The sequence below is a fragment of the Punica granatum genome, chromosome 5 (genome assembly GCF_007655135.1).
Source record: "Punica granatum isolate Tunisia-2019 chromosome 5, ASM765513v2, whole genome shotgun sequence".
Lineage (NCBI taxonomy): Eukaryota > Viridiplantae > Streptophyta > Magnoliopsida > Myrtales > Lythraceae > Punica > Punica granatum.
In genome coordinates, this window is record NC_045131.1 from 27,861,032 (window position 1) to 27,933,120 (window position 72,089).

At 36.5% G+C, this 72,089-nt stretch overlaps 5 protein-coding genes, 1 long non-coding RNA gene and 1 pseudogene across 9 annotated transcripts in view; 3 read left to right on the forward strand and 4 right to left on the reverse strand.

The window, feature by feature from the left end:
- Positions 1-5,250: 5,250 nt before the first annotated feature.
- Positions 5,251-10,632, forward strand: LOC116208195 (protein TRANSPORT INHIBITOR RESPONSE 1-like). 3 transcript variants are annotated; one of them, XM_031541501.1, is made up of 5 exons: positions 5,251-5,545; positions 5,776-6,294; positions 7,559-8,051; positions 8,715-9,484; positions 9,843-10,632. In XM_031541501.1, exons 1-4 carry the CDS (start codon positions 5,541-5,543, stop codon positions 9,468-9,470), a joined length of 1,773 nt encoding a protein of 590 aa, XP_031397361.1. In that variant the 5' UTR covers positions 5,251-5,540; the 3' UTR covers positions 9,471-9,484; positions 9,843-10,632. The 3 variants fall into 3 exon arrangements, with proteins under 3 accessions (XP_031397361.1, XP_031397364.1, XP_031397363.1); XM_031541504.1 differs by having other exon boundaries at positions 5,251-5,419; XM_031541503.1 differs by having other exon boundaries at positions 5,252-5,419; positions 5,769-6,294.
- Positions 10,633-24,873: 14,241 nt separating this feature from the next.
- Positions 24,874-27,185, forward strand: LOC116208482 (protein CELLULOSE SYNTHASE INTERACTIVE 1). The gene has a single exon (XM_031541958.1). It carries the CDS (start codon positions 25,211-25,213, stop codon positions 26,927-26,929), a length of 1,719 nt encoding a protein of 572 aa, XP_031397818.1. The 5' UTR covers positions 24,874-25,210; the 3' UTR covers positions 26,930-27,185.
- Positions 27,186-44,036: 16,851 nt separating this feature from the next.
- Positions 44,037-48,154, forward strand: LOC116208444 (sugar carrier protein C). The gene is made up of 4 exons (XM_031541896.1): positions 44,037-44,280; positions 44,382-44,704; positions 46,551-47,180; positions 47,482-48,154. Exons 1-4 carry the CDS (start codon positions 44,148-44,150, stop codon positions 47,959-47,961), a joined length of 1,566 nt encoding a protein of 521 aa, XP_031397756.1. The 5' UTR covers positions 44,037-44,147; the 3' UTR covers positions 47,962-48,154.
- Positions 48,155-50,129: 1,975 nt separating this feature from the next.
- Positions 50,130-51,708, reverse strand: LOC116209125 (annotated as a pseudogene).
- A 2,064-nt stretch (positions 51,709-53,772) lies between these two features.
- LOC116209512 lies at positions 53,773-55,503 on the reverse strand. The gene is made up of 4 exons (XR_004157267.1): positions 55,343-55,503; positions 55,030-55,155; positions 54,862-54,905; positions 53,773-53,979 (listed from the first exon to the last, which is right to left on the reverse strand). It is a non-coding gene; the product is annotated as an uncharacterized LOC116209512 (long non-coding RNA).
- Positions 55,504-58,325: 2,822 nt separating this feature from the next.
- On the reverse strand, positions 58,326-59,880 carry LOC116209306 (exopolygalacturonase-like). Its single transcript, XM_031542907.1, has 4 exons — positions 59,758-59,880; positions 59,347-59,652; positions 58,739-59,254; positions 58,326-58,565 (listed from the first exon to the last, which is right to left on the reverse strand). Exons 1-4 carry the CDS (start codon positions 59,878-59,880, stop codon positions 58,326-58,328), a joined length of 1,185 nt encoding a protein of 394 aa, XP_031398767.1.
- Positions 59,881-62,838: 2,958 nt separating this feature from the next.
- The window catches only part of LOC116206674 (exopolygalacturonase-like), an 11,421-nt gene continuing 2,170 nt past the window's right edge, over positions 62,839-72,089 (reverse strand). The window contains exons 1-4 of one of the 2 annotated variants that reach the window (XM_031539469.1): positions 64,265-65,085; positions 63,837-64,142; positions 63,239-63,754; positions 62,839-63,131 (exon numbers count right to left, since the gene is read on the reverse strand). In XM_031539469.1, the coding sequence (XP_031395329.1) occupies positions 62,892-63,131; positions 63,239-63,754; positions 63,837-64,142; positions 64,265-64,402 (1,200 nt within the window). In that variant the 5' untranslated portion in view covers positions 64,403-65,085 and the 3' untranslated portion in view covers positions 62,839-62,891. Of the gene's footprint in view, positions 63,132-63,238; positions 63,755-63,836; positions 64,143-64,264; positions 65,086-72,089 lie in introns of those variants that run through there. The other variant, XR_004156757.1, reaches the window with a different exon arrangement.

The window sequence follows — 72,089 nt, forward strand, 5'->3', positions numbered from 1 at the left end:
ACTGATAAGAAGAAGAGGTCCATATGCAATTTCCTAGTGAATAGCCCTAAGGGAACAATTTTTTTGACTTCTATTGACACATAAGACATTTTCAAGACTGCAGTGAAAGTATTTGAGATGATAAATGAAATAGTTGAGCAAGTTGGGAAAGAGAACGTTGTTCAAATTGTCACGGATAATGCTGCCAATTACAAGGCGACAGGTGAGATGTTAATGAAGAAACGGAAAAAGTTATTTTGGACTCCTTATGCAGCTCATTGCATAGATCTTATGCTAGAGGATTTGGAGAAGAAGATTAAGGTACATGAGCTGACGATAATGAAGAGTAGAAAGATAACGACCTTCATTTACTCGAGAACACTCCTGATCACGATACTGAAGCATTTCACTAAGGGCAAAGATTTGATTAGACCGACCGTGACTCGCTTTGCCACTACTTATCTAACTTTGGGATGCCTCTTCGACAATAAAAATGCTCTATGGACTATGTTTGCATCCAGGCAATGGAAAGAGAGTCGATTTGCGAAGTTAGAAGGTGGAAAGTATGCGGAGTGTATTGTTATGGATAATAGATTTTGGAATAATGTTAATACATGTTTGAAGGCTGCATATCCTCTAATTAGGGTGCTCTGCATGGTGGATTTGGATGAAAAGCCCGCAATGAGTTTTATTTATAATGAGATGGAGAAAGCAAAGCAGAAAATCAAAGCAAACTTCAAGGATGATCGAAAGAGGTAAAATTATTTATAAGCTGCTATATGCTTAGTCTTTAATTACTTATGCATCATTATCATTTATATTAGAAATTTGATTATTTGAAAGTATCTAATAAATGCTTGTTTCGTACTTTTAGCTATGATCTCATTTGGAAGGTTATTGATGAGAGATGAGAGGTTCAACTTCATAGGCCTTTGCATGCTGCTGCTTATTACCTGAATTCTCAATTGCATTTCTCTTCTGAATTTAGAGCTGATAGGGAAGTCATGCGTGGATTATATAAGGTTATGGATATGATGCTAGACGATGAAGAGGGGGATAAGGTTGATCTGCAGCTAGAGGAATTCAAACATGAAAGATGGCTCTTTGGATTTTCATCTGCAAAGTCTATGAGGTTCAAAAAGACACCGACAGATTGGTGGGAGTCATATGGTGCCGATACCCCTGAGTTGCAAAGATTTAGTATAAGGATTTTGAGTTTGACTTGTAACTCTTCGAGATGTGAGCGTAATTGAAGTGCTTTTGAAATGGTATTCTGTGGATTTCTTTTTTTTTACCATGTGTGACCTTATCAGAATTCATTTTAATATATCTACTAATTGTTTTTGGTTTTTCCTAAGTACACACAAAGAGAAGAAATCGGTTGCATCAAAAGAAGATGAATGATTTAGTATTTGTGATGTACAATTTGAAATTAAAAGATAAGAAGATCAGGAAGCAAGTTGATCTTCAAGTGGAGGACATTTCTTCCGATGATGAATGGATTGCCGAAGGGGAGACAGAGAATACTGTAACCTCAAGGCATAATTTTAACTTGCGTGCTCTTGGTTGTGGGGATGATGGTGATGAAGAAAGTAGAGGGAGTCAAATTAGCGATGAAGATGCAGAGAATATGCGTACCCAATAGCATGCCACGGTTGATGACTTGGAGCTTCCTGAAGAAGATGAATTTGATACTTTGTATGGATTGTCGAAGGGGAGACAGAGAATACTGCAAACCTCAAGGCATAATTTTAACTTGCGTGCTCTTGGTTGTGGGGATGATGGTGATGAAGAAAGTGGAGGGAGTCAAATTGGCAATGAAGATGTAGAGAATATGCGTACCCAACAGTATGCCACGGTTGATGACTTGGAGCTTCCTGAAGAAGATGATTTTGATACTTTGTATGATGATAATGTTGGTAACGATGAAGATTTGGATGAGATTTGACATTCTATGTTATGACTTATGTTGTTAATTGTTTATTTTGAGAGTTTGAGTTATGATTTGGACTTTGAATTTCGATAATTTATAACAATGTTTTGTGCTTTTATGACTTATTGTTGGTTTGATGGTTTTTGGTCCTTTTTTGAATATAAGGAATTAATGATTGATTTTTTTTCTGCTCAAGAAAATATAATACATATATATATGCTATTTTTTTAATTACAAATAGAATTTTATGATTCACGATTCTACGACTCTTGACCGATTCTAGGTAGAATCGCGATTCTGAAAACCTTGGTTGTAGTAGTTGTAACTTGCATTGTCTCTGATGTCAAAGGGGTAACATGAGGTAGCCTGATTGGAGGTGCCCTGACTGGGGGTGCCTTAACTGGTGGTGGCTTAAAAAAAGTGGACTGGAAGCAGCTACCACTCCAAGGAAGTTGGAGGCTGGGAAAAAACTGCTCTATTGAGCTACCTGAAGAATAAAACAATATTTTTAGCACATATAAAACAATACACTGCCATGATAAAATTAGAATGAACAAACCAAGATCCCGACCCTACAAACAATGGCTAAGAGAACATGAACAGGGAACTTGTTCTTTTCAGGATCGGGGAAAAATGTCGTCTTTATACTGGAAAAGCCATTTTTCTTGAGAAAAACATCATCAAGACCCAAATCAAAGATCATGCATGGTCATCATCAACAAAGAAGCACACATCATCGCAAATGTACCACAAAAATCAAATTTTCATCAATCCTATAATCTCACAAAGGGAGGCTGACATACTTCAGAATGTAGACAAACTCGCTATCCGGATAGTCGTCCTCCATGATCGACCTCAATCGTGTCGCTTTTCGTGGGAATGGAGGATCATCATTGCGATCAACACCAGCAAGAGCAACGAGAGCTTTACAAAGGGGTTGAACAGAGGAGAGAAGATGGAGAGTTGAGACGGAAAAGCTGAAATGAGAGGGAAATGACAAGAAGATATAGTATAAAAGTAAGAGAGAGAAAAGAAAATAGATATCCTAGAAATTTTTAAAAAAGGGGGAACAGTCATTTTGATTTGTTACATCACTTAAGTCCTTAACGATGTAAGACGAAAAATCGCAGGGACCCAAACGATGTTAGTTGGGACTAAGATGATGTTACAAAGTACCATATATTAATGTAACAAAATACCATATTGATGTAACTCGATAACTCAGGGATCTAACTGATGAACACATGGACCTAACTGATGAACACAAGGATCTAATTGATGTAACTAGGGACCTACTTAATATAAAATCGATAACTTAAGGATTCAAGTGATAGAAAAAATAATTCAGAGACTCACGTGATGTAAACACGATAACTCAAGGACCAAATTGTTAGTTTACTCATAAATAAATAAATAAATTAGTTAAAATTTTAGGATGAATGAAATTAGGAAAGTTTGAGGACTAAAACTACTTTTTTCCTTTAAAAGAAAATATTTGAAATTGTTCTTTACCTTTTAACTTTCTTCTAATTCAATGACTTTTTATTTTTTTTATTTTTTTTTGCCATAGCCATTTTCAGAAGAAGAAATGTTACACCAATATTGCTTTTGTCCTCGTTTTATAATAGTACAGAAAATAATAATTGACTAGAAATTAAAAATAACAAGCGAATAAATCAATCATAAGTTACGCTATAATATGATATTGTTGAGCCAATTGGTAAATGATGCGGCACTCAATATAAGTCCAAAATCGAATCACCATAAAATCATGTATCATGTATGAGAATCCATATCTTGTCACGTGAATGGTTTGTATGATCGAACTTACCTATTTTATGTGCCAAAGTCATGAAAATTAGTCAAATAAAATTCAAAATCCACTGCCATATAAATATCGATAATTGTATAAAAAATCTCAATGGTTTGACCTCAATTGAAAATTTATTCTGTCACTTTAATTTGTTGTAGAAAAAGGCTAATGGTTTTATATTTTTGCTCATCTGATTGTGTCAGCCTTCTATCAAATTCTTTCCTTTATTTTGATATTTCAGCAATAAAGGACACTGTAAATTTGAAAAAAAAACGAAATATGAGTACTTATAAGATATTCGGATTGTACATGGTAAAATGTGAAAAAGAGATGGATAAAATGACAAATGACTAGCCACTTGGATCTATAGAAGAGAATTTTGAAGGCAGTAGACATCGATAATGACCTTCACAAAGATTGAGGTTGCAAGGGGGTGCTGACCTCCGCAATTCAAATACCGAATTTGACAGACCGGAATTGAAGGAAAACTAACGATATATGAGGTTAATTACTAAAAAAAAGAAGATATTTTCACTTTTTTTTTCTTATTCTAGCACGACATTTTCAAAATAATTTAAAATACACGACTTTTCGTTTTAGTCTTGAATCTAGCATAATGTTAAATTTTTGTCAATTTTAACAGTAGTGTCACGCGTCACAACGTTATTGGATAAGTGGATCTCATATATTTTTATTTAATAATAAATTTCAAAAAAAGGGGAAGGGGGCCGATTGAGGCCCAAGAGAATGAGAGGGTCATCGGTGGTGGCCTCGATTATGGCCACCACCGCCACAATCGGGGCATGCGGTGACTCTCGTCATCGTCGCAGACCTTGATTTGGTTGGGGGGTGGCCGCAATCCAGGCCGTCACTGTAAGAATTGAAGGAGACTCGAATTGCGGCCACCCCCCAATCGGGATTGGCAATGATGACGGGGATCACTGCCGACCCTAATTGTGGCGGTGGTGACCGCAATAAAAGCCACCACTGTTGACCCTCTCCCTCTCTTGAGCCTCAGTCGACCCCCTCCCACTTTCTTTATTTATTTAATATTTAGAATGTTTTAGTAAGTAAAAATACGTGAGACTCACTCATTTAATAATGTTATAACACGTGACACTATCGTTAAAATTGATAAAAAAATTAGCATCGTGTTAGATTTGAGAATAAAATGAAATGTCGTGTTTTTTGGGCTATTTCCGAAAAATCATGTTATGATATAAAAAAAAGTGTAAATGTCGTATTTTTTTTTGCAATTAACCTCGATAGGTGTTCCATTTAAGAAAAATTCAAATCCTAAGATTTTTTTTACAGCAATTACTATATATGAATAATTTTTATTTGCAGAAAATATTGGGACTTCTTTTACAATTATTATCTCATAAAAATAAATGAAAGTAATACAACACACTCACACTCACACTCACCTTCCCATTTTCTTTTTTATAGTTTCTTGGGAAATAATAATAATATTTCAATAGCTTTTGCTATATTACGCAATGGCTTCGGCTGCTTACACCTTTGGCTCTTCAAGGACTCCAAAGCTTATCCCCTCTACTCGGGAAGGGAGAGAGAGAGAGAGAGAGAGAGAGAGAGAGAGAGAGAGAGAGCTGTTCCTTGGCTTGTCTTCCGAGAATCTTTCATGGAAACTCTCGTCCTCTGAAACTCATCCACAGAGACCCAAGCAGCCCCAAGTACGCCCTGCTCTGCTTCATCTTCTCTCTGCATTGAGCTTCACATCACTCAGATTCTTTCCCCGTTAATGGCGTGCATTTCCCAATCTCTCTCCTTCAAACCATTTTCTGCTTTGGTCCAATGAGGTCTTTCTTTGACCATGATTAATCATATTACTAGCATTTCATTTCCTCTGTTGGGTGCTTCGATTCAGTCCTTGTTCTTCGTTTTTCAGCTGAAAAAACCGATTTTTCGATGCTTTGAGGTTTGAGCTGATGGGTCCGAAGCATAATGTGTTCTTTGTTGCTGCAATTGATTGCTTCTGCTCTGTTTTCGGTTTATTGATTGCTGCTTTTGTCAATTTCTGAGTCTGAAGAGCGCTCCCTGAGCTAATGGATCCGAAGAGAGCCAGGGAATCGCCGGAATCGGCCGTGCTGAGTCGCCCGTCGGCATTCCCGGATGAGGTCCTGGAGCGAATCCTTTCGTTGCTGGACACCCACAAGGACCGGAGCTCGGCCTCTCTAGTCTCCAAGGCCTGGTACCACGCCGAGAGGTGGTCCCGGGCCCGGGTCTTCATCGGGAACTGCTACTCGGTCTCCGCGGAGATCCTGGTCCGTCGGTTCCCGAACATCCGGAGCGTGACCCTTAAAGGGAAGCCCAGGTTCTCGGACTTCAACCTCGTCCCGCAGAACTGGGGCGCCGATATCCACTCGTGGCTTCTCGTCTTCGCCGAGCATTACCCTTCCCTCGAGGAGCTCAGGCTCAAGAGGATGACTGTGACTGACCAGAGCCTGGAGTTCTTGGCCCTGAAATTCCCTAACTTTAAGTCCCTTTCCCTGCTGAGCTGCGACGGGTTTAGCACCGACGGCCTCTCTGCCATCGCTACTCATTGCAGGTAAAGGAAAATAACTGCAGATCCTGTTGATTTTCTTGAAAGTTCCATGTTAGTCTATGCTTGCTTTGCTTTGCTTGAAGATCTGGGAAATGCATAATTCAACTTGTGGGCAAAAGGGGTTTTCATAGTTTGATTGATGAAGTAAAAAGTCCATGGTGAATCACAGAAAATCGTCATAGGATTGATGGCAGCTGGGGGATTAAATCTCGAGGGGATTCTGTTTTTAGCGTTCAAAAAAGTAAACTGAGAGGGGGAAAAAAAAAAACCTCAAAGTGGGGTTCTGTTCTGCGTTTCTTTTTTCTCCATTTCTTTCTTTTTGCTCTGCTTTCTTCTGTTCCTTTTCTTGATGTGACGTCTGACCTGTTAATCGAGCATTTAATGGGTGGACATATTAATTGAGGTCATCCCACGCATATGGAATTATCCTGATTTTTCTTTCGTTCGTTCCTTTTTTTTTTTTTGGTGGGGTTTATGGGGCAAGCATAGCATAGCACAGCACAGCACAAGACAGCATATGCTTGTTCCCACACCAGAAATGACTGAAATTGGATGAAGTACACTAATTATAAGATATGCATTAAGATTCTCTATCGTGCCATGTTATTGGATTCTGTGGCTTAAGTCAATGAACCAAAGATGTAGCAGTTTATTTTGACTCTTGATGTCTAATCTGACTCGGATTTATCTTCTGACTTGAGCAATGGGCTGGAAATTCAAGCTATTTATTATGTTTTCTTCCTATTTCAGTAGGGACCATCACTTCCTCACTCTCCAATGAATTTTAGCAAGATAAGAAAGATTTTTATGGCGAAATAAATTCATGTTCGTCTGGTCTTCATAATCATTAGCAGTGATTCGATAGGTGGGAATGCTTTTAATGAGAATCAGTGAGAATAGTTTTTGTGAACTATTGGCTTGTGTGATGTTTGGTGATCTTGGGCTCACAAATGCGTAAACGACAGAACTATGCATGTGTATATCCTCATATGATTGGTTTAATTTCACAGAGTTCCCGAGATTGTAATTAATCTAATCTGCATAATATTATGCCAAGGAAAAGAGTACATTTATTAAGTTGTGAACATGAAAAGATATATTAGTTAGAGTAAATAAATCATGCTGTGTTTTATAGTGGGTAGTCAGGTATTTAATTAAGTGATGCCAGACTTCTGAAGTGCCACTGGAACGTGAAAGTCGGATTCTTATGATGGTTTCAATGCTTACTTATACTGCTTCTCAAATTTTCCTCTTTCTTTCGGGTCAGGAACTTGACAGAACTCGATATTCAAGAGAATGGCATAGACGACATTAGCGGCAACTGGTTGAATTGCTTCCCTGATAACTTCACCTCCCTAGAAGTCCTGAACTTTGCGAGCCTCAACAGCGAGGTCAACTTTGACTCTCTCGAGAGGCTCGTGACTCGTTGCAACTTGCTGAGGATCCTAAAGGTCAATAAGACCATCACATTGGATCAGCTGCAGAGGCTCCTTGTTCGTGCTCCTTGGTTGACAGAGCTTGGTACTGGTTCGTTCATTCAGGAGCTTACACCTCGGCAATATGCAGATCTAGAGACATCATTCAAAGGGTGCAGGAATTTACAGACCCTGTCAGGTTTATCAGAGGCTACGGCATTATATCTACCTGCTCTTTATCCTGCCTGTGCGAATCTGACTTTCTTGAATCTGAGTTATGCTGCTCTACAAAGTGAGGAACTTGCTAGGCTTCTCGCTTACTGTGCACATCTTCGGCGTCTTTGGGTATAAATTCTCATTGAAACCCCTCTTATTTTTTCTGTTTTTCAAGAAAGAAAAATGTACCTTTTACAAATCTTTACATAAAACTATTAAACACAAGTAAACTGCTTCAGTTTATTCAAAGTTGTGATTGCGTTTACTCTAACTTAAGATTGCTTATCAATGTAGATGCACATTGAGTGTTCGTTCTTTTAGTGATAAAGCATGCAGCCACAGTTAATTCTACTTTTTGATCCTTGAATTAGATTTGATCTCCTTTAGCTCCTAATTTCTATGTAAAGCTTCTGTCTCTATTTGCCTCTTACCGGCTTTCATGTTTGACCTGATTTTGAGCAAACTCTAAAACGCAAGTTTTTCAAATCTCTCCCCACCCCCAACAAACCCCACCCCGTCCTTTCTAGGATTAGGACATTGGGGGGAAAGAAGATGTCGCATTTTATGAGAGGCAATGTACTTGTAAAGTCTGTCGTGATTATCTGGGAGATTCTTGTAATATCCATCACGAGAGGAAAATGACTTTTAGGTGAAAATCTTTGGTAAAGTTTCGATGATGCCATAAATGACCCAGTATTGTTTCCTGGAGCTGCTCTAATTCATGTACTTGTCAAAGTGATCTGAACGAAATTACTGCCTAGATTGTAACAACTCCATTAATTGTAAACGCAGGTCCTTGATACAGTGGAAGACAAAGGTCTTGAGGCAGTCGGTCAAAACTGCCCTCTACTGGAGGAGCTCAGGGTGTTCCCTTCTGACCCTTTTGACGAGGAAATCGTCCATGGGGTGACTGAATTGGGGTTTCTAGCTGTCTCTTATGGATGCAGGAAGCTCCGCTATGTCCTCTACTTCTGCCGGCAGATGACAAATGCTGCAGTAGCGACAATTGTTCGGAACTGCCCCGACTTCACTCACTTCCGCCTCTGCATTATGAACCCGGGCCAGCCTGACTACCTAACTCGTGAACCCATGGATGAGGCCTTTGGGGCGGTAGTCAAGAATTGCCCTAAGCTTCAGAGGCTTGCTGTCTCTGGCCTACTGACGGACCTAACCTTTGAGTATATTGGTACGTTTGCGAAGAACTTGGAGACTCTTTCGGTGGCTTTTGCAGGCAGTAGTGATTTGGGGATGCAGTGCGTGTTAGAGGGTTGTCCCAAGCTTAGGAAGCTTGAGATAAGGGATTGTCCATTCGGGAATAAGGCGCTTCTTTCGGGTTTGGAGAAGTACGAGTCGATGAGGTCCCTTTGGATGTCTGCCTGCAAGATCACAATGAATGGGTGTAGATTACTAGCGAGAAAAATGCCAAGGTTGAACGTGGAGGTAATGAAGGATGAGGAGAGCAATGATGGGCAGTCTTATAAAGTATATGTTTATCGGTCTGTTGCTGGGCCAAGGAGGGATGCACCACCATTTGTTTTGACTCTTTGAATTGATAACCGACGGTAACTGCTCAATTTCTTTCTCGTTAAATAGCAATATATAACCATAGCAGTTGGCAGTAATCATTCAGAATGTGTATGGTTTTCAGAGATGTCACATTGCTTTCAGGTTTGCACTTTGAATAGATATCGAAGCCAGACATCTATGAGTAGAATAGAATCTGAGATCGATTTTACTGGTTGGATGAAGAGCAAACCTTAGCATATAGTATATCCATTGTGATGTTGCTACATATAGCTGACAAGTTTAGGTTTGGACGGATTGAAAGTGATCATCTTTTTCATCTTCACATCCATGTCAATATGCATTCTCTCTGTCCAAATATTTCTGTATGTTGTGAACGCTTGCTGAACTTTGCAGATTCATTCTTCCATGTACGGTGGGCTTCTGTTACATTCATTTGCCCCAATTCGACCAGCGTGGAGATGGAAAGAGTTGGAAGGTCCCAAACTTGGACTTGAGTGTTGAACTGCTTCCATCCTTTGTTACCTTGAGAGTGAGAAACCATCGAGAAAAATGCTACAAATGCCAAAGCTGTATCCTTCCGAGCATCATCCTGCTGGGGCATTGATCGTTAAAAGCCTTAAAGAGCAGGACCTGAAAGAACCAAATGCCTGAAGAAGCTCAGTCGAGATTGTTTTTGACAGGAAAAAGGATTTTTCCGTCTCATGGAACTGAACAACTCTCATCAAACCAGTATCTTGTGATGGACCAGGCCGAATTACCAAATATCCGCCCGAGACATTTGAAAAAGGAAGAATCATCAATTGTCAGCAGCAATACCTATCACCTGAATTATCCTGCCCGACTTTCGAATAGTTACTGAGCTCTTTCAACTATCGGGCAGGAAGGGTCGAACATGACTCAGTGGGACCTGGACTGCACATGCCAAGTGTAACAAACCAACAATGTGCAGAAAGGGATTTTTCTTGATGCAAAAATTTCAGTTTCTTTCGAACTCACTTGGGTTTCGCGTGATCTAATGACTTCATTCCAAACTTATCTGGGAAAAATGTAATTTCTTACTTTTCTCCTTTACATTAACCAAAGTCATGTGGCATGTCCGTTTGTTACAGGACATGACCAATTTCAAGAAATGTAAATTTTTGGGGTTCTTAACTTATCCCTATCAATTTTTTGATTTATTACTCATCTTTATCACTTCTCTGACAAGTGGGCAGTGAATGATATCTATGTGGTAAAACATTGGATTCTCAAGATCCATTGAAGAGCTGCTTCCTTCACCAAACTTTCATGGGGATTACCATTTTTTCACTGGGAAAGGGTGGGTGGGGTTGGCTTGGCTTGGCTCTGAAAATGTTGCCAAATTCATTTTCAGGGTTCCTTTTGACCCTTAATTAATTGTGTTCCCTTGTGCAGCTATAGGCCGACTTCTGTCCCATGCTTAGGTTGTTGACAACTTGTACCGTGACCACTATATTCTCGTACATATAGAACTCGGTTCATGAAGTCCACTATGGTGTCCTGGAGCTCGAAAAGTAGATGTTGAGGCAATTTTACACATGCGACCGGCTGGGTGGCCTCATAGTTTTGAGATCGTTTAGAAAGCCAATGGCGGAAGTCGTGGCAGTGGCGATTCCGAAGATGCGCCGGATGAAGTGTGTTTTTTTTTTTTTGGGGGGGGGGGGGGATGTAGTGTTTTGGTGTTTCATATTTTGCTCCTATTCCGTTAAAACAGAATTGGAAAACTAAGGTGGAAGACTAGAGGGGTAATTCTGGGTGGGTCATAGAGTAATTGGGGGACAGCCTGAATTACCATTCCGGCCCCATAAAGAAACCAATCTCGAGAATCAGAGTATACTAGGAATGGGAATTCCCATTCCCACAAGCAAACAGGCTTTTAAGAATATATGTCAGAAAAGCAAAAAAGAATAAAACCTTCTCTTTTTTTTTTTTATCATCCATCCAATTTTCCCATATTTTCAAGGATTGTTTTATTGCTCTGCTTCTCCAGATTTTGTTTTTATACTATTTTTCGGTTATAATCAAGGCTTATCTATGTAGTATAAGAAAATAGAAATTACAATACTGTATGAGTACAAATAGCCCAACTATAAGAATCGTATATGGAACCTTTTTTTTTTTGATAGTAAAGGAGACTTATGGTTTAAGAAATAATAGGAAATAAAGTGAATGAAGGAGCATATAAATCTCACTATGGATGATTGAACTCATGATCTCTTAATATTAAGTCGGCATATTATACCATCAAAAATCCCTCCGTCGAATCTGGAATCACTTGGTAACAAGACCACAACACTTGTTTTACATTACACATTTTTTCCCCCCGTTTTCCGACTATTATTGGTCCCATTGAAGTAAATGGAGGTTTTGGTGGGACTCGTGTACAATTACTCCACTCCTTTTTGTGGGCTGAAGTCAGAACTCAGAAGCTTTGGCATCATGCTTTCGTGTCAAGTGGGAAGGTTTAGCTTTGAAGTTTTCATTCTTCCTAATAGAAAAATGTTTTTCATCTTATCATTTCATTGGCAATGCTCTTTTAGCATCAAGGATTACAGGGACTATGGAGATTCTGATTATGCTTCTTGTGTATTGTCATTTCTCATCGCAATTCGCTAAATTAGGAAGCGTATATGATGATAAATTTTCACATTGTTCCTCAGACTATCTATAAATAACTCGTGAAATTTCTTATGACATTCCAACACATTTATGTTGTTTATAGAAAGGCTTTAATGTTGGTTGAACTAAATTAACTTACAAAAAAAAAATATTTCTCCCAAAAAATAAATTATAAGAAAACACAACTAATTCAGTGGGCACAATCATTTTTGCATTATCAAAAAGTTATTTTTCGGAATACATCTGTATTTCTTTTGAAATTACTTAGGACATAAATCTTCTTCTCCATATATTCTACATATGATGCAGCCTGTAACACTCATATTGGCGCTCATAGCTAGGGGGTGGCAGACATCATATTTGAAGTGATTAGGAAGTATTATATTTGATAACAAACCATTATGGTGTCCTAAATTTGATTTCATATTCGAACTGTATCATTTAGGAATATCTGGTAAGTTATCTATTTCCTTATTTTTGTCACCACCACCCTAGAATTTCCAAACAGTTAAGATGGAGATTGTAATTTATCGAGTCAATCTTAGTCATTTTCTTCTATTCCCATGAGTTTGGATTATGGACCACCATGTATAGTTTTGTCTCTCCTAATTTTCACATTGTATAAAATTAGTCCGGTTGCCCGCACGTTGTGTAGGTATTTATTGCGTATAAAAGAGATGGTTGGTCCGATGATATTCAGGGGGACAGATTTCAATAAAATAATTAAATAATTATTAGAATAATAATATGGCTTTAAGAATAATATATAGATTTGTTATGGTATTAGAGCAAGTCCATTAGGACCAGCCCGCTGTGATCATCAACTGGCCCAATAAGAATAATCTACTCCCATGATTTAACCTCATAATAAATATATTCCTATAAGCGTAAATCCAAAAATTATGTGAAAAGTTAAAAATTTAACTCATAAATGTATCAGTTTAATCCAAGTAGTCCTAAACGTTCAGTTCCTTAAATATATTCAATTCGAAATTGTAATTGAATGTTAACGACATTAAATCAGTTCACGTGACGCCTCTTGGTTGGTCGATTAAATTTTTATTTTTTTTAATTTTTAAAAAATATGAAAAAAGAAAAAAAATATATAAAATATAAAAAGTGGGGGGAGGGGAGTCACGCCAGTGGAGGCTCTCCCGGCCATTTTTTTTTCTGTTCCTTTTTTTCATACATTTTAAAATTCAAATAAATAAAAATTTTAATTGACCAATTAGGAGGCTACAGATAAATTGATTTAACGGCGTTAATTTCAAACTAAAAATATCTAACATATAAAACATTTAAGACTACTTGAACTAAACTGATACATCTATGACTTAATTTTAACTTTTCGTATAGTTTTAGAACTTCCGTCTTGATTTTACCTCTAGTAAATCTATATATGTGGTGGCCTACAGGCCCAACTCACGGGGTAGATAATATAATAATGGGTATATAGATTGACTCAAGAAATACGAACGTGCATTCGAGTTATTTAATATTTTCTAATCACATTAATTTATGACTAGGGGCAAGTGTCCGCGTGTTGTCCGCGAGGTCAAAGTTTATTCGACTAATAATTGTATGATAATAATTTATATAACAGTCAGTATAACACTTAATCTAAACATATAATAATAGTTTTCATTGTTTCTTTTTTTTTAATAACGATGGATTTCGAGCTTCACCTATAATCTCAACAGTCTACGTGAACACCCTACAAACTCACGGAACATATCAGTCCGGCAATACAGGCCGTGCAGGTGGCCCGATAGGAAGTATCCTCCTACATGATTAATGAGTATCTTCCATGCTGACCTTATTGGCTTATTAGTTTCACTGTTAAACGAAAATCTTGAACTTCTTATATGGTATATTGATTAATATATGTTATACGATGTAGAAGCTAATATCTCTTTATACTTTGTCTAAGTTTTATTTTTAATAGTTGTAAAGTGTTGTTCTATCTTATTAGGTCATTTTCTCAAGCAATATTTGTTAGGCTCTTGAAATATATGAAAAGAATTTATCTTATATTTTTAATATGAACAAAAACCATTATGATATATCAAGACTTATTATATAACCCTGCACATCGAAAAGTGTATGGTACTTAAAATTCCTTTCTAACATCTATTACTATATATAAAATTTACCAAAAATACTCCATTATATTTCAAAAACTTATTAACTCTCAAGAAACTACATATAAAATAAATTTAATTAATTACTTTCCATATAAATAAGAAAGTCCCTCTTTCGTAATATCCACATTAGCTTAGCACACATATTTCGGTAAGAAAAAAAAATACTTGAAATTACCCCTATTGAGCCATTTTTCTTTCTATAAGCATCACTTAAATTTACTTATTCTAATGATGTAGTATATATGATTACAGTTTTATTTATGATGTTAAATTGATCTTTTTTTTGTTACAAATTACTATTATGATATATTCATCTTTAACAATTTTTTATATTACCACGCATGACACACATGTATTCTCCTCTATACCCATGAAAAGGAGAGAAAATACTTCAAGAATCAATTAATAATATGGGAAAAATAGCAAAACTAATTACTAAAAAGATGTCTAGATGCACCATAAATTATGCAAGATTAATACTCCTTATTGGGCACCTTGTACTTATATGGGGTTGATTTCTAATATGTCATGTGAACTTGTAGGGTGTTCATGAGAGTCATAAGGAATAGTCTTCCGAAACATAGACACTCTTCATTATCAAAGAAAATGAAGCATGTAGTTGAATTATAATTGTTCCATGATCTTGTATTGTGTTCATGAGGGTCGTGGAAAATAGTCGGTTAAAATTTAGATAACTTCCGTTATTAAAGAAAAAAATATAAATAGTTGATTGACGTTTGAACAACCTTCGTTATTAAAAAAATAAAAAGAAGTGCGTGGCCGGATTATTATTGTCCCGCGAAGTTGCAATGTGCTCACGAGAGTCGTAAGAAATAGTCAGTAGAAAATTAGATATTTTTCATTATTAAAAAGATAAAAACACACAAAATATAAAATGAAAAGTTCTATAAAATATAATTAGATATTATAATTTAATAAAAAAGAAAGTGGCGAAATCCCACCCACTTGCCACCTCTTAATGTTGGGCCTCAAATCATTTCTACAAGTGAACAGAGCCCCCGCACTTCGTTGCGAGATCCTTCCTTTATTTTTATTATCTCTATAATATAAAATTTTAAATAAATAAATTAAAAATTAATGACAAATAAATTTCTATAATATTGTGGAGGATTTCGTACATTTTTTCTTTCTCATAGACTATGAAAGATATATATGCTAAACTATTAAACTAAATGTCTAATAGCCATTATTTAGCATGAATGATATATAACTTTTTACATATGAAAAAGCAATATTTATCTTTTGACCATGAAGGACATAATGGACACTCACACACATCGTGCTCTACCACTTGATGTATATATTCTATTTTTAATTTCTTAAATTAAATATTTAATCTACACTAATATATAAAATCAAAAGTTTCATTTGGTCTCACTTTCACTTTTCCAAAATGCCATTTTTACAAAAACTTCAATAAATATGGACCATTAGATTGAAGTTATTTTGATAATTAAATAGTAAATAACCACCGAGGCTATAACCCCACTATCACATTTGAAAAAAAAAACCTACCTTTAACTATTATTAATTTTTTCGTGTTTATTAAATTATATATTTATATATATATTATTATTATTATTCACTAATAGTAATTTTGTTATCCTAATAATATAATTTGAAAAGTATGTGCAATATCATGCATAGCGTGGGTCCAAACTCTAGATGTAAATAATCATCGTAATGTGAAAAAAAAACTAAAATAAACATGTTTATATATTTTGTTTGCTCAAAATATTTTGAAGGGATGTAAGGAAAAAAAAAGGTGAAAAAATGCAAGTAAGAAAAAGGGCCATACTCGCCCTGTACATCATACGGACGAGTTTTAAATTTTTACTATAATTTATATGTATATATATGTGTGTGTATATATATATATATATATATATATTAGCATTGCTCTTTTTTAGATGACATTTAAAATCTGTGAAATTCTCATCTTGGAGATCTTGATACTTATAGTGTGATTCTAATCCGATGATGACTATGCAAATATCCAATCTCCCGCACTATATAGCCATCAAGCCAAGCGGGCACAAATCCTGCATCCCGCAGGCAAACGATTAAGAAGCCATTTTATACTCTGCAGGGAAAATAATCACAACCCGTTTTACGTCTTGCCGGCAAAGCAATAACAAGCCATTTTATTTGCCGGCTGGAAAGTAGCAACAAATGCCAATTCACGTCTTGCCGAGATGCTGGTAACATCTGGCTTTATATCTCGTCGGAAAAGCGACAATAAAAGCTAATTTGTAACCCTCAAGGATAATGCACTAACAACCCATTTTATATCTCACTGGAAAAGCGGCTTTTCAATGATTTCAAGACCTTAGTCCCTTAGATTAAAATTGCTCCGATACCATACTAATCTTATATAGTGTGGAAGGGAGGACAGATAAAGTTATATGTGATGGCCCATGGTCCGAACTAGCCGAACTCATGGAGTAAAAGATAATGACTATATAGTAGATAGATTTAAGGAATTACAATGATTATCTTAAATATTTATAGGCTAAGTGGTGAGAGGAAAATAAGAAAACAGAAAATCTACCAAATATTCCTAATTGATATTTCGAATATAAAATCAAATCTAAATACTAACATGGATTGGTTCAAGCGGTTTGGCGCTTGTTCTTCATAAGTAATGTCTCAGGTTTGAGTATTGTGAATGAAGAATAAACATGCTGGGAGAGTTTTACCCTCTAGTGCACCGTCCTGACTCAAACTGAAAAAAAAAATCAAAACTAAATTTCTATGTTCTTGACTATCATAAGTTTTTGATATGAAATATAATATTTCCTAATCACATGAAGTATGATCTTCAAACATAGCTCTATCAATGGCCATGCAGAATGGATGGGAGAAGATCTGGTTGCAAAGTGATTACCTTCTGGTAGTTAATAGGATTTCGAACTCTAGTCCCATCCCTTGGGATGTTAGCAAAGTTTTATATGATATTTCCTCTCTTCTTAAATGTTTCATGGAATGGCGTTGCACCTGGGTCCCTCGGTCAGAAAATCAATTGGCACATGACCTCTGCCATCTGGGCTTCATGACCAATCTTGATGTTCCTTATATATTTGATGGATACCCTTGTAACGGTGCTCCTTAATTTAATGAATAAAATCTCGTATTATTCAGCAAAAGAAAATTGATCTTCAATATATCTGGGGATGCAACTTGTTATGATCATTGAATTGATCAAATTCATATCTTAAAGTATCACGGTATTAGTGAAAATTCGTAGTTTTCCTTCGCGAAAGGTTCAGCTGAAATAGTTAGAAATCTGCTTAAAAATGTTATCTCCCGAAGGAAATACATGCATAGGAAAAAGCCTATAGCAAATATTTCCATAGGATTTATTGGTGGAACGACTCAAAGTTAACTCGCCTGTCTGTAAATTCCGTGCATTAAGTATAGAGTTTTTGTAGTGTGGACCTTTGCGCCTGAAAATATAAGTGCAGCAGGACTACGAAGTAAAGGGACGCCGGAATTTTACTAATGAGAATTCAACATCCTAACGTTGAAAGTTTAAAAAGAAAAAAAAAAAGACAAGAAAAACTGAAACCAGAAGAACCTAGAATGCCTCCTCTATTGGTGAAATGTCGATGTCTTTTCCAGTCTTATTTTTCTGGTCAACTGGAAGACGCAAAGAAGATTTGGGATGATCATGATGATGTGATGATGATGATGATGATGTGGTTCACTGGCCGTAGTGGTTCTTCTCCAAACCCTAGGACAGACTCATCAGTGGACTGTGAAATCTAATTAAGGTAGGTTTTGGTAACTGTCCCATTCAAAACTCAGGATCAACGGTGAAAGATTATTAGTTGATTTTACCTCGTCACATAGTACGAGGAAGAATCAATTAAATTACAATAAATTAAATAATAAGTGCTAATCACTCGATTAATTGTGGTAAATCTTCTTAATTGAAGCAATCTTATTGGTTCTTTCTCATCACATTATTATAAGATAGGATCATCCAAAATTTTCTCATCAACAGTAGTTAATAATGCCCATGTAGTGTGTAGCCAAGTACTGCTGTTTTCATAATATATTCATGTGTTACATGTTCTTTTCAAGTGAGAGACTACTTGACCTAATATCACTATTGTACTTTTTTTTTTTAAATTGTGATTTACCATACATAGAGATGGACTGAGGAACTGAGGAGTGCGGTAGTTGACTCCCTAAAATCTTGACGCTCAATGAAAATTGACGTATTATTTTCTCAATGAAATTACTTATATTTGCTTCCCATGACATGGAAACTTTACAATACTCCTGTGCGTCCTTCTAAGGACCCCACCCTCCCTTAAGCCAAATCTTGCATCCGACCTTGCATTACATCCGATTTGTGAACACGAATATCACTTTTAAATTGGTGCTTTTCAATTTCAAAGCATCCCATGAAGTGCTCATACATGCACCAAGTTAATTTCATTAATCGAACAATCAATCAAAAAAATTTAGTAACATTGTTTCAACGCGAATACTATCTAAAGATTTAACAATCACTAAATTCATTTTCGAATGGAAAAAAAGAAAGTTTTGGTCCTTAACCTTTAATGCTTTTGTTACTTTAGCCATATTTTTTTTTGTCATTCTTATCCTCAACCTTCTCCAGTTTTTTCACGTTGGCTCTCCCGTCATATTTTCCGTTAACGAAACTGATATGGAATTTATTTTTATTTTTAATACTTTATGTAAATAAAAATTATCTTTTTAAAAAAGGGGTGGGTGCAACTGCCGACTGCTTCAACAACTGAAGAGAGAAGGAGGGACTATGGGGGTTGTTTGGCCACCCCGACCTCACCTCTGAGGTCTCCAGCGTCCTCTAGGAAGGCCGGCGATCGCAAAGGTGGGGTCGCAGCCACCGATCGACGCTCCTAGCCCCCGAATAGACTGAGATTTGCACTTTGAAATCTCGGTCGTTTCAAGGGCCGGGGGCGTCAATCGGCGACCACAATCCCACCTCCATAGTTGTTGGCGCCTTTTGGGGATGATGGCGACCTCAGAGGTGGGTTCAAGGATGCCGGTCGTCACCCCCAATACCACCCACCCTCACCAACGGCGGCACAACCCCAAATCCTTTTTTTTTTTGCTTTATGATATTTTAATCTTCGAATAATTAATTTTTATTTTTTAAAAATTATAAAATCATTTTAGTTGTGAAACTTGACTTTCTCTCATTGGCTTTCACATCCACATCAACATTGGGTAACAGAAAAAATGACGGGAGGACCAACGTGATAAAAACAGAAAAGGTTGAGGACAAGAATGACAAAAAAAAAGTTTAGAACTAAAGTGTAAAAATGCTAAAAATTGAGGACCAAAAGTATCTTTTTCCCTTCTAGAATTGGTCCAAGTAGTCCACCATTTTGGGGCCTCCAATTGCAAATTAATTATCAATATTGTACTAGTATGTACCAATATCTTGTACTTCTATAACGAGATTGATCAAATTGTTCCAATTCACCATCCTTCACTAAACCGGTCTAATCAGATCATTTATACTTGCTTATTATATACGAAGGAAAATATACTTACCAGGATTTCTCCAGAAGATTTGAATTTCAGAGCATGTAAGAAGAGGAGCAAACTCTCCTACATTGGTTAATAATTTAGCTGAGAATTTTAAATTATCCTATCTCACAATAATATAATGAAGAGAAACCAATAAAATTATATAACAATTAAGAATAATAATTATTAATACTCAAGTGATTAACACTCATTTTTCCTGTTTATTACAATTTGATTTTCTGGCGAAATAGGAGTATTAAAGAATTTCTCATAATTTGCAGATTTTGTATTGAACGGAATTATCAATATTATCACATATACAGGGGCTGCCCTTAACTATCCGTTTGATAAGACACGTACATTGCCCTTGGCTTGCCTTAGATTTCAACACACACCACATATTGATTGGTCGGAACTGTTAGATTTTCTTTTTTCGGGGGTCGATGATTGGTTGGCATGATTAGCACTTTATATTTAGTTAGTGGGTCATCTATATATATGTTACTATAATCATAACAATTAGTCCCTGTCATCAAGCAATGTACTTTTTTATTTTTATTATTTGCTTTTGCTTTCTGTCTGTGCATATAATTAAGGAAAAAAAAATATTTGTGCCATGCAAGGTGTATAGATAGAGAGGGAGAGATGGATGGAGGAAGTAAAGATAATGGGTTGTGTACTTTTCTCTTCAAAGCTAAGGCATTTTCCAGCTGTGTGTTTTCTCCTCATCAGACTCTCCCTTCTTTCCTACTCAAGGTTGCTCCTTTACCATTTTCCTTTTGTCGTAATGCATACATACAGATGTATATATAAATCTATATTTATATATTGTGGAATTCCTTAAATTTCTACCTACCACTTAGCACTAAACTAGACGACACGCCCCAAGTAGAACCCTTTTTGGAACTCTTATTGCACAATAATTTGCAAATTTAGGGCAAATATATCGCGTTCGATTCACGACAGCTGACAGGCATTGTTTCCCATCTATTTCCCAGTGAATCTCTACCCTTATTTCTTACGAAAATCAATTGGTTTTGGTGATGAGCTAGCAACCGGAATGCACATATGATATGGTCTTGGAGAAATTCCAAATCAAGTAATTGCATTATCCAATATGGCGGTTCTAGTTAATGGAGCTCGTCTCGTGACTACCGAATGGACCGATACATGCCTATTCGCATGCAAGTCTTACACCTGCCAATAATTTGAGATTAATAAAATATTTAATAATGTGCAAGTAGTGTAGAATCAATATAGTGATTTTAATTAATGTATAATTGTATAAATGTAGGGGATAATGTATGAGTGAAGGCTATGTGCATCCGATTAAACCACGAGAAGGCAGAATGGAAAAGGACATGAAGGGCACACACAAAACCAAACAATATTATCTGATGGAGTCCCTCCACCAGCAAAAATCCAAATTGCGCTTTTGACAGACAGAGAAAACCACAAGCTTTTATATAAGACAAAGTACAAGAATTATCGCCGACTTTCTCAATTAGAGGCTTGCTTTAGAATTATGATTATATTTTTAAAGAACAAAAAAAAATCAGAGAATATCGTGTTAATGATTAGACAATGAGATTAACTTTGGTGAGGCTCAAGCCCCATGTGAAAAGATTTTAAGAAAGCTACAGAAAAATGATGAGCCGTCCGTGACTAGGAGGATGGGGATTAATTTAGTGGGATCTATAATTACATAATTTAGTCATTTGAAAGGCAGTGTTAAAACAAAATTACGCACCTAATCATTTCTTGACTCATTGTATAATAAGGACTCATTCTCCACCTTGTACAGCTCCAATTAATGGAAGAAACGTGGTTTACATACATATATTCATCCATCATGTCACGTATATATCATGCTTCACTCACGGGGTAGTCTACTATACTTTGGGTAAAAATTATATGTATCATAAATTCAAATAAATTACTTATAATTTTCAAAATATATTACTTGGTATTAAGTAAATTACTTGAGTTATCAGTAAATTACTTTAGAGTTTTATTCATAAAGTTTTTGCATGTATTGTACATGCATTTCAAATAAATATATTGTAAAATTTTTATCTACTCGATCGTCCCAGTTAAAATGTTGGGTTGACAGTTAAATTCATTGTAATTTTGGTGACATGACGTAGATAATAGATGCTGTGTAGGTATTTGAGAAACTGGATCACATTATATTGTATGGATAAGTTACAAAAAAGTATAATTTTATTCATGCTACGGATTTAAGTTTTACCATTGAAATGCACCATGAAGTAGCCACATCTGAGATTCTTTTGTCTTGCCTTTTTCCATGAATACGATGAGGACTGAGCCGTGGGCCGTGACCCTTTAATTACTTCGTTAATCGCTTCCATGAAAAGCTTAATCATCCTCCAATTAACCGTGAGAGCTTTGGAGATGGGAGATGCCCATTTGTTTTGCTCTTTTAATTTTTCGGCTAGGCCTTTGACTATTACTCCTACTTCACAAGAAAGATTGAAAAAGAGAGAAATCTTTTCTTTTACATACTTTTTTCCTTATGAAATTAATTTCACCATTATTTCACTATACAAAAGGTGAGTACTCCAATCATCTTGGATTGGTTCGGATGATTTAGTGTTTGTTTCCGATCTTTAAAAAAAAAACTTCAGATTTGATTTTATAAATGAAAAAAAATTCGGGATTGAAAGAATTTTATCTTTTTAGTGAAATGATCCGATTCAAACTAAATAGTCGGGACGCATTAACCTATAGAACACTACGGCGCACACCAAAAAAGAAAAAGGGAGTAATTCAAAAGCTAGCACTAGGAATCTATACATTGAGGAGGTTCACATGTTGGGAATGGGGGATGTTTATTCTCATCTCTCTTATTGGCGTAAGGACATTAAAAGATCCACAACTTCTCACCAAATTATCAATGTTGTGTCCTTATTCAGGGGTGGCCATAAGTATAACACCCTTTAATTTGTTTCTCTCTAGGGCACTAATGACAATATTTGTCCCTTTCTTCTTGCATTAGGACTCTTAAATAATGGTCTAGGCTAGAAAACGATGTATTGATACATCAAGGTGATGTTAATTAATATTCTAGCTGGCCTGCCAATCCCAACTCATATAGGTACCCAAGAATTCGTGTTCATTCAAGCGTTAAAACCTATGCGTTTGATGTATTTTGTCAACAGCTAGCTATATGTAAGTCGATCTTATGTGAAAATTTTTTATTTGAATACGAAATATATGTCAATTCTCTGTTTATGATATATATATATATATAATTATATATATGTATAATTGGACAAAAAAAATTATATCGGACGTTAGTTATAATATTGATTGTTTCATCCAATTTTCTTTTCACCTCAGTGTTAACAAATTGAACTGTTTCGTCTCTCATTAAAAAAAGAAAAAAGAAAGACTATTCTTTCAAAATGATCCCTAAAGTTTGAGCCGACCACCAGTTGGTTCTCAAAGAATATTTGCCACTAATATGGTCCATTTGAACTTCAATTTTGTCTATTAAAAATGATCAGTCATTAAATATGGAGTAATAGAAATTTGGCGGACCCAAATTTCATTGGGTCATTTTGACAATTTAAGAAGAAAATATTGGGTGAATTACAATTGTAGTGATATGAGAGCAAAAGCCACTTTTTCCTCTAGGCATGGTTTTTCTTTTAAATTTTTTAGGGCGTTAATCTCAAAAGGGAAATGCCGTCTTCCAATAAATTGACGCACCTCAATTAAAAAAAGAAAATCTTTGTGTTACAAAGTGAAAGCATCTAGAATCAATTCTTTTTAATCTTTCCTCTTTCTTTTGGGGTATTTTACAGTTTCTATTAGCTTTATATGAAATCGAATAAATTAAAAAGCTTGTGTCATATATCACACAAAAATGACAAATTAAAGCCACTTTAATTTAATTAATTAATTCCCCCTTTTTTACATCCCCTTTTTTTCTCCCTTTCTTCAATTGACATAGTCAACCTCTAAGCCATATGCTATGCTTTCGACCCTAAAGAATAAGGACTGCGAATCACATTAATATATTAGTCACATATATAGTCAGAATTTCAGCTTAATTAATTTATCAACACATAAAAAGATTTAAAGATAATTTAATCGAAAAAGGGAGAAAAGGGCAGCCCCTGATTGCAACATCCTATGTATGTAATTACCAAGTCAACGGATTGACAAACAGTGGGAAAATAAGTTGTCAAAAGTTACACACCATGTGGTACTACAGAGATACATATAACTACCAACTCCTAATGTAAACCACTAAAAGGGATTGCTGTTAATCAAACTCTTTGCTTAATGCATTTGGGAATATTAATACTAAGATGAACATGTCATGGTAAAGTATCGCGGAATTAAGGTGGTCCTGTTGATTAAAATTCACTTCAATATGTTATTCATCATGACATATTAAAAAGTAGTTCAATGTTTAGCCCGAGATGGTGCAAAAATGAGAATTGGATTTGTTACTAAAATGTCGGTATTAAATTATTAATTGGAGCAAATTCAACAATGGAACATCTTGGGTTAGAAGAGAATTATCAAATGAAAATACTTAGCAACATTTTTGCAGAAATAAACACTCTTAGCAAATAAGTAAAAGTTGATCTTAAGCAAAATGAAAAAAAGTTAAACATGTAAATTGTGAACAAAAATGTTAAATCATTGCCTAATTTCCACTTAATGCTCGCATTTAATAAATAGACCTTGAATGTCGATGAAATTGTCCTCCAAACATGGCATGTAACATTAGCTAGCTTTGACCATGCAAAGTAAAATTAACAAGTTACTAATAATGAAAAATACATTTTTTCTCTACCTTTAATATCAATCGATATACTAAGAAAGTTTTATTTTTATTTCCATAATATTTGACATGACATGATTGCGACTAATAAATTTATCAAAAACACCTTGTGGTCATAGTCAAACCGATGCCCGTATAGTATTTGATAAATTAGGAAAACTAATCATTTTTAATAAATTAGGAAAAAGAAGTGAAAAAAAAAATAAATTTTGCAGGCTAGCACCTGCACCTCCATATCTTCAACTGAGTATTAATATCTCTCTCATGTAAAGGTTAGAGAGAGAAAGAAAGAGGCATTTTTGTTCATTCATCATCTGCTCTATCTTCATCTTCTTCCCCTGCCATTGCCACTGAAGCAAAACCTTTTAACCTCAACCACCTCCCTCCTTTATAATCTGCTCCCAACTCCCACCATAACCCCCTCAATAGTCTCACCTCCATTATTACCCAAATGCCCCCACTTGCCCCCCTAACAATCACAGTCGTCTCCCCCAGATGCCCTTTCTTGAAATCCCCTCAAGGAGCAGAACAGTGAACAGACCCACCAATCCTCGAGCTTCCTTCGAGAAAATGGCGTAATCTTGCTGCCCTTTTCTCGCCCATCAACGATGAGACGGGAGATCATCTTCCTTCAAGATTCAAGAAAACCCATTGAGCCTAAACCCACCCTGACGCAGTCCATTGAGAGCCTGTCCTCCCTCATCTCCCTCACCCACTCAATCAGGGTCTTTGCTGTGAAATGGCAGCTCATACGGAACAAGCTGGAGGAGCTCAAGTCGGGCCTCGTCTCCGCCGAGGACTTGGACGAGAACCCGGCCGTCTCGGGGCTAATCAGGGCGGTCATGGCCACCGTCGCCGAAAGCTTCGATCTTGCGAGGAGCTGCGTGGATCTTTCCTACAGCGGGAAGCTGCTGATGCAGAGCGACCTCGACATTGTTCTGGGCAAGTTCGACCTCCACTTGAAGAGCCTGAACGAAATCTACTGCTCAGGTATGTTGACTCCAGGCCACGCCCTTATCGTGTCGAAACCCGGGATTGGGGCTTGCAAGGATGACCTGAGGTTCTATGTTAAGGATTTGCTCACTAGGATGAAGATTGGTGACATTGATATGAAGAGACAGGCTTTAGTCAGTTTGCTTGCGGTAGTTAGGGAGGAAGATAAGTATGTCAAGATAGTTGTCGAAATTGGGGAGGTTCTGGGTGTGTTAGTCGGCTTTCTTGACACTCCTGAACCCGGGATTCAGGAGCTGTCCGCGAAGGTGATCTCGGTGGTGGCGGGTTTCGATTTGTGCAAGGGGACCTTGGTCTGTTCCGGGGTTATCGCTCCATTGGTTCGGGTTCTTGAGTGCGGGTCCGCGGCTGGGAAGGAATGGGCTGCGAGGTGTTTGAACAAATTGACCCAGAATGCAGACAACGCATGGTCGGTTTCAGCCCATGGAGGCGTAACGGCTCTGTTGATGATATGTTCAGGCGAGTGTTCCACTGCCGAAATGATCGGGCCTTCTTGCGGAGTCCTCAGGAATCTCGTTGGGGTGGAGGAGATAAAGCGGTTCATGGTTGAGGAAGGAGTGGTCTCGATATTTGTCAAGCTCGTGAGATCGAAGGACGATATGGTTCAGATGAATGCGATGGAGTTCCTCCAAGCGATAGCTTCAGGGGATGAGATCACTCGGCAAATGGTCATTAAAGAAGGAGGAATTTGCGCCCTCCTGAAGATATTGGATCCTCTCTCGGCTCAGTCCAACAAGTCCCGAGAGGTTGCCCTTCGAGCGATTGAGAATCTGTTCTTCTCTTCAGCAAGTTGCATTAACATGCTGGTAAATTTCGGGTTTCTGGAGCTTCTAGTACATTATCTTCGGAAAGGCGAGGCTTCGGTCCAAGAAATAGCCCTGAAAGTTGCCTCGAGGCTCTGTTCCACTTCAGCGGAAGCCAAGAAACTGTTGGGAGTCGCAGGATTCATGGCGGAGTTTGTGAAGTTCCTTGATGCGAAGTCGTTCGAGGTCCGTGAAATGGCAGCAGAGGCCCTGTCGAGCATGGTCATGGTCCCGAAGAACCGGAAGCGGTTCGTGCAGGAGGACCAGAACATCGGGTTCCTCCTTCGGTTGCTTGACCCTGAGGACGGGAACCCAGCATACAAGAAGTTCTTGCTGTCCACCCTAACGGCGATCACCAGCTGCAACAGCGGGAGGAGGAAGATCGTGAATTCTGGGTATCTCAAGAACATCGAGAAGCTTGCGGACGCAGAGGTTTCTGACGCGAAGAAGCTTGTCAGGAAGCTCTCAACAAACAGATTCAAGAGCATGCTGAGCGGGATGTGGCATTCTTGATCCTTGTCTTTTTCCTGCCTGTTCACTGTATATGTTTACACGAGTGAATTACTTAGTTTTCTTAGAAAATGTTTTTTGCTCTCTCTCATTTCGTTTTCTCTCTGCGCTTTTTTCTGTGGAAAAACAGCTTTAGAACAGCTTTTTTTTTCCCCCCTTTTTTCTTCTCTCTTTCTTTTGTTCATAAGATTGTATGACTACAGCAAATTAGCAGTTGCAGAAGTAATAAGAAAAAAAATCTGCTGGTGCATTTGGTATATTTGCTTTGAAGACATGCCATCCTAGGAGACTCTTGAGAATTGGTACAGTTACAGATATATGAACAAATGGAAAATTCCAAGGATGTGCTTCGGCGATAAATTAAACTTTCATGTGGATGGACTCCCCTGCAATGCAGGGATTAAAGTGTCAACACCCAAATGAGTTTAATATTAGCTAATAGGCTGAAGATATTTCGTGATCTCACAAAACTAACGAAGAATAAGAGGAGACAAATATACGTTACGGAGTACAATTATCATCACATGCATTGCCGAAGTTTAGAACTCATAAGAAAGATTTCGTGATTGGTACCAACCGATGCCGGAGCGAGGATTGCCATCGCGCCTTGATAAAATTGGTGTTTTATATTTGGGATTCATGTCGCATGTCAATGGGGATGGGGAAGTCTTTGCTTGTTTGGGTGTATTTGGAAGGGAGCACATGGGTGTGGGGACTGGAGAGGGCCATGTGAAGAGTAGCCATCGAAGGCTTTTGTCCAATCTAACATTTGGGAGTTGAGGGAGGAAGAAGACAGTGACGGATGAAAATTCCCTTGCTGTATTCTGCTTGTCATTTTCTTGGCCCTGTCCCTCCCCTATCCAAAGCTCTCTGGCCGTGGTTTACTTTGTCTCCCTTATCCTAAAAAACCCGGTTAATGCAGTACCAACGTAGCGGCAAAACGTCGATCAGGATGCCTTGTCGTGTTAAAAAACGTATCTTAGCTCCTCACTAGCATCCATTCCAGCCACATTCAACCTTAATCTAGCCATCCAAATATCCAAATCTTCAGACAGTGATGCTGCTGTCACGATTCATTTAGATGCATTCAGTCGGGGCAATGGTTACATGCATAAGGGTGCACATGCCCTTATGGGACTTGAATCACCGACTGTTGCGTATAGGCCCAGGGTAAGTGTCCACGTCGGGATCTTCTCATCATTTACTAGGAATTTTCCTGAATCACAGCTGGCACAACTAACATGATTAATTGCTATGAAGATTTTTGCGAGTTGTTCCTTCGGCATCTCGTCAAATTTTTCCTGCAAACTGCAAAAGATTTATTAGTAAGATGAATGAGTGAGCAAGCATTACTGCATTTGCTGTTATTCTTGATTCTGAGAAGAAACTAGATTTAGGGGCTGTCCATTATGAGGAAGGCTGGCCCACTAAGAGAACCCGATAAAGTCGGTCCAACTAATTGCGTGCGATCATTAGCACCAATCTCGTAATCAATTTTTTATGGGCCACCTTAGCAAAAATAATCCGTGGGCCCACACTCCCATTCCAACTCTGATGAACGGTGAGTTCTTATTTGATTATAATGTAATCTGTAAAAGCTGTCTAATTGACTGCCGATTTGGGACCTTTTGGGCCTATCCTCCAAAAAAGCAAGTTGGGCTACTAAATTGGTTCCTTGATGTAAAGCAAATTGGGCCCTTTTTGAGTACTTGAGCAACTATACATTTGAAATTCACGATGGTCTCTTAACAAATTTATAAGAATTTCACTTATGTGATCGAAATCCGTTTAAGTAGCTACCTTATCGGAAATAGAATGTAATCTTCATTTTTAGGATGCACATCGGTTATGTAAAGTGGAAATTCTGGATATGTGAATCCAAAAACACCTCTAATTAACACTTTAAAGAGAGATGATACAAGTTCGAGTCTTGTGAATGGAGAAAATTTACGCTGGAAGAGATTTACTCCCTAGTGTGACAACCCCGCTCGACTGGATTAGTCGAGACTTAATTGAAATTTTAGATACTAGGGTTCAAACCGAAAAAAAAAAAAGAGATGAGAAAATGTTGCCATGACTATTGCGAGTTTAATTGTTGGCTATAACTACTAAGGGAGATTGGTCAGTCAATTCGAGCCTGCTTGAACCTTATATATTCTATTTCATCGAGCGTCGAGCTTGACGATATACTCACACCGATCGTGCACAAATCTTCATCTATGTTGATGAATTCCACATGCCCTAATATTGGCTCCTCACCATTCATTGCAATGCAATGGTCGAGTCTATTTGACAAAGGCTAAGATGAATACGTAATCGGGCCATTAGAAATGTGTCTATATATATTCACGCTTGTCTCCATCGCCTTTCTGTTCGTCTTAAGACATTGCTCCACTACCTTTAGAGGACAAAAATTGTTCCCTATCAATCCATGTCTCCTGGTGAGTCTCAATCATCGCGGACATGAAAGCAGACATTTAGGACGAAGAAGACTTCTAAGTTACGGTCTTCCCCTTCCAATCTCCTTGAAAGGAGAAAAAAGGCATCCATTATGCGCTATGTAAATTTGGAAAATGACTAAGATATACACAGTCCGTGCGTTGCTTCAACCATGGATTCGGTACATCGATGTTTCGTACAGACTTAGGGGCCGTTTGGATTCAAAGTTAAAGTAACTTTGATTTTCATTTTGATTTTAATTGTGGAAAATGATAAATGAGATGTGATTATAAATTTGACTTGAGAAACGTGTATTTTTATTGTGTAGTGTGTTGAATTAAAGTTAAAGTTAAAATTAAAATTTTTTAATCTAAATGGGGTTTAAAGTTTCTCGTAAGACTCAAAGTCTTTGGCCTATTATAGTATAGATCAATAAGTTTCTCGTCAATAATACAAATTGTTGAGCGATAAAGGCACCAACGGAAAAGCAGGAGCAGGAAAATTTGATCCACGATATTAAAGCTGATAAGATAAGCTAATTTACTGAGCACAGAGGGGTCACTGCTGGAAATTGCAAATCAGTAATTACTCCTATCTTCTGTAATGTCAGAGGCAGACGAAATGAAGCATCATGTGCATGTATATGCGTGTTTGGCCATTTAAGAAACTTTCGGTCCATTTAAGAAACTATTCCGACATTCTGCAAGCTGTCATATCAATTCTTCGTGATCGAGACACACATAAGATCGATTTAATATACACAAATGCGAGCGACGATTTTGTTTTTTCTTTTTAATGTTTAAGAGATGCCGATAATTTTCCCTGTGAGACATCTCCTCTTTATGGCCTTCTTTTCTATCCCTCTTCTTTCATGGGCCAAGTGGTTCAAGTGGTCATATCCTCATTCTTCTACACATTCGTTATGTTAATTTATTCATCGAAAGAATTATTCGGTCATGCCAGTTTCACGGCATAATCATGTAAATCACGAAAGTTCAGATGTCCTAGCAAGTTGATTTAGCAAATTCTCTACAATCAGGTCTCTCGATAAGAAGAAACTTGGTCTTGAAGTCGAGACCTAACAGCATGAATTGTTTTCTTCTCTGGGTAGCGCCCGAGGTTCCTGGGCTTAAGCCCAACCAGATCCTTCCTCATACGGGTTCAAGTAGGAATCTAGTGCATTGGAATCACTTGATATGGCCTCCCAACAAGATTTATTGGACGAACTTCCCTTGTCATTTAAGCCAACCTCCTTTTTACCGATCTACATATATCGTTACAACATAACGGTGATAGGGCGACACTGGCCATCGGGAAAAAGTTCTGGCGGCACTTTGCATGCGGCAGTTCTTTTCATCGACAAAAGTGATCTTTATAGAGACAGTTTTCTATATGTAGTAGTGAATTATTTATAATTTCTACTTTGTTTCTTACTTTAAAAGTTTGTTTTTCTCAAATGGAATTACAAATTTGATTTGCCAATTGACATGAAGATAAGGATTCTATTCTCAAATCAAATCTGTCGATACCATGGGGAAATAATATGCTATTATATATAAAGGGCAGTCGAATTTTCATTATAGGTTATTTCATATATATATGCATGTCATATATCAAATATTAAATTGTTGGGCGGATAATCTATTCTAGAATATTTCTTTGATGGTAAGATTGAATAGAGAAGAAACGGAAACAAGAGGACACGATTTGGAGTTCTACTTGTCTTAATTGCTTCGATCCTATGTAAACACAATCAATGATGGATAATGACTCGACGGTACGGACAAGAAAAACCGAATGAACGGGGATATTGTATGATTCATATTCGGTCGTCTTCAACCCCTAAAACAAAGAGGGCCAGTCCAATTTTGCAGTAGTATTCATAGAACAAAATTCTCTTATAATTTGTATATTCTTTAACCCATTGTAGTATACGAAGTCTTGTTACGAAGGGAAAAGGTCACCAAGAAAATTGTGTGACGCGGGAAACCATTGATTGACATCTCCAATTTGGTTACCATTATAGGGTGTAACCTTCTGGCGAAATACGATAAGATAATATAATAATTCAAATCCGATCTGAGATTCAGACTCGAAACCAACGGGAGATATTGAGTATGTTCAGCTTCAAATAAACCAGATGTGATCGATGACTCATTATTCAGAAATTTTACTTGTTAAATGTTCGGATGGAATCTTGAACTGATGCACATCTTGAAGTACCTTCTTATGTGTCTGAATAATTTCCTTTAAGATTGATGTTTGAGGTCAACTTATTAACTGAAATTAATTATTATATTATGGAATAATGATAACATAAGAGGCATTGTAAAGATCCCAAAATTCGATAGAAAGCTAAGCTAGCTGGCCCCAGCTCTATACGTTAAAAACAGAAGAAAGAAACATAGTTTTTATATGAATTTTTTTTTTTGGCCTGTTAAATGCTAACTGTTCAATCTTTTTTGTCGCGGGAAGGCAAGATTTAACGAGGGGAGAAAGGTTTAATGAAAGAAACCCCAATAACAACACGAAATGACGGCATCATTTTTTCTTGCCTAGCCTTTCTCCATAATATCAGATAATGTCCGGAGGCAAGAGCATGAATATGAATTAAATATGTCACCAGCATTTCCCCACCCTCCCACCCCCCCCCCCCCCCCCCCCCCCCCCCCCCCCCCCCCCCAAAAAAAAAGGAAAACCCTGTACATTACATATTACTTTGATGAGAATTAAACTCAATTTTTTTATGATATCTGAATAGTTATGACTTTATGTTTTATCTCTTACATTGTCACAACTTGCTATTGTGCATAATATTATAGTCCGTATTAACGAATATGAACTTCCTAGTCTCGATCTGTGGACGCAATCGATGACCGTTATGATACGAAGAGAGCTGAATTTGCTGATGAAATCATGAGGCGATTGGAACATAGAAAAACTTGCACATTATAGAAATCATCAGAGTATATAATTTAAATTTTATTTTAAAAAAAGGTCCAAGCCATTTTTAATTTAGAGGATAATGTTGCCAAATATGCCAATGAGACTGGCGTAGGTGGAAATGAGGGTGTCGGTCAACTTACCCCCCATTTTAAAACTTTGACTTATTGTTCAGATATATATTATGGGAGCGACCATTGACTATTTAATGCACGGCCAGTAGCTATCGGATGACGCGCTTACGTTGTACAGTCCCGTAATCCACAAACATTGTATGGCAAGCAATAAATTGTTCGCATGGTTTACCCAAAAAAAAGAAAAATTTTGTTACTCCTTTTATATATTATATCGACTATGTATATGTTGAGGAAAGGGACATAACACAATGGTACAAATTGCCTATTCGGAATTAAAAGGATTCAAGTTCAATCATCGCTAGTAAAACTTTCGTGATCCTTCATTTCGCTTTCACTATTTTTATACCTAATTAACGAGTCTTTCATATAACTGAAGAAAAAACTACGCATATATTTGTGCAACTTCTCTTAATAAGCATATTCCTGCATTACATAGTATGTACATAAGAAGATCGATAAAGTGTTGAAATTATTAGATCTATTTAGAAAAAAATATATTTTTTTAAAAAAATTGAAATCTATATTAAAATTTCATTAAGATTAAAATAATAATAAAATTGACAGAATTTGTAGGGATAAGAATTATAAAAATGGAACTGAAGCGTTTTGCCATTGAGATTTTTCTATCTTATATTCTATGGTTAAATCTATGTACAATAAATAAAAGAATTTTTATAAATATGAAAGGCAAATTTCGCAAAAAAAACTTTGACTTTATTCTCTCAATCTTTTCAACACTTTTCACTAAGGGTCAAGAGAGGGCTTTGGGTTTGGGATCGAGTAAAGGAGAGGATGATAAGAGGGGCTTTTTTTTTTTCCCTAATTCAGGGTGTCTAGATTTTATTCGACTAATCCCCGTGGTTCTGTGAACTTCCGACAGTGCACAGAAAGAGTAATTATGTCAAACGCGTTCCGGTGACCCCAAGAGAATTCGAATTCAAGATCGGGTATAAATTTAGACACACCTTAATCACTACATCAAATCCTCTAGAGTTGAATGATAAGTGGGGCTGAAACCTTGTTTAAACGTCCAACGGATAAAAGGGGAAAGATGAGATATGCCAATATAAAAAGGGGAAAAAAAGGGGACAAGATTGGATGGGGTTGCCATGTGGCAATGTTGACATGGTGACACCAATGTACTAAATATTTTCTCGAGAAAATAAGAGGGAAGACTATATTGATATTTAGTACTTTGGAACGTTAATCGTGGGACGATGGAAAATCTAGTTGATGTAAAATAATAAGTCAATGATGAAATTGAATCGTAGAAGGACTAAATTGACATCTAAAAAGAAGAAATTGATACATTAAAGGACGAACATGATAAAAAAGGATTCAATTGAGTAAAATCCTTTCCATCGGAGATCCAATTGATATAAAAAAATCATTGTGGGACCAAATTAATGTGAAGTCGATCTCTTAGGGACGACAATAGTTAATTTACTCATCTCCTTTCTTTCTCCTTGCTGTTCCCTCTTCTCCTTGCCGATCCCTCCCCAGCTTCAATTGATTACAATTCTTTTATTTTGTTATTTATCATTTCATAATATCTAATTAAAGTATCACTTCTAATTCTTAAAATCAACTATATATACGTTTATAAAATTTAATACATAATATATACTATTTGCTTAGACGTATTAATATAATAATGTAGAAATTGTATTTTAATTAAAATATCGCTTTTGACTTTGACAAAATAAACTTTACATATGTTTTAAAAACTGTAATTCATTATAATATTTGGAGAGATGTAGATATCGAAATTTATAAATGTTGCATGTAGCATTGCGATCTAGTTTAATTAATACTACGATCGATATATTTAGTTAAATTCCCCGAGCCTGCATCTAGTAACTATATATGGGCAAATTCACCACAAAGTTAATGCGAATTCTTTTCTATGGTCGAATTTTAATTGGGCGTCCTTTTGATAGATAAGAGTTTTCATGGTTGATGAATAAACGCATGATATATATATATATATATATATAATGTAATAACTTAATGAGGCATTAATCGCTCATATCATATGGGCCCCCAAAGTGCATAATGCGTCAGTGGGTTGGGAAATGGGATGATTATGTCTCCATATAACGTCGGAAAGGGAAGGTCATACGCACGTGTGAAAGGTGTCATCGCATGTAGGACCCACATGACGTTATGAATAGAAGGTGAGGCTGGGAAACGACGTCGGACTCCGAACGGAGTACGGCCGCATGAGGCGTGTCCACTTGCCCCAGTGGGGCCACGCTCTCAAGCCTTTGACTTTCTTGGTCAAGCCTTCGTATTTGAACGTATCGATGAAAGTACGATTGCCCCGCCCAACGGTAAACTTTTGACAGTTAAAGGAACTAAAGTCAGTTCGTAATTTACTGAAAGTGCCTTCCTGATCAGATCAAGTAGAAATTGGAGGATGTTAGTAATTTCATAAAAAATAAAATTATATTCGATGAATGTATCTAATTAGTTAGAAAATTATTCTAGTAACCCGAATACAGTACTTGGTTGTTTCCAATCTGGGAGATTAACTGGATCCTCCCGGCTAGATATGCAAGGAAATCAAATGATTTGCTTTATCGAGCTGGAGTTCTCAAGCATGCTATACATTGGTGGAAAAGGAAATGTTCATATTATAGTCCCTATGGATGACGTAATAGTCATAAATTTTTCTAACTGGACCCAGTTGAATCATCATTGGTTCATTATCGACGAAAAGCGCATATGTTGATATAAACGCATTGATTAGCGTGGGGGCAGACACGGTTGCGAAGCTTAGACCTCAAGAAAAAGGTAATGGACCACAAAATAATTTCCGTTCACAATATTAAAAGCGATTTCATCATCAAAGTGCTTAGAAAAAAGAATAAGCTCTAAAATAACATGGGAGAACAGCTCACGGCATTTTAGAATTTGATTCATACTAGAAATGGACTGAGGAGAACTGGTATAGGAAGTTGCTCATTGATTTTGAACTTTTGTTCCCACACTTAAGCCTCCATTTGCCCCCACTGCAAATTGCCTCCTCCAATTCAAAAACGGTCCTTTTGGGGTTAAGAAAAAAAAATGCCAGTAAATCTTATGCTTATGGAGAATTAGATGGGGCAAGGAGGAGGGTCATAACAGGGGAAGAGAGGGAAAGGAAATTTTTTTTGGTGAGAATACAAGATTTCTTCAACTTATCGTTTGACACGATTAATTCACACTTGAAAATCAGTTCACCCTTACAATTAGAAACATACCTACATATGAAAAATAAAGTGTAAATTATTAATTTGATTTCTAAATGATTCGTCAGTCATCACGTTAGTCCGTGGTTTTTATTTATAGATTATCAGAATAAAATATCATTCTTGATATCGTCATACAAAATGGTCCGTTATATTTCTATTAGCGAATTTGATGATTAGACCATTTTGTATAACGGAATTGGGAAGTTAGGTTTCGGGGTGGAGTTGTTACTTTACTTAACTCTATTTTACTTTAAGAAAATGAAGACAAGATAGGTGATAAAATTTATTATTAAAAAATTGATTGTAATAATAGTTGAGAAAATGTATATAAGAGAATTTATTATAAAATTGGAAAAAGAGAAAAAAAATAATGAATAGTTGGGAGGATTTTGTATTAATATATTAGTTGTACTAATGATTAAGAAAAAATATATAAGAGAATTTATTATTAAATTGAAGAAAAAAATAAAAATAAAATATTAATTGTGAGGTTGAATTGAGGAATGAATATAGAAATTGAGGGGAGTAAAATTATAATTTGAAAAATAAATAAAACCGCTCCTCTTCCTACGACAATTTGTGATGTAGCAAAATTTATTTATTTATTTATTTAGTGATGTAGCATTTCGATATACATGCATTTCAGTTAATGAGAAAGTCCTAAGGTCCAAGATATTTTTAGGAGATCTTATAAATTCTCTTCATCAGCCATATGCGAGTAGTCAAAGATTTTGGCTTTGCACAAATATCCAACTCTTTGACAACCTCGGAACCGGTTCTAATTCATTCAACCCTCTCAATCTCAAGCTAAATAAAATTCAAGCCTCCATTCAATAGGCTCCAATAAACTAACTAAAATAATTTTTCATAAAAATATTAAAGAATTAATTAATTTGATGCAATAAGTTGTACGCTATAATAAACTTTTTGGTCGTTGAATGATCAATATATTTATTTCAATAACTGCAATCTGACGGTTCAAAAATGAATACACAAAAAGTGATTGCACTACAAAATTTCCGAATCACTAATGAATTTTCATCAAGGTTCCAATTATATGTCTTTTGAAAATTTTGATTAACCGAGTAATATTTGGTTCGACTTTTTCCTCGTAAAGCGGTTATATTTCACACTCATACCCCTGAAGTGAATACAATTAGTTTTCCAGGATGGCACTGTTTCCAAAACCGAACCGAGTGCTTACCCCACCCCTACTTAAAAGAACAAGATTACAATAAGAGACGAATGCGTAGAATTGATCGATAGATAGAAGATCAATAATCCCATCTACGTCCTATATCAACAACATGAGCTTCCGTACTAACCTGCACAACTGCGAACTGGTGGTCAACTTGTTCCCGAACGCGGTTTAGATGAAATCCGACTGCATCTCGGACAGCGGCTCAAATAGGATTCCAACTGGGGATGGAGCCAGCCAGCATGCATTGAATGATGACTCCATACAATATGAACCGTCATGGCAGGGGGGCATATCTCACAATAATTGGAAAAGAACAAAAAATGACCTATTTGCATCAAATATCTCTATAGCCAATGGTTATAAAATAAAACTATGAAAGCAACAGTGAAAGCAAAATCCAGAGAATAATACTCAAAGAAAAAAGAGTCCAGAGAATAATTCCAAAAAACCCTTAACCTAACATAAAGCAGATAGATTACCTGTATAAGGTATGCGACAGTGAAGTGACACTGACTCCGCGTAGGTCAGCAAATCAATAAATAAATTTCTAAGTTGATGATTAATTATCGCATCACATGACCACAACGTGCAGAAACAATTGATAAACTGCGTTGCCGAGGATAACCGGAATTTACCTTCTAGACAAAGAGTTGGAATTTATCCACTGAAAGAACTACTTGCCATCTATCAAAAATAAGAAAGAACTTGTTGCCCGTCTCAGCTTATAGAATTCAAGCTCACCGAAACTATTGCATCACATAAACGACAAATTGAGCGGCCTACTGAAAGTTCATACTTGTGGTAGCTGGGAATACGAAGAATCAACACTAGGGAAAGAAATTTCTACGAATATTTCGAGTTAATTAACCTCGTCTGGTCAATGTAAAATATTATCTTTATTAAATAAAGCTTGTATTATTATATATTCATTAATAAATTTCAATACAACTTAAAAATGGGTAATTTTGTAAAAAAAAGTCTGAGGTGATGACTGGCATTTCGATTGGAGTTCTGTTTTAGGTTTTGTAACTTCGGAGGAGGCAAGAAAGATGGAACCGTTTAATGGAGAAAATTCACAACTAGAAGAGTTTTATTCTTAAAAGTTTGAAAATGAATCAGTTACTATTCATTAAATTTTTGAATATAAAATGATCATGCATATTGATGAAAGACGCATTGGTTATCAAGTCATTAGCGCCTCTTTCTTTTCTCGTCTCTTCTCTAATAAGCTTTCTTTCCTTTTCTGCTTTGGATTTAGTCCTTTTTCCTTTTTGCTAAGAGGAACGAAACTTCCAAGTGGGACACTCCCTTCTCTTTGGAAAAGCTAAAAAGCAAGAAAATATGTGACCCTTTAGGACCCACGAATATTATACTTTTTAGCTGCCGAAGCTACTAAAGATAGACCCTTACGAGAAATTTTTTAAAATGGAAATTTAGTGCATTGACGCACTCTACTTACCATGGAGAACTAAAAATGTTACTGTGCGGCTCCTACCGAAAAAAAAAATGTTATCGTGTGGCGATTTCATCTATGAAATTTCTCATACCTTATTGCTTTCTCTTTTTCATTTGCACTAGGGCCGTTAATCGATACAACGAGGTCAGGAACTGTAAAAATTGAAGATGGATAGAAACTATATGGTAGATTAAATAAAATATATCTTTCATATGGGGAAATTATATTTATATATATATATATATATAATGCAAGGATTCAAAAAAAAGAAAAAGAAAATCTTTAATAGAAGTAAAACTCTTGTAAGAGAAGTTCTAATATGATTCCACGTTACCGTAATATACTTAGTACTTTTATTCAAATGTTTAATATTTAGTTGAAGTGTTTAGTACTTTTGGTATTTGTGATGGATTATACAAAATACTAAACATTTCAATCGTAATACTAAACATTTAAATTGAAAGTATAAGTAAAAAATACTTATACAAATCATGATTATTTAAAATACTAAATATTTGAACTAGAATACTAAATGTTTGAATTGAAAATACTAAATATATCATGGTGAGATGAAGTCATGTTAGCAAAATCCACTCTTATATATTGCAGTCTTAAGCTTAGACAAGGACACGTGTCATTCTTTCCTTTTTTCATTCTAACCTTTCTTTTCTTCTTTTTCTAAGTTTACCTGCAAATTTTGATTATTTTTTCGTTTATGTCCCTTATTTTGATTTCTTCTTACATTCTCCAAAAAATTTCAAAATTAACATGTCTTAACTAATTATATATTAATTAATTAAAACATATAACATCTTTAAAAAGTGAACTAGAGTATCATTTTGGTATGCTCACGCTCATTTTTCTTCTCAAAATGATACCGCATGCAACTTTGATTAGAGTGTTATAATATTTCTCCATTTTGATGTCTCAGGTTCTAATCGATCCTTCAAGTCTTTCGTTTATCTTTTCTTTTTATTTAAGTAATAAATTATTATTATTATTATTAAATCATTCTTTCTATATTTAGTTAAAATAACATCATAACTCATAATTAATAAATTTATAAGATCTCAACTAATCAATGTTAGAAAATTAATATATATATATATATATATGATATAATAAAACGACTTAATTTCTCTTTTGGCAACTATAAAACGAACTAATTTCATCAAATTTATTTATAAACTCAAGTAATCATATATATTTTAATTAATTATGCCAAACTAAATTTTCTTTGTGGATCATATTTGGTACTTTATGTGACAATATAGGAGTTTAGCAGAACATTACAGAGTAGTATTGTAATTTAATAGGTAACGACGTACAAATGTAAATGTTATACTTAATATAAACTGTTTACACTCATTTTTTGCCCTTCGTGGTAAATGAGACATTGACGTGTGAAGCCCACAAGATCGCCCCATGTAAGGAGAATAGCCAGCAATCAAGGTCCACGACAAGCCCAATCTGAATTAGCGGCAATACCTAACCTAGATCGCCGTGAAATGGGTGGGTGGATCGGAGATGGAAATTGCGTGGATTTGTTTCCAAGTGCGGTGAGAATGAACGTGGACGTTTCTAACGTTGGTAAGGTTTCTCCATTTTGGGGAACATTTCATCTTAATTCTTTCCATAAAAGAATTGCCAAGAGTTATAAGGTATTGTCTAAAGTAAGGAGATATTTGTGACATCAAACAAGGAAGAGAATGCCGTGTTTCCTAGAGCTCACGATTTCCATGCAAGAGAGACATACATTGTAATATATTGGAGCGGAGACATGGACATGCATGGGCTGATATTATCTTCCTTATATATTTGTTCTCCTTTCCTTTTATCTTGCTTTCTTCAATTAGGAATACTTGGAGAATTATTCTCTAGGAATACTAGGATTATATTTTTCCTTTCATTAGACAATGATGTTTAGGCAATAGGTCGTAGGATTTCCTTTCGTTAGAAATTCTCCTATTTTGGTATTTTGGGCTTGATTCTAGATATATGCCTATATATATATCGATCGGTCTACTATTGTTATTCACCCCCAGCATTAATCATAAAACAGCTCTACGCCATGCACCTTTATCTTTATCTTTACTTTATTACACTGCACTTCAATATCTAGCTTACTCACTTTCTTTACCCTATTATGCAATAGCCTTCTATGGCAATCCCGCCGATCCATCGGCATATCCTTCTACTCGACTTGATTCCCGATCAAGGAGGTCATCCATGAGCTAAGGTTCCGGCCAAAACTTACCCCTTTTTGGCTAATAGTAGCCGGACCAAGTGCTTCATTTCACTTCAGGCCAACTCAGCCATGAAGCTATCCAAGTCCTTCAAGAGCCAATTCAGGCCGTGAGCTACACTAAAGACTGGGAAGAATCCTAGCGACTAAATCATTGGGCTATGTAATCGTCTAAACATAATCATTGATACCTTTCCATGACATCTCTCCTAAACCCAGTCGCCAGCTAGACCTGCGGACCTTCGAGCCATGGCGCTACGCTTCAGCACGGTGAGGTCAATTGGTGGTTTCGCTACTAATACTTGGGATTGCGCCCTGGCACGTCTGGAAACACCGATCTTGTAAGAGACTCAACAACTGCATGTGCCGAAAGTGAGATTGCGTGATTTTATATGAAACATAAGCATATAAATATTATGTTTAATAAAAACAAGTATATTTACTAAAAAAAGCATCGTAAAATTGTAATAGCACTACTATATAATAAGATTAAAAGAAATATAGGTACATAATTTCCTTTATTCTATTCTTTCTCCTTTTATAGCTTGATTTCTGTATTTTAATTCTTCTAGCTCTATGTTTTACCCATTTAAACATACTATATAATTTAAAGCATAATCAATAAACAAATTATATTTAGGTAGATTTTTAACCACCTAATACTTGAAAAATATATTATTTTTTTTATTATACATTAATTTTGGTCTATCTTAACCTTAAGAAGTCACGTGATTTCATGGACCTTTCCTTCAAATGTATGCTTTATTACAATTTTGTTTTAATTTATATAACTTACTACGATCTTTAATATGTCGTTTTTTTTTCCTTCTAATCTTTCACTTCTATTTCAGATACATTCCCACACTTTTTCTCTCCTTTCATGTATAAACTATTCAATCATTATCTTTTTTTTTCATCTAAACTTTTGCTTTTTCATACTTATATTATAGTATCATTGAATTAAGTTTCTAGTTTATTTTTCCTTCATGTACGTTCACAAAATTGAAACAAATTTTGAAATTAGAGTGTTTAATTTGTTTTAAAATGAGTCACACAATATTAATTTGTTAATATATTTTTTAATATTACTAATATATTTTCTCATATTTCGATTGTATGAAAATATAAATTGTTGATAGAAAGAGTTTTTGGAGACTGGCGGCATAGCGTGGGCTCTTTTCTATAGCTGCATTGAAAGCGGTTATCATGCTTTTACATTTTTGGCTACAAAACAAATAGTTAAAAGGATAAATAGAACAGGTTCTTTGTCAATCCATATAAGTCATCCCTATGTATATAGAACTTGGAAGGGCTTTTCATGCATGGTCATTTTTCAAGGGTCCCGCTGGATTTTCCCTATGTATATGGAACATGGAAGGGCTTTTAATGCATGGTCATTTTTCAAGGGTCCCGCTGGATTTTTTCTTTCTTTACTATAAGATCGATGAACTTAGAGGTGGAAAACTTAATAAATGATCATATGAATAGTTTTATCGTCAAAATCGAAATTTAAATTCTTAAACTATCATGTATAAACGTGCTTTGTTGTAGTATATCATTTTTTTACTGTTGGATCAAATTTTGAAATGCTAAATTTTGCATCTCTCAAAGTTCTTTTAAGATAACATAAAAACAATGTTAATTCAAATGACAATAAACTTTTAACTCATTAATGACTAAGTAATTAACCGATAACATACGTACCATAGCAAATGTAGCTACTCTTAATGCTATATGAAAAATAATTGCTCCGGTGTTTCGTAATATCCAATGACGTCACCATGTTTGAAAATAATAGGCATTGACTAGCAATAGCAAGATAAATCTAATCGATTAATTAATAAAAAAAAGGAAAATATAACGCAGGAAAAGAGTTCTTAGCAATCTCTATCATCACAAGTTGTTCATTTTGGGAGAAGGAGGTGACCCGTACATTACGATCACATGTCGTTTCATTCAGCCCATTAATGCGTCCTTGCTGGAAAGAGCCGTCCAGTTCACGCATCTCCACCGCTGATCTCTGCATCTGCGACAATCACCGCCGTCCAAAACCCTCCCGTAGTAAATCCCCATTCCAACGTTATCCAAAACATAGATAAATGCAAAAAAATATATAATTATTAAAATAAATAAATAAAAATATTATTCTCACCGAACATTTTGATATTTAGAAATCAAATGAATTTTTACTAATTTAATGTTTATCGAATCGGCTCATCTCTTAATTATGATCTTTGTCCATTTATAAGATTTAAATCCGAGATCGTAGTTAACATATATCTTATTTCAATCCAGTCACCAGTGAAATAGAAATATCACGTCATATATATTGCGGCAATATTTGGATGACTTTCTTTGCATGCATGCTGCTGAATTTGCGTAGAGATTTGTTCGTTAGTTTCAATTTTGTTCCGTGAATTTTGTGTGTGAACTTATTGTTGTTTGCGACTTCCCAACTTCTGTTCTCCTTTCTGATCATTATCTGACGTGTATAATTGAGATTATCCAAATCTCACCGACACCGTCTCAATCTCAAAATAGTGTTTTCCCATTTTCCGGTTAGGAGTAAGAAAAATAAATTGACACGAAAATGGAAATCGAAAATCAAAACATTTTGATTATGAGTAAAGGACGAGTAGTGCCACTCAATTGGACCAACTCCTTCTCGACCGTATCCCCTCTTAAATTTGGGCTTCTGTTATCTAAAAATACATAATAGTCAATGTATTTTGAAGATCTTGACAAAAATTAAATACTGGCAAGAGCCGTAGCTCGAAGTCTACGCCATCATATTTGATAGCTGCATAATCACGTTTTATCTTCAGTTGCATATCAATGAGTTCGTTTCCATTTAGAGATGACGGAGTTGGAATACTATTTTCGCCAAATGAACTAGAAGTCGCTCTCAGTTGCGTTGTTCTAGCGCGGACTGTTTTCGCTCACTATCCAAATTCCCAAATGCGGTGACGCACTTCATATTTCTTAAGTACGCACCAGCTAGACAAATCCTAAATTTCGCTGGCTTACGATGTGAGTCTATATAAAAGATTTTACGTCATACTTACACATTACACGATACCAACCTTAGAGCCAGCTCGGATATATATGGTGTTAGAAAATTCGGCTCATCATAGACCACGATGACATGATGAAGTAAACTAATCGCAAGTTGGTGCTTAAAAATGGGCCCCCCCAACGGTCAAGGGCCAACCCACTAGGGAGACTTTAGGACAAAGGCATGGCCTTGTATATTAGAGTTCTAAATACACGCATTTAGAAAAAAAAAATCAATATTTAAGCTAATCCAAATTATATAACACCACTTGACAGCTCAACTGTTCCCCAAATTATTACCAACAAAAAAAAATAATTTTAATTCTTTTATTAAAGGAAAAATAAAAAAGGGCTTATTTTCTACTACTTGTTTTTCTATATAAACACTTGCAACCCACCCCCTGCTCAAATCCTCTGTATCTATTTCAACCTCCTCCTCCTTAAACTCTGTTGGTTGGGGTGTGTTCATTTGTTTTAGTTGTGTGAGAGTGAGATTACAAGAGAGCGAAGATGCCGGCGGTCGGAGGGATAGTTTCCGACAACAAGAAGGAGTATCCGGGGAACCTCACCCCCTTCGTGATGGCGACGTGTATCGTCGCCGCGATGGGTGGCCTCATCTTCGGTTACGACATCGGGATTTCCGGTGAGGAGGCAGCATCGGGGAGGAACATTCGTTCTGTCTTTTACGGTTTGAAAAAGTTCTCGAAGGATTTGATCGTTTGGAACGCGTTTTATTTTTTGCAGGCGGGGTCACGACGATGCCCTCGTTCCTGAGGAAGTTCTTCCCGTCGGTGTACCGGAAGAAGGAAGCCAACCAGAGCACCAACCAGTACTGCCAGTACGACAGCCAGACGCTGACCATGTTCACGTCCTCCCTCTACTTGGCTGCCCTCTTGTCCTCAATTGTCGCCTCCACCGTGACCCGGAAGTTCGGGAGGCGGCTGTCGATGCTCTTTGGTGGGATCCTGTTCTGCGCCGGGGCTATCATTAATGGCGCCGCCAAGGCCGTGTGGATGCTCATTGTTGGCCGTATGTTGCTCGGTTTCGGGATCGGGTTCGCCAACCAGGTACTTATTAAGCTCCATTACCGCCATGTTCTTCGGTTTAAGCCATAGAGTCGGTTTAGATTTACATATTCAGTGTGGTGCTTGGAGAATACTGGAAAACAGTTTTCCGTTTTGCTTATGATATTTTCTGGGAAAACAAAAAAGATGAAAATTTTGAGAAATTGCTTTTCCATGGGTAAAACGAGCTGGAATTAGTTCAGTTCCCAAAAAAAACATAAATGCTCCTGTATGGAGTTTTCCTGTTTGTTTGTTTGTTTGTTTTCATGAAATGCGTGTGAAGATTAATTCCGCCTTTTGAAATTCCCTGCCCGCTTGTCTCACTTCAATACCCAATTTAAAAAAAAAATTAAAACAATTTTCTCTTTAAAAATTATTTTTATTGATTTTTCTTGATTTATTGTCTGTTTTGATCTGCCACTGACATGGACAATGAAATGCAGTGACAAATATACTCGTCTGATTTTACATTCGACCTTTTCTTTGGGGTGAATATTTTAGATTCGATTTTATCGGTGCAACTTGGCTTGCTCCTCGATGTTCTTATTTTATGTCGATTTATTAGGTCTATTTATTTTTCACTTGAATAAAAAATTGCTTGAGGTCACTGGAGAATGGAGATACGGGATGATCTTAAGCAGCAGATATATTAGAAAATGGTGGGAAGAAGATGACGAAGATGGCTTTTCTTGCAAAAGCTGCCTCTGATATCAAACAAAAGTTACTCTTTTTTTTTTTCGCCCGGTAGGAATCGAACAAAATATTTACACATAAATAAATATAATAAATCTTCCGCAAAACTCTTTTGTCGTTTTCATGTGGCCTTTACTTCTTGTTGAATAAAAAAATTTCTGGTTATTCTTCGGACCGTCCCTTTGCTCTCTCTGAAACGTTAGATCAACATTGGGCCTTACCCGTCAGTGCTAATCTATCGATTCAGAGAGACGAAGAGACTGTTCGGAGATGGACATGAAAAAGTTCTTGGTCCCGTGGTGTTCGTTTGGCTGCTCGGAAATGGCGGTACAAGAAGACGGACAGGGGAAAAAGCTTTTCCAATATTTCCAAGCAACCAAACAAAACCATATAGGGCATAGTGATGGGGTCCATTGTTTTGGTCTTACTTATTTTAAAACTTTGTCATGTGCCCCGTTTTTCTACGCACATGACATCCCCACTCTGCTCTCTTTGGGCAAGCGTTTACTCGCAGAGCTACGGCGTTGATTTAGAAAAAAAGAATTGAATCTTGACAGCAACATTCACATATAAAATGACAAAGAAAGTTTCAAAAATTCATTCAAATCAGCCAATAATTGCGTAAAAGAAAAGTATATTCTTCAATTTGTTTTGACTTATTTAATCTTGTAATAAACAAATTGTACCGCATGTGGTCCCTTTGGAACAAATTCTTGATATTTTACGAAGTGTCGCCTTCGATGAAAATCAAAGTAACTTCTCGTAAAAATCCGGTTAACTCATTTGATCTCTCTCCATTTGAATTTTGAACAACAATGCTGTCAATGCACTGCAACAACTGTAAATAGTTGTGGGTAACAAAAGAATTAATGCCGACTGCGTATAAAGATGGACGTTTTTAACTGCAGATGAGCTTGGTCTCGTGTTTCTATAGTCAGGTTGAGACATGATCAATGCAAACTTAATTCGGAACTTGTAGTAGAGTTTCAAACAGTTCATGTCTTGTATTAACCGATGATTAAAATCATCTCAAAATTTCACGGTTTGAATTGGTTACTTTTCTCTTATTTCCCGGATATAAATAATGATTTTGTTGTTATGGAGAGGAGAATGATTTATGATGGTAGATTCTTTTCATGTTTGGTGAAATTTACAGTCTGTGCCACTGTACCTATCTGAGATGGCGCCATACAAGTACAGAGGAGCACTCAACATTGGGTTCCAATTGTCCATCACAATAGGAATCCTTGTGGCCAACATATTGAATTACTTCTTTGCCAAGATCAAGGGTGGTTGGGGATGGAGGTTGAGCTTGGGTGGTGCCGTGGTCCCTGCCCTCATCATCACCATCGGATCCCTTGTCCTCCCCGACACGCCCAACTCAATGATCGAGCGGGGCCAGAAGGAGGAGGCCAAGACAAAGCTCCAGAGGATCCGAGGGATCGATGATGTGGACGAGGAGTTCGACGACCTCGTTGCAGCCAGTGAGGCCTCCAAGCAAGTCGAGCACCCATGGAGGAATCTCCTCCAGAGGAAGTACCGGCCTCACCTCAGCATGGCCATCCTCATCCCCTTCTTCCAGCAGCTCACCGGCATCAACGTGATCATGTTCTACTCCCCCGTTCTTTTCGAGACCATCGGGTTCAAGAACGACGCCGCCCTCATGTCCGCCGTGGTCACTGGCACAGTTAACGTTGTCGCCACGCTTGTGTCGATCTATGGAGTTGACAGGTGGGGAAGGAGATTTCTTTTCCTTGAGGGTGGGACTCAGATGTTGATATGCCAGGTAAAAGTTTACTAGCTATAACTCAATGTTAATTAAGACATTATAATCATTAATTTTTGGTTGATTTTTAATTTTAGCAAATTCTAAGATTAATGTCAGTTTCTGGGCATTTTTTGTTTCATATATATATATATATATGTGTGTGCACGCGCGCGTGCACGCATGGATAGATAGATAATATGGTATTTTTTCATAAAGGAAACAAAATGGAAAGTTGGAAATATTTTCCCAAACTATTAAAGTGCAACTTGACGCATTTTTTGCATGATTATTGATGATGTGTGGACTTGTTTTGTTGCAGATACTTGTAACAATTTGCATTGCTGCCAAATTCGGAGTCGACGGGAATCCAGGAGACCTCCCCAAGTGGTATGCGATACTCGTGGTGCTCTTCATCTGCATCTACGTGGCGGGTTTCGCGTGGTCGTGGGGGCCGCTAGGGTGGCTCGTGCCCAGTGAGATCTTCCCCCTGGAGATCAGGTCCGCCGCCCAGAGTATCAACGTCTCCGTCAACATGATCTTCACGTTCGCGGTCGCCCAGGTCTTCCTGACAATGCTGTGCCACCTCAAGTTCGGCCTCTTCATTTTCTTCGCATTCTTTGTCGTGGTCATGTCCATCTTCGTGTACTTCTTCCTGCCCGAGACGAAGGGCATCCCGATCGAGGAGATGGGCAGGGTCTGGAAGACGCACTGGTACTGGTCGAGATTTGTTACCAACGTGGACCTGCCCTACGGAGGGCTCGAGATGGGCAAGAACGGACAGCCAGTAAAGCAAATTTAGATGATTTCAACCATGGCCAGTTGCTGCCACTACTACTATATAGGCTTTGATAGGGGTACATAGTATTATTATTGGTTCCAAGGTCAAAGGTTTTTAATATAGATTTGTCCTGAATTGTAATGTTTCATCATTCCCACAATGCTTTCCAAGCAGACTTCCCGAGTACAATTGATATGAAAAATGCTTGTCTCCATTGATTTATGAATCAAAAAACCAAAAACAATAAGCAGAAGTGATGGAAATTAATCACGGAAAATTAGAAACTATATCAACTTTTGAGTTGGGTACATCCGAATAGGTGCAAAGAAAATTTGATGATATCGATCCTCAAGCTCTCGTCAAACTCGATGTAGTTCACAGCACAAATTAGCATTAGGTTTATCGTGTTACGTGAAGCTGAATATGGGTGAAATTTTGTAGATAGAAAAGGTCCGGTGAATATTGCATGGCGACATGTACTAACCGACACATCCATTCAAGGTCGACGTTCGTTATCGGGCTTTCCCCGTTATTCCAATAATCGTTTGTGATCCGAGTTACTAATGACCTAGTTGCTGTTACGTCAACATGACAAAGGAGTAATGTGTATGGGAGATAGTTGCCATAAAGTTCCTGCTGGAACCTTCAGAGTTAGACACTGAAAAAAGCCCAGCATTGCTTTCAACACGGCATTCATACAAATTTGAAAAATTGAAAAGCCTGAAAAAGGCACAATATTCTATCATTTGCAGACTGTGGGAATCGATTCACATGATCTCTGGTGGGTGGAATGGGCATTTTTCTTTCATTTCATCGGGTGCAATAATGACGTTGGGGGACTTTATAAGGCCGATAATCGTGGAAGGAGAAGTTATCCCGTCCATTTGAGAGCCAGACCTTCATATCAATGTTTTTCTATTTAATTAGGTGGTACCCGACAAAAAAAAAACAGTTTAAATGCCTTGTAAACTCAAGGGAAGATTTCTTAAAGAATTGACACCATAAAAATGAATATTTGTTCATTAGTAAACTACATGGTACCTTTCTCTGGCCTCAAAATTTTCCCGAAAAATAAGGGAAGTTCTTAAGCCATTTTTTTTAATCACGGATTTTGCACCTTTTCCAAACGAAAAAGAGGGACGGCATAAATGCAGCTGCGGATTTAGCTAGTCATTACTCTTAAGAATACATATCCCTATCGCTATGGATATGTTTGTGGATAGGACCCGAAGTGGATAAGCAAAAATTAAAAACTTTCACATGGATGAGCATAAGAATCATATGATGCTGCCTTTTCTTCCAATTTATCCATTGTATTTCCTGTACTCCTTTATCCTCTGGCTCCCCAACCTTTTAATACCGAGCTTGTCGAACACACATTTCAAAGATAAGATCATTAAGATTTCGGGTTAGTAAAAGCTAAAAGGTATATATAACAACCAATTGTGTATATATCTCTTTCTAGCGTTGGTATAATAACTAGACGGTGCAAAAGTAAAAAAGATCTCCTATATACAGTTCTTACCTTGTCTCCAAAGTACGAGTGCTAAGTATATATTAGAACTTGCTCTGTTAATTACTAATTTATGAAATTGCATTAAAAATGCCCGCTTTCTGCAATACAGAAGATGTCAATAGTAAATGGTTACACATTTAATATATTTCTAAAATGCGGTAGAATAGAGTTTTTAGATGTAATGAAGGATTAGTCGAGTACGGAGTACCGTATCTTGAGTCGGGTTACGAAGTAGTGAAAAGAATCAGATGTTGGAGAGACATTGCTTGGAAAAAAGGTTGAGGGGCTCTCAAACAGTTATGCCATCAGATCAAAGAGCTGGAAAGAAGTTTGAAAATTGATAAGACATCAACTCTGCCCAACAATATTCCCAAGAATATGTTAACCTAAAACTGAAGAACTATGCCCAAGCTCATGGACCAAGCCCGGGTTATTGATTTGGGCTTTCGAGCACAGCTACTACAACAATTCCTACAACAGGTCCGTCTCGAACCATTATTATCAGTTGAATCTTGAAATAATACCTAGACTTGTTCCATCCAACGTCTATACAATTTTTGCCTCAAGTACCTATGTTTCTTTTCATTGATTCAATCAATTAACATGAGCCCGAAGGTGATCGTATAAAACTGCTGTAACGTGGTTATTTGAACATGCAAAAGTTCATGTTGTTTCATAGCGTCGAAGGTCTACCCCTCTCAGGGCCTGTGATTGGAAAATCGTCACGACTTATGAATCTTGACCAATACCAGTGGATCTTCCACACCTTGTCCATCTCATCGATCGGAATCCCCTTTGTCTCTGGGAGGAAGTAATACATAAAGCCTGACATAATCAGCTCGAAGGATCGAAAGAAGATGAACACGCCAAACCTAAGGCGGCATAGATGAACACGCCAAACTTTAGGGCCCCATGACCACGCGAATCCGGCCACATAGATGCAAATGAAGAGGACCTCAACAATTGCATACCACTTTATAAGCATCAAATCGAGCTTGGCCACCGCGTTCAGCTCTACTAGACCAATCACTCGCTGTCATGATGATTACCTGCAATCAATCCAGTTATTCCTGAAAGACGACTCTTGAATATGCCAGTTAATCCGGTTCAGCCAAGACTCTGTTAGGATTTCGGTTTTGTTTGCCCTACTGGATCACTGGATAATATCTCATATCATAGAAGCCATACTTAACCCGGTAAATCAACATCTCAGCTCCACCGTTGAGGACGGTCTCCTTCCCCACCTGTCGACTCCATAGATCGAGACTAACGTAGCAACAACATTAACAGAACCAGTGACAACAGACGATATCAGGGCCACATCTCCTTTAAACCCAATCATACCAAACAAAGTACTTATCCCTGTGAATTGCCAAAAGAACAGAATCATAACAGCCATTGTTCTGATTCGCCTACTGCGACCAGCCTGCTGAACTCCTCATCGACTTCGTGGGTGCAGCAGATCCTCTCTAGCACCTGCTTTGCCTCGGGGACGTGGCCTTGCTCAATGAGTGATGTTGGTGTGTCAGGGAGGAGGAAGCCCCCGATGATGGTAATTAGAGAAGGAAATATGGCCCCTCCCAAGCTCAATCTCCATCCTGATTCACCCTTTAACTTGGCAAAGAAATGGCTTAGCAGATTCCCGAGAAGAATGCCAATTGTGATCGATAACTGAAACCCAATGCTGAGTGCTCCTCTGTGTTTGTGAGGTGCCATCTCAGAGAGGTATATCGGAACAGACTGAAATCAGGAAATTCAGTTTGTGACGTAAACATAAGTAGAAATGGCAATGCATAAACTTTTTTCAGTTTTCTCGGTTTCTCGAGCAATATTTGAAAATGCTTTCGGTAGGATTTGTCCAGAGATTGATTCGAGAAACAGTTTACAAACATTAAATGGCTTTTTATGATTATATGTGTATACTTTTGCGGGTATTATCAGCGGGAAACTTGGAAGAATGACAAATTTGACATATGGCTTCATTCAGTTTCCGTCTTGTAAACAAGGAGGTTGTAAAACATAATCAAATGGCAATGTGAGAATCACCTGGTTGGCAAATCCAACACTGAACTCAAAGAAGATCCGACCCAAAACTAGCATCCAGACCATATTATATTAGCAGAGCAACATAAGATAGCACCAAAACAAGATAGGACTACTCCAAGAATCATGGAAGCCCTTCTTCCATATTCTCGGGTCACCTTAGATGCCACGGTCAACGCTAAGGCTGCAGCCATCATCAGGGAAGACGGTCAGTTTCTCACTGCTGTGCACGCAGTACTGATTTGAATGTTGCATAAGCGTGGTTGGGAGAAACTTCTCCAAGGATGAAGACAAAATGGTAAGCGTTCAGGAGTAAAATGGAATAAATTTCACGTTGAAAAATAAAAGAAAAATACATGGATTAATATATAACTTGGATATCACCACTTATTAGCTCGAGTTTTAAGTGGAAATGAGTCCAAACTTGTATAAGCCCATGAAAATTAATATGATATCAAAGCTCAGGTGCGCACCCACACCACGCAAAAGTGCGTCTCGTGTTAGTCCTCCTACGTACCATACAAAAGTGCACCTCGTGTTAATTCCCCTTCACTCAAACAAGGAAGAAAACGTTGCACGTGAGGGCAGGTGTCAGAAATATGGCTTGTTTTGAACTTGTTCAGAATTAAAGTGCATACTTGAACTTGTTTTGTTTATAATCAATTATGTATTTCTCGTTTAAGTTTTTCATTTTTCCTTTAAACTTTACTTTTTTCTCCCCCTATTTATCCATTAGTTTCCATTAATTCTCAAAAAAATAAATTAATAAAAGGAAAATATACACAATAGTGGACGTAGAACAAGTAGAGGCCAATGGAGCCACGATGTTGTGACTACCTACGTTGCACGTGAGAGCGGGTACTAGAAATAGGCTTGTTTTGAACTTGTTCAGAATTAAAAGTACATACTTGAACTTGTTTTGTTTATAATCAATTGTGTATTTCCCGTTTAAGTTTTTCATTTTTCCTTAAAGCTTTTCCTTTTTTTTTTTTTATCGATTTATCGATTAGTTTCCATTAAATTCTTCAAAAAAATAAATTAATAAAAGGAAAATATACACAATAATGGACGTAGAACAAGCAGAGGCCAGTGGAGCCACGATGTTGTGATTACCTTATTTTAAGGGGTGGTGGTCGGCTTCGGCCCAACACCTTCGAGATTTTTCTCCGGCTCTTCCTTATTAGGACCAACTGGCAACTTCCAGTGTGGTGGTAGACTAGGGTCCTGCAATACCGCCCCTAGCTAGCCCCTCTTCGACCATCTTCCGTTTTATATATTTTTTTCTTTTCAATTTCTCAATTGTGTGTCTTTAAAATTACTTTTCATATTTAAAAATTACAAAAACAAATTCTAACAAAAAAGTTAACGAAAGTTTCAAGTGGCTGTAAGCAAAAAATTTTGAAAGCACATGTTTTATTTATTTATTTTTTAAAAACCAATAGAGTTGACATGGTGGTTAAAGGACGTGACTTTTTTGGCGAAGTCTTACATTCAAGTCACCTTGAAAATTTCGTTTTTGCATATAACTAAAGAGAACTTTTTCTTGTTGTTGAGAATCGTCATCCCACATTAAGCCCAATGAAAATTTCAATACTTGTAATTAACCTTTTATCTTTTGATGTATATTGATGAACTTTAATTTCCTATTCCTCATTATGTTGATGTACGCCTTTCAAGGTACCTATACAATTTTTACTCCATATATGAAAAATCAATAATAAAATTTCGGAAGTAATTTTTGTTCTTAATTTTGCATAAAATTGAAATTCGTCTAAGTTTAATGTATTTTTTAAAATATATTTCAACGAGCGAAAGTGTATCTAACATATATCTTTTTATGACGAGTATTCATTCAGTCACATTTTTTCAACAATCTCGATTGTAATGCATTTTAGCATTATATAGAAAAGGTACCAGACATGTCAGAAATCATTATTTTCAAAATTATTCCAAAAGTTCGAGTGCAAGAGAAGGAAATTATTTGATACTACTTATCCCATAATTCATGATGACTTCATTTTGTATTGGGAGAGTCACTGCCTTGACATGATAGTAAACTTCATGTGGGGCAAATAACTGTCTCAAAATACATACATACATATATATATATATATATATATATGAACAAAGACATTAAAGAGATCAGTGGTCGAGAGGGCAACCCATTAGAAAAATAATGTACGAAATTTAATTGAATAATAGAAAAAGCATAAGATAAAGAAAGAACAATAAGACGGACTATAATGAAATAAAAGAAACTTGCAGGGGTCGAATTCAATGAAAGGGCTCGCTATGATATTTGCCAGAAGTAAATGATATAGAATTTAGATGCTATCATTAAATAACAGGTGATAACCGAATTTAAATAATAATAATGATAATAATCAACGCCCTGTTTAATATGGAAGTCATGTTTTCCATATCTGGGAAACCAATCCAACGCCCGGACAGGACCCCCAACGTACATAGCAAAATCTTTCCTGCAATAAATAAAATCAATAATAAAAAAAAGTTCGATGACTGTGAATTGGACATGTTCCAACTAGACAAAATGAACCATTCAACAAATACAAAAACTATACCATATAAAAAGATAAATGAGTAGTACTGCATGAGAATATCCAAAGGCATTGCAGAACAAAAAGGTGAAATCCCGAATTCCATGCATGAAGTAAGTTGTCCTCGAGTTACAAATTTGCTCCTTAGCTTCGTAATGGTAAAATAGGCTAGCATTAAGTGTACATATGACACTTAGAATCTACAATATTGCAGGAAACTTAATTCCTCACAATAATTTCCATATACTGCACTTTTATGGCTTGGGACCTCCTTCCAATGGAAACTTAATTTATTATTATTTTTTTAAAAAAAGAAAGAGAAAACAGAGAATGTCCCTTAAGTAAAAAATTCACATAACCAGAAGTTTATGTTTCGAAAACAACCAACATCAGTTATTGACATCCTCATTATTTGGTGATTGGATCTTAGGGAATTTATGGGAAATTAAACTCTCTGAAGCCACTCCCTTATATAAACAACTCATAATAGAATGGAAGTTCTGAGATATGATAGCACAAGAGTTCTAACAAATCTGACAAACATGCTAGAAAGATAAAATTTCAAGGTGATTACTTTCATAGTCTATTGAGAAATCTTCAAAGAGAGTTTAATACTTGCATTGTACTTTCTAAGAATTTCGGAAAAAGTAAACCGTACTTTGCGTTCTTTAGTCAAGCAAGAATTGGCAACCATTATGTAACAGGGTAATTTAGTTAATGCAGTGGATACTTCTAAACAGTCTTCCAGAAACAACTTGTAATTTCATGTATAATTCATGCAGAGGAAAAGTGCAGAAAAATGACCATTGTTCCGCTGTCGCACTTCCCTGATCCTTTATATTGTGCATCTGATCGAAAAGGCAAACATCAAGATGAACTGTGACGGATGGTTAGCTCAGAAAATGCACGCTTAAAATAAAACCTATGCCAAAGTGAGAATAAAAGGTACAAATATCCCCTTGCTATTGATACCTCGGGAAGAGTTGAAGATGAGAACTGCGATAACGTATGGGTCCTAGAGCACCTTCGTCCGCTGCACTACACGTTTGGGATGAAAACTCGACGACCCGAGGTTCGTAATTAAAGAATCTCCATTCCCTGAACACATGGAAAAACCAACTAGTTAAAAGTCACGTAAAGCTCATTATCGCTCATTCCCCTGCAGCCATCAATGCGAGGAACTGTTTATTCATACTTCCACAATGGGTGAATGATAAACAAGTAATGAAGCCAATTTCATTCCTAGCAAACAGCTCAAGAATTGATCTTGGATTCTGGGCAATACCTTATGAACGTTAAGGAAGATGACAACCTCGCAATCTCGCTGTCTTCAACTATACCACCCTCCTCCCAACAGAGCCTGGCGATCATGTCCATCTCCTTGATGTGATTCTCGACTGAGTAATCAAATGGCAAGACCTCAACTTCGGCTGTGCCGCCACCAACATTCTGTGGTTCTCTGTTCCTTAGAAGCCCATAGGTTATTGCCCTCTTATTTAATAATATCGAAAAGTCAATAGCCACCTCCTACACGGACCATTAAATTATGGGTCGGGCCAGGTTGGGTATTTAAATACCCAGACCTGGCCTAGGTCTGGGCTTCCTGGCCGACCTGGCACGGGTCAGGACTAGCGTGCTCTTGCCCTGGTTGTGCAGGGTGGGTCGGACCTGGCCCGACCTGTTTGACCCGCAGGAATGAAATTAAATACAAAACAAAATGTTCATCAATTACATTACAAAATCGATGTTGTATCTTGGCATCAACTTCAACATCTAACTCTTCTATTTAGTTAACTTTGACATCCAACTGGAATCGAAAATCGATGTTCATAATCAGCTAATTAATCCCTTCATAATCGACTTGCCCAACAGCTACTCTACCAGCTAATCCACAATCGAAAGACTACATTACACTATTAGACAGGGAAAACCAGTTAAAGTGGAGTGAGCAGCAAGCAGCAGCTCACCGCCTGCGGAGTGGAGGGGAGGAAGCAGCAGCTCAGCTCGGGCTAGAGCAGGACAGCAGCAAGCGTTTTGGCAGACTGGGAGAGCAGAGCAGGGGCCGCAGCAGCTCAGCTCGGCTTGGTAGGGAGAAACAGCAGCTCGACGTTGATTTTTAAGGAGCTAGGTATTAACAGAAACATTCAAATCAGTTCGGGTATCTCTCCTCCAAATGATTCGGCTGCTGCACCAAAGGATTCTTCAGGAGATTCTACTTCAGATAAATCCTCAGACCATGTAAATAGAACAGGCAATTAGCATTCCATCATCAGGGCCACACTATTCGATTACTTCCCTATGTCGATGATATCGTGCTTACCGGTGATTCATCATGTTTATTGGACTCTCTCATTTGCAGTCTAAGTCAGACGTTCTCTATGAGAGATCTCGACCCCCTTCATTATTTTATGGGGATTCAAGCGACTCGATCTTCCGCTAGTCTTTATTCATCCTAATGCAAGTACGCCACAGATCTTCTTGTTCGCACTTCTATGGAATATTGTCGCCGATTGCTACATCCTCGGCTTCTAAACCTCTTTCAGTTAAGGATGGTGACAAGCCTTACAGTGATGTTTCTACATTCAAAAGTGCCGTCGGAGCTCTCCAATATCTTACTTTAACGCTTCACGATCTTGCCTTTGCTATTAATTTTGTCTGCCAGCACATGCATGCTTCCACTTTGGTAAATTTTCAGCAAGTTAAGAGAATTTTGAGATACATCAAGGGCACTCTCGATATTGGACTTCGGTTTCATTCCAATAGTTCTTTGGACCTTTATGCATTTGCTGACGCAGACTGGGCAGGTTGTAAACTCACCCGTTGCTCTACAACAGGTTATTGCACATTCCTTGGAGCTAACTGTATTTCGTGGAGTGCTAAGAAACAACCTACTGTAGCTCACTCGACTGCCGAAGCTGAATATCGTGCTCTTGCTTTTGATGCAGCTGAGCTCGTCTGGGTTTCCTTCATTCTCCGAGATATTGGCATTTCACAATCTCAACTGTCTTTCCTATTTTCAGACAACATGTCACCTAATTGTCAACCTAGTTTTCCATGCTCGAACTAAGCTTGTTGAAATCGACTATCATTTCATTCGGGAGAAGGTCGCCCTAGGCAACATCGTTACCCGTTATGTTCCCTCTTCGTAGCAGCTTGCTAATATCTTCACCAAGTCATTGCCTCGAGACTCTTTTCAGTTGTTTCGGTCCAAACTCGGGCTTTGGTTCTTACCGACGCCCAGTTTTCGAGGGAGTATTAATGGAAACATTATGATTAGTTCGAATATCTCTCCTCCAAACGATTCAGCTGTTGTACCAAACGATTCTTTAGGAGATTCTACTTCAGATAAATCCTCAGACCATGTAAATAGAATAGGCAGTTAGCATAGCACCATCCCCTCTTATCCTCTAGTTACTTGTATATATCTCCTTTAACTTAACTAGACAGTTGGGCTGCACATGCGCACAGGCTAGAGTTATCGACGCCAATCATTTTGTTCTTTGAAAATTATAGAAATATGTAATTATGAAACAGAATCATTGATACTGTATAATATATAGATGTATAGATTATACGGGCCAAGGCCTATGAAAATTATACTAGGGTCCGTGCGTATCATTTTCATTAGAGTAAAATACACAAGTTCGTCTCCAAGATAGACAAGTCGCATCATTTTGGTTCTTTTAAAATGTGAATCAAATTGATGCTTCTATTTATCAAATTCGTCCCTCTATACATTAGATTTATCTTTTCTTTTATTCAATAATTTGGTCCTTCTATATATATCAAACTGGTCCATCTATACATACATCAATTAGGTCCGCATAAAATTTACATCAATTAGATCCTTTTGTACGTTAAATTGCTCTTTTGTACATCATTTTCCTTTCAATATATATCTTGATATTTGGAAGCTCGATGGGCCTTGACAAATCTAGTATGAGTCGAGCTGACCAATTAAAAGGAGTAAATATAAATTTTCTCCATTCACGACACTCGAAGCCGAGGTCTTGTTTAAGGAAATGAACTCGAATTATTTGAACCAATCCACATTGGTTTCTATACATTATTTTGGTCCCTCTTACAATACGGTCCCACCATACATCAAATACGCATTAATATGGTCTTACGATCATAACTCCGTCAATTACAATTCATATCAAATGAACCGCTCCATTATCCAATAATGTTTTTCTCATCATTGGATTTGTATATTTTCGGTGAATATCTATCTATCTACATATAGAGTTCTGTTATATACAGGGCGCTCAGGCAGCTTTGGCACAAACGGAGGGAGTCTGCGTGCCCAAAAAGGAGGGGGCAACATTTGAACATTGGGAGGTGGCTGCCGGGGCCTCAGGGCCAGTGTAGGTGAGCCTGACGTTGCCAACCACCACATTCTCACACGGCACCTTGCTGCTGCACGTGAGCTTCACTGCCACTGCTGTGGACGAGGTCCCGTGGATATTCTTGAAGGTCACGTTTCTGATCTTCACCAAAGACGGGATCTGTAGAGTAAATGAATGAACCATTAAAAAACATATAAGGAGAGAGTTGGAAGAAAGGAAAGAAGTTAGCTCCATGAGCAAATCCCTAATGATATCCTAGTTCACAATTCAAAGGAAGCTCTGTCGACATAGCCGACATAAGTAAGTCAGGATATGGTTTGAGGGCTCCATACATCGGCCTTGCACTGGTTCCAGGGACAGTACAACTGGTCGATGAGGATAGGGTTCCCGACATTGACCATTTTGATATCCTCGAAGTGCATGTCAGAAACTGATCCAGGGAAGGATGCCGGCCAGGTCTTAATCCTGACGCCATTCTGCGTGTCAGTGAGGGTGCAGTTCTTGACCCAGAGACCCTGCACAGACTCCTCGCCCTTGTTCCTGCCTAGGCTCCCGACGCTGATGCCGTGCCCTGGTCCGCAGTTCACCCGGGTCACTCGGATATTTTTGCTCCCATCCCCAATGGAGATGCAGTCATCCCCGGTCCCAATGCTTGAGTCAGTGATGTTGATCCCGTCGACTTTGGCTATGTGGATCCCATCAGTGTTGGGGCTATTGCCCGGTGCAGTTACTGTGAAGCGATTGAAGGTGAAGTTCTTGCAACCCAGTACATTCACGTGGAAGTTCTTACTGTCAAGAGTGGTGATGTCTTGGACTAGCGCGTTGGTGACAAAGTTGAACCTCAAGTTCTGCACATTCGATCGATTCATCATTCATGTCAGTCTCCATTTCTAACAGCATGAGACCGGTACTTCGATATGTTTTTATTATAAAGACTTACGATAATCTTCCTGCAGTTCTTGTTCTTATGGCAGTCGTTCTGGCTCCACGCAATCTTCCCCTGGCCATCGAAGACTCCACCACCCGACAAGGTTAAATGGTCAAGGTATTGAAAGGTGACCCAACTCTCTTCCTTAAATTGGGCGGACTCTGCCGGAGCCTTCACCGTGCCTTGGAGCTGAAACTCCAAGGGGGCTTTGCAAGGGCCCTGAAATGTGATGGCTCCGAGGGCATACGTCCCGCGTGGAATCAGTATTTTGCTAGGTGTTGTCGATGCACAAGCCTCCTTCCACGCACTCATCAAAGCCTTAAAAAAGGAGAGAAAGAAAGTTAGTTGCAATTTTACCCGAAACACACGTCCAGGAAGCAATTACCAAAGAATCATTTGGCTAAGGTGCACAGAAACAAATACTTGGCTAATGCAGGTAGCACCGTCGGCCTTTGCCCCGTATTTCATGACATCAAAAACCTCAGCGTCACCAATGGAAACGGACAGCAATAGCAATGCTGCTGCTGCTGTGATTTGCAACTTCATTGACGCCATCTCTTCTTTCCTGTTCTCCCACTACCTCTAACTTAAGGGTTTTTTTTTTTGGCCTTCCTCCTTCTTGGAAATGTGATTTTTCTTTTTTGGGCTTGTCATTTAAGATTCTTGAATTTATAGCGGGATGGGACAGAAGAGCACAACAGAATCCTAAAACCAATTTCAGTTGTTATGGATTACTATTGTGATCTCACCGAAAAATATATATAAAAAAGGATAACTATTATTCACCAAAAGAAAAAAAAGGTAATTATTCATTATGTCACTGCCGTGGATCCTGAGGTAGCTCTTATTCTTAGTTTTAACTGACCTTCAATAATTAAGGAGAATGTAGCGCAGTGGCACATGTTCTCGCCTATTGACCTAGAGGTCCCAGGTTTTATACCTAGTGGGATTATCCGTGCCCATTTATTAGTTATATAGGATTTATCTTTCATTATACTAGGCAATAGGTCTCCTTTGTAACCGAAAAGAAAATGACCTTCAATATTGTAACAATTAATTGGAAAAAAGAAAAGAGAAGAAAAGAAAAAGATGACCTTTGATATTGTAACAATTAATCTTAAAATAGAATATGTTCAGTTAAATCAATTAAGAGGAGGTTAGATATAAGAGATTGCTTATTCATTCATTTTAAACAATCGTTCATGAGAAGTTAATAATGCTGTGCGTTCCGCTAGGGACTCAGACAAAAGCTTTAGTAAAGTGTGTGACAAGTTCCTGGAAAAGAAGAAAGCCAGATGTAATTATATATATGAAAGTTCTGCTAGCGATCAGCCTATATGAATCGGGTTTGGAGAGAAAGGAGTGGGAAAAATTTTCGCAGCATGACCGCTCCATCAATGAGCGCCACAGTCGTATTAGCATAAGCAATTATGAACAGCACTGGATGAAAAGAGTCTCCTCATCCTATTGAGACCTTGGATTGAAATCTTGCTGGAGGTTATGGGAAGTTATTCCAGTTAACGTGCTATGTCTAGTTAGATGGCCCGCTCAGATCGACCCAGAAGGGATTACATTGGGTCTAAACCGAAAGGACCCTAAGCTTACACTTGGGTACACTAGAACAAAATAGAATGAATATGAATGCTGTCTTTTGCTACATTTTCATTTTGGTGGCACTTCAATGAGTTAGAAAGAACATTCTTTATGATAATATATATTTATTATATTTGATGGAAGCAAATAGCAATACTCTTTCAAAAAATTAAGTAATACTCATCCCATCATTTAATTAAGCTTTATATAAGCACATATCATATGTTATGTTTTAATTTCTTATATCTAAAACTGTAAATTAAATATTATATTGGTAAATAAGCTCAACTTTTTAATATCACTGTTTTTTCTGCGTGCAATATCACTATTGTTTCTAAATATTATTGCATTTTATTTTATCAAATTTATGCCATTCCATTTCATCCCCTTATGGCATACCAAACATGATCTAAATGTTACCACTGAGTATTAAAAGGGAAAAAGAAAAAAATATAGGACTAATCATGAAAAATAAATCTGTTCTAAATATTCTTGAGTAACCGTAGATGTTACAATCGTTGTTGTCTACCATATACTGGTTTATGTATGATGTGGACGATGACAAGAACTCTTCAGCTTTTTGGTCTTGCATTTTTTTGGAGAATCAGCATCAGTTGGGAAAAACTTTTCACAAAAGGAAGAAAGTATCGTAAAATTCACCTAGTAAAAAATATCCATTATCAAACGACTATACTCACGGGCCTCTACTATGACCGGTGAAAGAAAAATTCATTGACCCCGGCAAAATAGGTTCTTTTTTCCCGAAAAAACGGGGGATTTTTTTTTTCCCACAGAAAATAGGGGATTTCAAATGATAGATTTCTCTTTTTCCGAATTTCCAATTTAAACTAGTCCTTGTATGCTGTGTCCATCAGGGACGGATCGGAGGCTGAGTGTAGGGTGGTTGGGGAGGAGGGGGAGTGCCCCCGACATATCCAAACATTTTGTCAATGTATATATGAAGTTTTGAAATTTTAATCTTTTGCCATAAAAAGTGAATCCAATTGAGCCGAGTCGGTCCATTAAAGGGTAGAACTCTTTTAGTATGAATTTTCTATATTCACAAGGACTCGAACCCGAGACCTTACTTAAGTGGAATGAACATCGAACTGGTTGAACCAACTCACATTGGTAATAACATTGTCCTTCTTTAAAAATGGAATTTCTTATTTACCGGAGAAAAAGGAATTTCTTTTCCAAATTCGTCAGTTAATCTATTGAATTTGTTGTAAGATAGAGGATATTTTGACAATTTAAATATAATTCTCCTGTTATTTGTGAGGATTTGAAAATTAAATCTACACGTCGTTGTAAGAATTACTGCAAAATCCAATTTTTACTTTAAATGAAGTCGTTAGACCTGCATATACGTCCACCGAATAAGTTATATAATTGCATATATTACGTTGAAAACATCAATTGATTTCATGACTGCAGCTTTTGGATACTGGAGATCATGTTTGAAAATGAATCCAGAGGGGTTGGTTGGCATGCAACGCGAAAGAGTGACTTGAATTCTTGTCAATGTGCGTAGTTGTCAACTTGTTTCATTTCTCGTATAGCAATGAAATCGTATTTCATAGGTTCCAAGATTTCATCTGGTAGTAGATTATGTGGATAATATAGAGAGTAATTCCCATAACCAACATTAGCCATAAGTACGTGGACGCTTATTAATGCGAGAATAGAATTTAAGGTCTCTTGATCTCAGATTAGAGCGACATTATTGCACTAGTCTCATTTCTTAGCATGGAACTGGATGGAGAGGAAAAAGTAGAGGAGATTAACTGGTAAAAATACAAGTTAGTCAAAAGAATCTTCTATTGGTAAATAATTTTACCAATTCTGCCTCAATTATCTAACAATTTCTTTTTTTGGGGGATGAGATTTTCTCGTCATCTTAAGCATTTCTAACCAAAAAACTTTTTTTCGAAGAAGTATATATGTATACATATACATAGAACTTAAGCTTCTTTGGCACAAACGGAGGGGACCTGTGTGCCCGAAAAGGTTGGGGTAACGTTGGAGCATTCGGAGATAGCTGCTGGGGCCTCAGGGCCGGAATAGGTGAGGTTGATGTCGCCGACCTCCACGTTCTCACACGGAACCTTGCTGCTGCACGTGAGCTTCACTGCCACTGCTGTCGATGAGGTACCGTGGATATTCCTGAAGCTCACGTTGCTGATCTTCACCAAAGACGGGATCTGCATAGAAACAAAGGGGTCATCAGAAAACCTACCAATAGGAGAGGTTGGAAATGTATATATAAGGAGTTATATGGAAATGACATGAAGGATCTTGGGGTACGTACGTCAGCCTTGCACTGGTTCCAGGGGCAATACAGCTGATCGATGAAGATCGGGTTCCCAACATTGACCATTGTAACATCCTCAAAGTGCATGTCGGAAACGGATCCCGGGAAAGAAGCAGGCCAGGTCTTAATCCTGACGCCGTTCTGGGTGCCAGTGATGGTGCAGTTCTTGACCCAGACTCCCTGCACAGGCTCTTCACCTCGCGTCTTCCCCAGGCTTCCCACGCTGATGCCATGTCCCGGTCCGCAGTTGACCCCGGTAATGTGGAGTTGCTTGGTCCCATCTCCGATGGATATGCAATCATCTCCTGTCCCAATGTTTGAGTCTGTCACATTGACGCCATCAACCTTGGCAATGTGGATTCCATCGGTATTTGGACTATCACCCGGTGCTGTGACCGTGAAGCGATTGAAGGTGAAGTTCTTGCATCCCAACACATTCACGTGGAAGTTCTTGCTGTCGCGCGTGGTGATGTCCTGGACTAGGGCGTTGGTGACGAAGTTGAACCTTAAGTTCTGTCCATCCAATCAATTCATATTGTTATTAGATCGTCGAATCTCATATATTAAATATACATTAGTATTTGTTAATACTTACGATAATCTTCCTGCAGTTCTTGTTCTTGTTGCAATCGTTCTGGCTCCAAGCAAGTTTTCCTTGGCCATCAAAGACACCACCGCCGGACAAGGTGAACCCGTCAAGGTACTGAAAGGTGACCCACCCATCTTGCTTGAATTGGGCGGAGTCCGCCGGGGCCTTGAGCGTGCCTTGGAGCTGAACCTCCAAGGGGGCCTTGCAAGGGCCCTGAAGTGTGATTTCTCCGAGCGGGTAGGTCCCCGGTGGAATCACTATCTTGCTGGGGGTTGCCGATGCACAAGCGTCCTTCCATGCACTCAGCAAAGCCTTGAAAAGAAGGGAAGAAACCGAAAAGGATACATTAGTCGCAATTTAATTACCGAAAATGCATCGAGGAAAATTTTACATGGAGAGAATTTTTGGGACTGAGTTGTTTAAAAGCTTGTTACTTGATCGATGCTGGATACACCATCAGCCGTTGCCCCGTACTTCATGATATCAAAAATCAGCTGGGCGTTACCAACCGAAGAGATGGACAACAATAGCAATGCTGCTGCTGCTGAAATTTGCAACTCTATTGTCGCCATCTCTTCCTAAATTTGCCTCCGTGTTGTGCTTTTTCTATGTGTTCTTGTCTTTGAAAGTTCGTGAATTTATAGGAAGTTAAGGGGGAAGAGCACCACACAATCTTACAGCCAATTTATGGTAGTTTTACGGTTATCCTCAGGTGAATTTTTGCATACCTTATTCTTAGTTTTTTGCTTTTGACCTTTGCATTGTAAAAGATTATCCCCTAACTGCATTTGCATTGATTACAATGGTTCGATGCCTATTTATCTTTAAAAAATTTCTTAAATTCGAGTATTGTAAATTGAGAAAATCCATAATCAGAGAAGAAACTTTACCTTTTAATAGATAGATAAGACTCTCAAATCTGAATGAACCCGGCTTCATAAGCTTCGGATATAAATAGTGCCCACCAAAAAAAAAAGGAAAAATTCTAAGACTACTAACACGTGTGCTATCAATAGATTTACCTCAATTTTTGGGGGGAAAAAATCTAGGATGCGCTATCAATAGATTTATCTCAATTTTTGGAAAAAATCTAGGATAAAATGATGACTTTCAAAATATATTGTGCCCTAATTTAAACTAGCTATTCACCCATGCCTTGCGTGAAAATGTTATTCGTGGTAGTAGTTTTTATAATTTTTTATATAGTATTTAAAAATATTGATTAGTACATAATTATGAAATTAACTCTTTGATAATCATAAAAATAATGATGAACAAAGAATGCCAAATTTATCGTATTAAATTTGCTTTATTAAATACTTTATTTACATAAAAAAACTAAGATTATTCACTTAAAATAGTTCATTTCTATATTTTGTAAATAAGATTAGTAAAATCACATGAATTAAATTATTTTAAATAAAGTAATTAATTAATACCTTTTAATTTAAAAAGTCTTTATTTTCAATAGCGAAATTATATAAGATATCCGCCTTTATATCCTTTATGTAGTAATAAGTTACTCATAGAACTTGTTTCAACTTTAAGTAAATTGAATAAAAAGAGAGACTAAATTCATTCCATTCATTTAATTACCTTTAATTAAATAAATTTTAGCATCATTTTTTATGTCTAAGTATATTTAATATAAACATAGAGCTTGTAATAGTTTTTTAATATTCCAAACCTCCTTACAATTTTAATTTTGTAAGTAATTACTTGTGCGAAAAATTTTAGGAAAACATTTCCCTATCCTTTTAAACTAAAAAACCATATTACAGCTTCAATAATATAATCAAGCAATTGTAGAGTTGAAAATTAGAATATAAAACAATTTTAATTAACCGAATTTTAAAATATATATTTATTACTAAATTGTACAAACTCTTAAATCAATTCATTTGTATTATTTTTATATATTTTTTAAGTGTATTTAATATTGGTATAGAAATTTTTAAAAGTTCATAGATATTCTAGTAAACATAATTTTACTAGTTTAATCGAGTATTGAAAAATGAAAATAATTTCCTCACCAAAAAATGAAAATAATTTTAGTAAATTGAATTGATAAAATATTATCGCTAAAAATCAATTTATTTACTTGTGCATTAATTATTAATGCATTAAAGAAGGTAGAAATGATTAGTGAAATTTGGATAAATAGAGAACTGAGGGCTTGACACATGTCACCACCTTGTTAATCCTGGGATGACACATGGCGCAACATCGATAAACTTGCTTTTTCGTTTTGCTATTACATATAATATATAGAAGATTAGGTCGCTTTAATATTGAGTGAGTTTACCTTTTTTTTCAGTGGATAGATTGAATTTACTTTGATGTCGTGCAAATTAGAGTCTTTGAGTAGATTATTTAGAGTAAAATACAAAATTTTAGCTCTACAAAAAGAAAATTAGAGTAAATTTATTAAAATAATGGATTATCTTGTGTAATATAGGATTTTTTTTCCTTTTATTATTTCTTGATTTATTTTCTTATATACTTATAATGGTCATTTATCTTCCTCTAATTTCTTTTCTCTTCTTTTGACCACAATTACTGGACTTGGTTGTGTATATGTGCCGACTTTGACGATCGGGAACGAATGAAAAAAGAAATATTCCCCATTGCTTGCACATTCCTTTTCCAAATCCAGAATGCCAACTAAGCTGCATGATTTTTGAGTAAATTAAATCTTTTCACTGTAACATGCACATGCGTTTAGCAAGTCTTGTGATACTTGAAACAAATTACTTATTTGTTTTTTTTTCAAATCATAATTTTATTCAATTCAACTCAACTTCAATATTCCCCAAATTTAATAAAAACATTACTGTTTTATTTTTTCTGCCATTTAATAATAATTCATCACTCATATTTTTTTCTATCCATTTTTATAATTATTTTTTTAGTAATAAATTTCATATATATTTTCTGTAATCAATTTTTTAATAATAAATTTCTGATATACTTTCACATCCATATATACATACACATCTATATTCTCATACGTTAATATATTTGTCAACACTTTTAATCATTATACAAAATCAAGTTGAGTTGAATTACTAATTCAATTCGAAAACCAAACGCAAGCTTAGTTAAGATGAATTTATATTATCCATAAAAAAAAGATGAGTTTATATAAGTAATGCTACCATATACTTTTACCCCCACTGTGCTTCCTAAAATTGTAATTTAAGAATAGAGAAAATTCACAATTGGGAAAGTCTTATGGATGGGGTCAATCTGACTTGAATCTGAATTAGTGAGAGCTTATTGAAATTTCAGGTACCAATGGTGCACCCTGAAAAATAATTTGTAATTTATGAAACGTAATTCGCACATCATATTCAGCACACCATATTCGTGTATCACGATTAATCAACACTAGCATAAAATTTTATCTACAAGAAGTAACAACACTACTGACATAAAATTTATATCTTTTTCTTCAGGCGAACTCATGTACTATATATGGACGTTTAGTGTATAACATTACAATCCAATTTAAGAAATGACAAGTCATCCACGCGGGCATTTGTATCTATATATTTTTAGTGAATATTTTGTGAAGTAATTTTAGAAATAAAATGACATGATGATTTGTAAAATTTTTAGATAATATCTTATGAATTACATATTTTGTTGAGACTAACTTTACATTTTTAAAATTTTAGTAATTATTTTATAAATTGAATTTACATTATAGTGATTATAGATTTCATGAAATATATAATAGTAATAGATGATCATTTTAATACTTATAATATATTAAAGGGTAAAATGCATTCCCCTCTCTTGATGTTTTCCTTAATGACGCCCACCACAATCTTAAGCAAAATAGATACTCCACCCTATTGATTTTATTGACTTAATAAGATAAATTTCTTTAGGTCCGCAACATTAATTTACTTTTCACTTTTATCCTAATTCTTTTTTTCTTTTGAATGATTTTCATTTACAACGTTACACATTTTATCATCTTTGATCTTATTATCTAAATTTCGATAAACCTGTTAATGTGCAATATTTTTAAGAGTAATAAAATTTTGAAAATAGAAAAGGAAAGAGAACAACTTGTTAATAACCATTGAGGCCCTCAACAGTTTAGATTGAGGGTGTCTATCTGCAAAACTCCACTCCCAAGATTGATATTGAAAACTGCTACATTTGCCACAAAGAGACTATGTCTACAATCTAACAATATTTTTTTGAAAACCGAATTCAAAATAAAATTATAAAATGGGCCAGCACCATAGGGTTGAGGGCTACAATTGCCATTTGAAGTCCTCGATCTTGGGGATGGGTGTGATTGCCCCTCTACTCCGCTCAAAGTCCCCATCCCCCCGCACTCACAACCCCTATAGATCACTGTTAGTAGTGGCCCCATGATGCATCGAGGTGGTGGCAATACCATCCCGTTCTTACTCCTAGTTGACGTTTCTTTTTTTATATTTTATTTTTTAATTAAAATATTTATTATTCATGAAAATTTGCATGATAGCAAATTTTTATATGAAAATCGTGTTACGTGGTACTACTCTAATGAAGTTACAAAAAACTATTTTCACGATTTATAAGCTTGGATGGTAGGTGATTGCCAATAAAATTTCCATTCACCATAAAGAGAATCTAGAGGTTAGTAACCATCTCGAACATATATAGTAGCTACAAGATGTTAAGGGTGGGGCCTCGTCTACTACAAATACCCCTACTGTAGCTAACCTAAACCTTAATGGTCATTGACCATCTCGAACATATATGGTAGCCAAAAGATTCTTTTAAATTTTTTTAAATTTTTTTTATTTTCAATAATGCTTGACAAAAAAATATTATTCTTTATTTGTCATGTCAATATCAAACTAAAAATATCAATTAGGAAAAAATTGAAAAATAAAATGAGGATTAAGATTCAAATTTTTTTTATGAGGTGAACATGATTCACTGGTGGATTATCAATTTTTCTATTAAGAATGGAGTGGAGTGTTTATTTTGGTCAAGTATGAGTTTGATTGTCATTAGACAAAACCTCAAGAAATGTGAGTGTATTTCACCTTATATTAATAGTTAGTCGATGATGAAAACATATATTGTGACATGTAGAATAAAATATGTTGCAATCAATTCTAAAAGTAGTTAAAGGATGGGGGACTATTTTGAAATCAAAATTCGAAAAATAATTCGAAGAATGAATGGTGAAGTACAACATGATTAAAAATACAACCTTCATACTTTCATATTTTCTCAAATACATCGGCAGAAATTACCCATTATTTTTCACTTCAGCAAGTTGCCATATATTATTCTTTTTTATGAGATTTTTGCATAAATAGTAATCTCTTTCTATAATTATATAACTATAGATCTTGACCAAATATTACGGAGTAAGTATATCAAATGAAAATTAATGCCAATATTAATCTAAAAACTCATGTTGATTAAAAGGTAGTTTATCGTTGTGCAAAAAAACAAAGGTTTTTATCCAATATATCCCATGATTTCACTTTTTTTTCAAATCTATTCCGGCGTTATATTTACCATTAATGAAATGTAAGTAGGCTCCAAATTTATCCATGTTTTAATTTTTTTTCTCAAATCTATCATATAGTTATAATTTTTTACTCAAATCTATCTCATAATTTTATTTTATTTCTCAAATCTATCATGGGTAAAGGCCATAGTGGCAAGACTATTAAATGTTGACGGAATATATAATGGCGGGATAGATTTGGAAAAAAATGTAAATGATAATATATTTTTGATAATTTTAAAAGCATGTGATAAATTTGAAAAAACGGTGAAACCATAAGATATATGGCGTAATTTGCCCTAAAAAGAAATGTACTTAATCCACCTATGAAGAGGTATTCTATCAATATGTAAAGCAAGAGTATTTATTTCAACTAATAAAATTGTGCCTAGTATATTATCAACAATAATTTAAGAAAATTTGTCCAAAAAATTAAATAATATATAAAATATTATTTATTAAATTTTTGGTAATTATATAGGATAAATTGGGTCTACCAAGTATAAATAAAAAAATATTTAAAACTATTATTATTATTATTTGAGCACAGAAGTAGGTAATTTGATTGGAACTTGGAGTTAAGGATGTGGAGAGATATGTTTAATTATTGGCATGACTTGGAAAATGTGAGTTTATCATTGGGTAACTGTATGAATCAGTGTAACAATTAAATGGAGGGAATGCGAATGGTCAATCTACAACAAACTAAGGTTTATCCAAAGTGTCTATATGGAAGCTCCTTCGAAAAAAAACTAAAGAATCTCATTGAAGTAGTCTAATACATATATATATATATATATATATATATATATATATAACATTACAACATTCAATATGAGAAGTTATTGAGTGATCTTATTCCACCACGTAACACGAGGAAGCATCAATTAAAATACATGAAACTAAGGACTTTGTGTTAATCACTCGAATAATTATCATAATTATTATTTATTAAAGAATTCTTATTGATTCTTTCTCATCACGTCATTTAAGATAAGATCATCTAAAATTTTCTCCACTTATTATGGTTGATTATGATTTAGCACGAACTTTTCTCTTCCGTTAAAAGGAAAAAAGTAAGTGATTTTTTTTTCCATAAAAGTAAATGCTATTTGGGTTTATTAAAGTTTCAAATAACACTCACCAAGAAAACACTCATCCAAGAAAGAAAAAATAAATTAAATAACAACTATCATTTATTCTAAATAGATATTAACTTCACCAATAATTGGTTGGTTGTATGGTAAATAACATAACTTGGTAAGGAGGAAAATACAACTTCACCCAATATTTGCTCCAGTAGTTGGGATTGAAAGTAACCTCAATCAAACTCTTTTAAGACACTAAATTTATTAATCAGTTGAAAGTACAATTTATTATTTATCATTTAATATGGATTCCATAGTAGGGTAATTACTATAGAATAGGCTATCGTGGCCCAAATTAAGTCTTTTCTTAGATATATATCTCTTTTTTTCTTTATATATGGCACATGCCATATTAGATTAGATGAGCTCAAATTCCACGTCGAAGTCAAATATCCATGAGCCTAGGACTTTCAAGTCTAGTGTCAATAATAGAGGCATGGCTGTCAGAATCATGATTCTGCGATTCTAGGCCCAATTCAACCTATATTCTAGCTCCCCGACTCAAGACATGGAATTGAAATTGGTGCCGAAGCCCAGCCATTCAACCACCCCCCCCCCCCCCCCCCCCCCCCCCCCCCCCCCCTTTCTTTCTTCTTCGAGCCGAAGCCCAGCCCTTTTTTCTTCTTTTTCCAGAATTGTAATTGTTCCTCACTTTCTTTTTTCCCTATATCAAATTGGTTCTTAGAGACATTTGGGAGCCACACAAGCCTTTTTGACGCAGTCCTCTCTTTATTTATCGCTTTATCTGCGACTCAATATTGAACAATTAATAGTTATACCTCAGATATAGATTGCTTAGGAAAGTATGATTATATATATACAGTTTTTTTAATTACAAATACAATCTTACGATTCATGATTTCATTTTACGATTCACGATTTTATGACCCTCGACCGATTCTAGGTAGAATCGTGATTATGACAACCTTGAATAGAGGTTTCCAAAACCTTTGATAACTAGCTAGGAATCATAGTTATCCGATGAAGTAACAATCCAACTTGGTGCTCTTAAATCCTGGGTCGAAATAGTTGATTAGTTTGGTGTGTTCCTCCAATTTTGGCGGGATGAAGTAGGTCCTAAAATCATCAAAGTTGTCCAAACCCTTATCGTTCTAACAAAATACCTCTAGCCGATGAATGTCTTCCAGTTTAGGCCTACAAGTCTGTGCAACTTTATCTATGAAATTGTCGCAAAAGTCCTTTTTAATAGACCGAAACCCGTTCCTATTATTGTTAGCCTCACCTCAGCATAGTGCTTTTACGATTGTCTTTGACTTTATGCTAATAAGTTGTGCAATATTTCCAAAAAATTGTCTCAAAAGTTCTTGTTAATGGGCTGAAATTATTCCTATTAATTTCCAGTTGAGGCCATTGCTACTGAACTAAATTCCTTTCTCTACATTGTCCTCAAACCTCTGTGAGTTAGCATTTGCATGGATTAGGTTTACTAATGGGAGCGGAAGGAAATTAGCTTTGTATTTGGAAATTTAATCCTTAATTGGTTTCTTGCACATTAAAATGGACTGTGACATTTTTGTAACCTTTAATACTTGATCCCCGTAATTACGAGAATAATGT

Excerpts from the sequence above, each read along its gene's own strand:
- LOC116208195 (XM_031541501.1), top strand. Across the intron at positions 6,295-7,558 it reads GCCATCGCTACTCATTGCAG|GAACTTGACAGAACTCGATA; the intron begins GTAAAGGAAAAT and ends CTTTCGGGTCAG. Across the intron at positions 8,052-8,714 it reads CACATCTTCGGCGTCTTTGG|GTCCTTGATACAGTGGAAGA; the intron begins GTATAAATTCTC and ends TTGTAAACGCAG.
- LOC116208444 (XM_031541896.1), top strand. The coding sequence starts at position 44,148 with ATGCCGGCGGTCGGAGGGATAGTTTCCGACAACAAGAAGGAGTATCCG. Across the intron at positions 44,281-44,381 it reads TTACGACATCGGGATTTCCG|GCGGGGTCACGACGATGCCC; the intron begins GTGAGGAGGCAG and ends TATTTTTTGCAG. Across the intron at positions 47,181-47,481 it reads CTCAGATGTTGATATGCCAG|ATACTTGTAACAATTTGCAT; the intron begins GTAAAAGTTTAC and ends GTTTTGTTGCAG.
- LOC116208482 (XM_031541958.1), top strand. The coding sequence starts at position 25,211 with ATGAGACGGGAGATCATCTTCCTTCAAGATTCAAGAAAACCCATTGAG.
- LOC116209306 (XM_031542907.1), bottom strand. The coding sequence starts at position 59,880 with ATGAAGTTGCAAATCACAGCAGCAGCAGCATTGCTATTGCTGTCCGTT. Across the intron at positions 59,653-59,757 it reads GTGCTACCTGCATTAGCCAA|GCTTTGATGAGTGCGTGGAA; the intron begins GTATTTGTTTCT and ends TCCTTTTTTAAG. Across the intron at positions 59,255-59,346 it reads AGAACTGCAGGAAGATTATC|AACTTGAGGTTCAACTTTGT; the intron begins GTAAGTCTTTAT and ends TCGAATGTGCAG.